The following is a 72,089-nucleotide window of genomic DNA, read 5'->3' on the forward strand; positions in this document are numbered from 1 at the left end:
TGATAAAATGATCAATCACAAGGCAAGTGACATCCCAGAGATGGCTCACTGAGGTACCATTTAAATATATAGACTCAAATAAAGAGCCATAAGTCAACAATTGACAACTGTGATGGACAAAATAGGCAAACAAAAAGGATGGGTTTACGAGAACCCAACAACCCAATGGCAATATGTCTGTTTCTCCCTTTAAAAACCTTTGTACACCCCAAATCTTCGCTTCCTCTATTACCTCACTGCTCTCAAACTGGCCACAACTTCTGCTCTGTAACAAAGTGTATGATTTGGCAGTAACAAAAGCTAGAGCAATCCCCTTTACTCCAAAGGGTAACCGGTGCTGGACTGTAAAATGGAAAACAGTGTGTATAAAGACTTGGATAAAAGATGCCTTTAACCCAAACCTTGCTAAGATAGCAAGTGCACAAGCAGAGGAAGACCGTACATAGACCCACATGTTCATCTTGCTGAAAACAGTAGCTGAATGATCAAAGCTGCAAGGCAGATGTGATTGTATTAGCAGCAAGAGGACTGACATGGTATTTTTGAACTTCAAAAAGTAACTGCAGTACATCCCACAACCAGAAGGTGCAACCAAAGCAAAGATGAGTTCATAAAAAAAAGAAAGAAAAGCATGCCTAAACTTAAATCTCATGCTGAAGAAAGCTAACCTGGAAAAAAACAAAACACTGTTTACACCAGACCATAACAACACCTACTTTACTACTGAGAACTATTAATTGTAAGTTAAAAGTTTGGATAAAGCCAGCTAATGTATTATGGTATTAGTGTCATTGTAACTGAAAGCTGATAACCTTGTGAAGGGTACATTCTAATTTCTTCCTAAAGCCAGTATGGATGAGCAGAGCATCATCTCTCACACATAGGGCCTGCTTGGAGAGCTAGAGAGCTTGGAGCAAATGAACGCCACAGTGCAGGCAACAGAAGCTTAATAACTAGCTAAAGAACGTATCTGTCTTAACAATGTGAATTGAAAGATGAGAATTCATGAGTTATGTTCTTTTTTCTAAAGGACAGAAAAAGATCCATCTAAGCATAGAGACAGAATTCATAAGTTATGTTTCTTTCTCTATACCAGAGAAAATGTTCAACTCAGCTAATGTCATTTTTTGTTTGTTATTGTCTTTGGTCTCTCCCTGTGTTTCTCTCTCTCTCTCTCTCTCTCTCTCTCTCTCTCTCTCTCTCTCTATATATATATATATATATATATATATATGCAGTTGGAGATCCACAAAGGGAGAAAAAACGAATCACGTATCATAAAATAGTTTTATTCCTGAGCTTTCAACCCCTATCAGGGGTCTTCATCAGAGGATAATGCTTAGACTTACAAGAATCAAAGGCAATATATAGCAACACATTCAGGGGGGGGGGGGGGGGTGGAGGTGACTAAGTCCGTATGATCAAAAGGGGGGGGGGGGGTTTATCGTTAAATTAAAGTGCATATGTCCTTCTTAAGTTGGCATATGCTGGGTTTATGTCCAAGTGTCTGTTGATGGCATTTTCATCTGATAACCAAGACTCGGCCAACTCTCTGGCGCTTTTTGTACTGGCCTTAAATTTTACTTTCACGTTGTCCCAGTTGAATGTGTGTCCTGTAGATATATAGATATATATAGATATAGATATAGATATAGATATAGATATAGATATAGATATAGATATAGATATATATTTAAGATTTAAACAAAAACAAATCAGAAAGGTTTGGGGCACTTTCATGATCCCTGTGTTATTCTTCAGACTGGAGTCCAAGAGCAGACTGAGGTGAGTTGGAGTAGTAGGTGTTTTTATGAAATCCAGGTAGGAAGAGGTGGGTCCAGGAGGGCATATGATGCAAGTAACAGGTATCAATCTCCCATCCTGCAGTTAGAAAAGGTTTCTACTATCCTTCTGTTATAATTAAATTGTATTATTTTGTTTATTGTAGCAAGTGCGTCTGGGTTATATGTGAGAATAGTCTATCACCAAGTTGATTAACACAGAGAAAGCGAAGTGTTTAATGTAGACTTTTGCAGATTTAGGAACTTTGTTCATAAATTGAACAAATCTCATCACATTTTTGGTGTCACAGCTGAATAGTGAAACAGAGATTGCCTCCTCGTCCTACAATGGATGGCATTGTTTTGGCACTTCCAAGCATTTAAGTTCCAAGTTAGTTTCGACTTCTTATCTTGGTAGTGTGTTGCAGGGAATGAGACACTGAACCATAAATTCCAAGGTTTCAGGATCAACACGAATTGTGTAACTCAGAGCAGGCTACTTAGCCTGATTGTATAGCAAGTGTAAAAAATATATTAAAATAATCTGTAGCTGATAATGAAACTGATGCTCACGTTAGATAATCAGAAAATAAGAACATATGACAAAAGAAAGAAGCGCATTCAGTCCATCAAGTATATTGTTTAGTTAAGTTGGCTAATATCTCCATGCAAATACTTTTTTAAAGGTTGTCAGGATAACCAGACAAGGTAACTGTGTCCGCCAAGTATAAGTGATAAATTGCTATAGTGTAAGGGTATTCATGTTTAAAGGCATTCTGCCTATTCTGTCTTAGAGCTAAATTCTTCATCTCCCTGTGACCCTCATTGTAAAAAATGAAAGTAAGAATAAGTGACACAAGCAATTACATGCTCTTGATTAACTATCTATGGCATATGGAAGCAACTTTGAATGGATGCAAAATTTTCGTCAGTTTCACGCAAAAAATGTTTGTAGGATTTTATAAGAAAAACAGAACACTATGAAAGTTATTGCACATAGAATGCTTTTTACAATTTCTAATGAAATCACCCTAAAATTAGTAATGTTAAGAGAAAATAAAACAATGTGTCTTTTAAAATATTTTACACTGAAAAAATTCACAGCAGATTATGAATAATGAGTAAACAATATGATGTCAAAAATGATGAAGCAAACTCACAGCTGGGAAGATCAGGCTGAGCTTTCTGCAATAAAACCAGCCAGGATGGGATGTGATGCAACTTTGTCAGTCAGTGGACCAAATCATTTCCTGAGTGTTCTTAGTTGGCTGCCAGATTGTCATAGCGACAGAGCAATTGGCAGTTTTATTACAGAAGATTGTGTTTTTGCTCACTATTAATGTCATTATTATTATCCATTGAGAAACATTGCCTAAAGTAAATGAACAAAAATGGATATTAAATTTGAATTCAGATTCATTCAAATGTAAAATGATGAATAAGCTTGAGTCTATTCTGGTTAGGGCATGGAAATAATCTGTTCAAATTTTAAAGAGAAACAAAGATACTTTAATCATTTTTCTTAACTATGTTGACATTATTCCTATAGTCTGACCTGGTTTAAAATACATAATTAGCCTTTACAAAAATGATGTTTACACAAGTAGGAAACCCCATAAAATCTCATGGAGGTATTTACATTGGATCTTATATTCCTAGTATGCCTGGATTGGTATTAACTTGATGGCACACCACTGAAACATAGAAAACAATAGAAGGTATGGTCAATCAGTCCCTTAATGTGTTTTAAAGGGATCTCCATTTCTTTGTAAGTTTAGCTCAAGTATTCAACATTTTCAATGTAATTCTTTCTGTTTACTTTTATATAGCATTCTTCACTAAGTGTCGCAGGTAGACTCAAATACAAACTATACAAATTACTTATTGCATGATATGTACACACAAAGGCACAGACTTGTTTAAACAGAGAGGAAAACAAGTACTGATTAACACAGATATACTGCAAGCTAAGAATACGTGTTCATTAATAAAATGTTTAACTAAGTGCTATGAACTACCTTATTTTGAACAGTCAAGTTCAGTGAGAACTTGATACCTTAAAAGTATAGGAAGTCAGAGTCAAAATACAAGTAGTAGTGGCAGAAAATGAGATCATAGAATTTTGGTCAAAAGGCTAAGAAGTCCTCAAAATAATTTTCTCTTAAGTTAAAATTTTCTTGCATCCTGTTGCTGAAATCTGACGTGCGTGGACAACGCTCTTTCTTCAGTCAGGGTGTCCAAACTTCCCTCCATTACTATCAGAAATAACTACCGTAAATGCAAAAGGAAACATGTATAGGCTTACTTGGTAAAGGAAGATAATAATAATAATTCTTTACATTTATATAGTGCTTTTCTCACTACTCATTGTGCTTTTCATAGTGAATGGGGAGCCACTTCAACCATCACTAATGTGTAGCATCCACCTGGATGATGCAATGGCAGCCACCCTTTCAACAATACGCTCACCACACATGAGCTGTTAGGTGATAAAGAGGTGAGAATAATATCCCTAATAAGGGACAAAATTATTGGGAGCCAGAAAGAATAGGCAGTAATGGGCAACTGAGCCAGGGTATCAGCGAATGCCCTACTCTTTTTGAAAGATGCCCGGGAATCTTTTATGAGTACAGAGAGTCAGGGCCTTGGTTTTTACATCTCATCTGAAGGATGACACGAATTCATAGTATCCCCATCACAGCACTAGGGTAGTGGTAATCCACACATTGACCACCCACACCTCTTCCAGAAGCAGCTCCAGCTTTTTCCTAGATGATCTCCTATTCAAGTACTGGCCAGGCCCAAACATGCTAAGATTCAGGTGGATTATCTGTTCTGAAGTGCAGGTGATATAGCTGCTGGCACTATTAATTGCACAATCTTAGATAAGTTTAGGTATGTCAGTTTATCTAGCTGCTCTCAACACATCTACTGAGGATTGTTAAATTCAGCAGGTCACAAAATATGTCAGACTGAATAGCCTAGCTGAGGCCACCTCTGATTTATATGCAGTGATAATCCAACAGACTGATCAAAGTTACCATCACACATCAACAACATCCTATCTTAACTCTTTGAGGGCTGTATATTTCTTGCAGGCAACTCAGTTTTCTGAAAAGCACACAAAGCAAATGTTTCACAGGTAAATCAACGTAGTACTTCTGCTGCAGTGACTGCTGTCGACGCCTGTTCAGCGTCTCTGGGGCTGTGTAGGGGCAGCTCGATGACTGGTAGGAATGTGTGGATGGCCGGCTGCCTGGCCTGTCTTTCCGTGTACCTCTTGTCATTGTAAGTGGCGGTCCACCCAGGCAAACGTTGCTGTAGGCGCATCAGCTACATAAGCGTGTTCAGCGCCATTGATCAGCTGAAGCCAATACCTCACTTTCGTTTTCAGATCACTTGCATCAAATATCAGAATCCAACAAGTCAGAGTCCACTTTCAGCAATAACACTCAAAATGTCGTCAATGGAGTATTTTGCTTTGTGCATTTGCTTTGGTCTCTCACCAGATGTTGATGCCATTTTAGAGGTTGCTTGCTCTTCGCTAAGCACGCATGCACAGGTAATCGAGGTGAAATCAATAATGCTAACTTTCCTTCTAGCAATGAGAGTCGAACTAAATCATAATAGCGAGTTTTTTTGCCGTTTACGGCTAATTACCGTCCTCTACCTCTGAATTTCGACAAAACATCCGCCCTAAAAGAGTTAATACGGCATAATAGCTTATCACATTGCATTTACTTTATAGGGTTCAGGAGAAGGAGAGAGAAGAGAAGAGACGAGAGAAGAGAAGGACTACACAAACATCAGATTGTTATCCAAGGAGAAGACATATCTGCTATAAGGGATAAGCTACATTTTTCCTTCTCTCTATGAAATCCTTTATGGAGTACATAAGGCATTGGCAAGGCTGACATTTGTGTGGTGCTTAGCAGTTTATTATTTTGGTTTGTTCTAAGGTTTAATTTTGAGACAAAGGAAAGCAGCATGAATGCTCAACAGCAACAAAATCGATAACAGATGAGCAGCTGCTTCATATTTGCTTACAACTTGAATCAGCACAGACTGAACACACTTATAGTTTCTATTGTTATTTTCCTCTCTTGATTAGTAAAGATTTTTCCATCCCCACCATGCTACCAGATTTGGGTAAACAGATGAATAAACAGGACTGCAGCCTAATGTATAGTATAACTGGAAACAGACACTTGTTCTTATTGCATACATATTGGTTTGTGGTTTATTGCGTGACATTTCCTGAGTGCTGATGGCTGTACCATATAAACAAAGTTTGTAATCTTAATAGGCTGTGAAATGTTTCGTTTATCGACCAGTACTCTAGGTGCCATTCCACTTTATGTGCTTTTTTTTGTTGTGTTGTTTACCCTTTTCTCCCCTAAATTAATGTGACAGGTGAGCATTGTTTCGACCGTGTCCCTCGGGGAATCCTGTGGGGGGGTGCTCCGAGAGTATGGGGTACCAGACCCCCTGATAAGGGCTGTTCGGTCCCTGTACAACCGGTGTCAGAGCTTGGTCAGCATTGCCGGCAGTAAGTCGAACCCATTTCCAGTGAGAGTTGGACTCCGCCAGGGCTGCCCTTTGTCACCGATTCTGTTCATAACTTTTATGGACAGAATTTCTAGGCGCAGCCAGGGCATTGAGGGGGTCCGGTTTGGTGGGCCCAGGATTAGGTCACTGTTTTTTGCAGATGATGTTGTCCTGTTTGCTTCATCAGGCCGTGATCTTCAGCTCTCTCTGGATCGGTTCGCAGCTGAGTGTGAAGCGGCTGGGATGGGAATCAGCACCTCCAAATCCGAGACCATGGTCCTCAGCCGGAAAAGGGTGGAGTGCCCTCTCAGGGTTGGGAGTGAGATCCTGCCCCAAGTGGAGGAGTTCAAGTATCTCAGGGTCTTGTTCATGAGTGAGGGAAGAATGGAGCGTGAGATCGACAGGCGGATTTGTGCAGCGTCCGCAGTGATGAGGGCTCTGCATCGGTCTGTCGTGGTGAAAAAGGAGCTGAGCCGTAAAGCAAAGCTCTCAATTTACCAGTCAATCTATGTTCCTACCCTCACCTATGGTCATGAGTTATGGGTAGTGACCGAAAGAACGAGATCACGAATACAATCGGCTGAAATGAGTTTCCTCCGCAGGGTGTCTGGGCTTTCCCTTAAAGATAGGGTGAGAAGCTCAGTCATCTGGGAGAGGCTCAGAGTAGAGCCGCTGCTCCTCCGCATCGAGAGGAGTCAGATGAGGTGGCTCGGGCATCTGATCAGGATGCCTCCTGGACACCTCCCTGGTGAGGTGTTCCGGGCACGTCAAACCGGGAGGAGGCCCCGGGGAAGACCCAGGACACACTGGAGGGACTGGATTCCCCCGGAAGAGCTAGAAGAAGTGGCCGGGGAGAGGGAAGTCTGGGTATCTCTGCTCAAGCTGCTGCCCCCGCGACCCGATCTCAAATAAGTGGAAGAGGATGGTTGGATGGAGGTGAGCATTGTTACCCACTTCATGGCAGAGATGGCAGTATGTGCCACCCTTACAGCAGGTACACAATGTGGTAGAAAAATTGTCATCCCATGTCCTGACTGGCAGCACTGAATGGCTTTGAAAAGCTTAAGCAATGTTCCTTGTAAAATGCAATGAGCTTACATTCTCTTTCTTTCACTAGATTTGCTCCACTCCATAACATTTCAATACAATATCCATCAGTAATGTTTTAGTACAGCTTATGAGAAGAAATCATTTATCTGATAAGACAACATCAGAAAAGGATCTGTTCTTTGAATTACACCTCAAAAGCCATTCTGTAGGTGGCTACTGCCTTAGTATGAGAAGTGAGAATGAAAGATAGCACATAGCATCCAAACATCATATTCCCAACCTACTTATTCAATGCAAGCTTGAAGATTGGATGAGCACTGAAAAGTATTATATCACTAATGGTCACTACATAGTATGCATTCAGAAAATAAGTGGTAAAGCAACATTTTGTCCTGAACCGAAGCTTCAAGTCCAGACTGAAGTGTTCTCTATATTATCTCTGCACAACTTCTGCTTATTTACACAGGACTAAAAGCATAGTCTTTATTCAGTTGGTAGCATTAAATTGCTCATGCTAGAAATTCTGGGTATAGCTTGGACCCACTGCTTGGAAAACAGATTTTTAAAATCAAGTGAGGTTAAATAGATAAGTTGTATAGTATTCTTTTATATTTAAATATGCTTATATATCATCACGGGGGCACCTTTAAGTGACACACTAAGCTGGAAAAGATTTCAGCAAAATGTAGCCATATAAAAATGGTGATATGTCCACTGTCAGGAACCATCTTTTAAACCCTTAAGCTACTTCAAGATGAATCCCTGAAATAACTTCTGAGGTCAGAAATGCTCTCTGAAAGTCTTGAGACTGTCTCACCACAACTCCTTCTGGAACCCCAGACACTCGTGCACACTTGTGTTTCCAATTCATTGGAAGATATAGAATTTTTTTTTTCCATTTGAAGATACCCATGCTGCCTGCTCACCATTATATCGCACAATGATCCACCTGTTTCAAATAGCCTCCACCCCCACCTCCCCTGTTAAGCAATTACTGCCTGGACATGCTTTACATATACATAGCACACTAGACCCTGGTGAGTGTTTACCTACAATGGCACTTTAACTGTCTTTGAAGATGGCAGTGTGCTCCTCTTGTTTCATGCCCTAGGAACATTCTGCATGTGGCAACTTCTATCTAACTCACCTGCTACAATAGGCTCTATATGCTGTACGTCCTAGTGTCATATACTGTATAGTATAACAACAGATGTATTTTTTCTGTAAATATGTATTGAATTGTGAGAAATGAGAAAACCACTTTGGTGTTAAAACAAAAACAACAGATGTTCAATACAGTTTTAGCAAAGATGTCAAAAGATGAAAATAAGAAAAGATTTAGGGCCCCATTAGCTTGGTGTAGGAAATTCTGAACCAAAGAAGACATACCTACAGAACTCTTTTTCCATTTCTTATAGACAACAATTAGTATATCGCTGTGATTTATTATTTAATTTGCTTTGCATGCATCTGTGACTTTTGATATTTTACAGTATATATTTACACATAGACATACCTTGCATTCACACAGACACATAACAGTATCTTGGCATTAACTACACTGTATCAACAAGAGACAAGACAGAAAAAACATACAGTTGAAAGTCAGGCACAAAAACTCTCATAGTAGTGATACTTGCTGGGGTTTTCTGGTTACACAAAGGGAGACAGGAAAGAAAAAGTTTATATCGCATCTTTTTTAGACTCATTTTGTGGAAATAACATTTGAATAAGATAGTACCAGTCATGTGAAAAAAGTAAGTACACTTCATGAAATATTTTTTTCTTTACTAACATATGTGGACATAAAAATATTTGATCTTCATTTAATCTGAATCTGTAGACAAAGCTGATATAATTGAAAAAACAATAAAAATTTTAATTTACAATAATTTATTAAATGAAAAATAAACAGGTATGCCATTTCTGTCTGTGAAAAAAAATAAGTCCACCTTTGGATCTGATGGCTTATATTGCACCCTCATACAAGCATTTTCTAAAACTGTCTACTGTTATCTGACATTGACTGAGAGAAAAGGCCTTCCCACTCCTCCATGCAGAATTATTTCACTGTGCAATGCCTGAGGGGTGTCTTATGCGCACAGCCTGCTTCAAATCTCCCCACAGCATTCAGATCTGGGCTTTGACTTAGCCATTCCAGAACCTACCATTTCTTTCTTGGTGGATTTAGTGGTATGTTTAGAGTCATTATCATGTTGCAATGTCCAGTTTGGTTGAGCATTAAATTTCTAAAAGATGGTCTGACATTATTTTCAAGCACACTTTGGAAAATGAAGAATTTTAGTATATGAGCTGCCTCGGCTCTGATGCAGCAAAGCAGCCCCAAGTTGTAACATTTCTACCACTGTGCTTTATAGCTGGTATCTTTTGGTCAAATGCTGTATTCGTTTTTTTTTTGCCAAATATGCCTGTTGGAGGGGTGGCACGGTGGTGCAGAGGTAGCGCTGCTGCCTCGCAGTTAGGAGACCTGGGTTCGCTTCCCGGGTCCACCCTTTTTGGAGTTTGCATGTTCTCCCCGTGTCTGCATGGGTTTTCTCCAGGCGCTCCGGTTTCCTCCCGCAGTCCAAAGACATGCAGGTTAGGTGGATTGGCGATTCTAAATTGGCCCTAGTGTGTGCTTGGTGTGTGGGTGTGTTTGTGTGTGTCCTGCGGTGGGTTGGCACCCTGCCCGGGATTGGTTCCTGCCTTGTGCCCTGTGTTGGCTGGGATTGGCTCCAGCAGACCCCCGTGACACTGTGTTCGGATTCAGCGGGTTGGAAAATGGATGGATGGATATGCCTGTTGGTAATGTGGCCAAATAACTATCTTTACCTTGTTTGTCCAGAACCCATTGCTCCAGAAGTCCAGGTCTTTACCTAGGTGTTCATGGAAACACAGCAGTCTTGGCCTGATGTTCTTTCTGGTCAGTATAGGTTTCCAACATGGCACACATTCCACGTAGATCTAATTTGTGCAGCCCCTTTCAAATAGTAGACTTGTGCACTTTGATTTTAAGAATGGCAAGAGCCACTGGGGTTCTCAGAGACTTCTTTCAGCCTCCTGCATTTTGCTCTTGGGCTGTACTTGTGGGGATGGCCTGTCTTTGACCAGCTGGATGGTGTTTAATATCTTCTCCTTGTACATGATCTTACAGATGGTTTGGAGATCTTTTAAAATCTCGTACTTGAACCTTCTTTTTGATGGCCTCACATAGCTATTTCATTCTAAGCATGGTGATAATAAACACTTCAAGAGTAAAAAACTAAACCAGGTTTAAATAAGACAGGTACCAGTAATAATATTCTAATCATCTGTACCTGATCTGGTGCACCTGATTCTAATTTAGGTATCTGCTATAGTGATACATTTATGCATTGTGTTTATTTAAATTATACAATGGACTGAAAAATGTCAAAGCAGCATGATGTTTATTATATTACTGTATATAACTTTTATCTATGCATTCTTTTAAAATGAAAAAATAAATCTTAATATGTCCACAAATGTTAGAAAATTTAATGGAGTGTACTTACTTTTAGAGATGACTAATAAGAACACTTGCTGATTAACAGAGCTCAGAATAAGATCAGTGTCCCTATATAGTGCTATAAAAAGAAACCAAAAGAGTTTGGGGTCAGAGGGGCATCTCTCAATAAGGATTTATTCCTCCACAATATGTAGGGTGAACTCAGATAAAATATGCCAAACCAGAAAAAAGAGGGAAGAAGAGAGAGGTATTAGTAAGCTTGTTGCTGCTCATTCGGTTTCTTGAGACATGTCTCTCACTCTCACTCGATGGAATTCATTAAACCTTCCTGCCATTCAACTTTTTCTCCAAACCAAGATCCGTGGACACAACTAAAAGCCAAGACCTGAGCCTCATACAATACACTTGCCCACTTTCCTTTTGTACCAGACAGTCGTTTTGATGATTTGCTGCCTTCCTGTGCTTTAATAGCACAGTATTATTTTGTGCTAAATGTTTGTTTTTATTGCAGTGCTGTCTGTTCTTAAAGTTTTTTCACATGTTTAAGAGTTTTCATTAGATTACAAGATAAAATAAGATATTTTTTTCAAGGAGTGAATGCTCCTCCAATATAGTAAGGGTGCTGTGGTTGAGAAGCTATAAAGGTTATGCCCGCTTAAAGTGTACCAATCAATGCTTAAAAATGCTAATGTATGGCAGAATGTAAAAGATAAAGATGTGTAATGCTTCATCTTCCTCTCTAATCTTTTAATCTATTAAGTTCACATGGCTTTCAATCTGAAAGTGTAGGAAGTAACTGGAGCTTAGTATCGACACAAGTATAAACATACATTATCTGCATCATAACAGCATATATGAAGAATACATGGAGACTAAGAAAAAGGTCTGTGGTGTGCAGGGTTTTAAGCTCCATCAGTAAAGTGATCCATATTTAACCATCCTGGAATAGGCGTAGGTGTTTCCAATTTTACACAAATTGTTGTTAAGAAGAGAAGTTTAATAATAACTTAAAACACACTAAAATTATATGATCATTCTATTTCCTTATATAGTCATTAGAGGAACACAGCAGCGTTGCTTCTGCTGCCTTAATGTTGTCATCATTGTGACAGCTATTGCATTAATTGTTTTGCTGTGTTTCCTGTCAGCCGTGTGAAAGGGATAACATGATCAAATGAAGCAACATAAAGAGATTCAAGGGTCTTTCTGAGTAAACAAACCACACAAACGTTTACACTTACATTTTACATTTTTTTGCTGTTTTGAAAAAGTTATAAAAGTTGATTGTTACAAGTGAAGAGCTATAAAGCTAGTGTAACAAAAAAAGATCAATTAACAATTAACAGATATGTACAGACGACAAAACCATTCGTTAACAACTGACAGATATTCACAGAACAGATGGGTTTCCAATTGTTTCTTAAACACATTGAGGGAATCAACTGTTTGGATGGAGGTGGGCAGCTCGTTCCACTAACTAGAATCTACATATGAAAAGAGTCTGGATTGAGATTTGATACCATGCAGAGGTGGCATCACTAGTTGCTGTTCACTGTTTGCAAAAAGGAATACAGCACCTCACCAGTGTCTCTGTATACACAGGTGCTGACCCATTGACTACTCTGTAGACAAGCATCAAAGATTTGAGCTAATTGTGTGCTGCTACAGGAAGCAAATGTAGTAATCTGAAGAGAGGACTGACATATGTTTATCTTAGCTGGTTGAATATAAAATTGGCAGCTGCATTTTGGACCGTATGTTGGAGCCTGATGGCACATGTGGGCCCTCCTGCCAGTAGTGAGTTGCAAAGTTCCAGCCTCTAAAGTGTTCTCTCAGCAATATCCTAAGCAGCATATCTGTTTTAAGACCCTAACCCATCTTCAGCTCTCTTTTCTGTAAGAGTTGTAAGCTCCCAAATGGCCACAGGGTCCCAAGTGGTTACTTAGCTCACCTATGCCAGGAAACAGCCTTGCCACACTAACATGCTGCAATACAAACTCAAAAACCTATTTAACCTGCCTTTTAAATATTACAAAATTTAAAAGACCAGAATCTTCCCACAGGAAACTATTACGTCAACACCAAATCAGGATTTCATGTAATGATTCCAGATGTGTTCAGCAATAAACACATCCACCTGCAGGCTCCTGATGAAACACACATGGAGTTTCAAAATTGACCACTGCTGCTTCAGAGATGGAGGCCTAGGTTAGGAAAATGAAATAAATCCCTTAATGCATTAGATAATTTGTTTGTTTTCATAACTACTTTTTATAATGAGTAAGAATATGCTTGGGTGGCTCAATGGGCTTAGTTGCAGCTATCAGAAGTTGATGACCCAGTGGGTCATTCAGGTGGATTCTTAACATTTTTCTTGTGTTTTGGCCTTTAAGTTATTCTACATCATTTTTAAAAGAAATCCTGTCCACACCCACACCGTTTTTTAAAAAATCTCCATCCACATGAAAATACAAAAATCTGCTGTCAAAAGCATGAACCAAACATAGATAACAAAGGGAATGTCATTCAGATTATGTCCATCACCCACTTTTTTTCAAATGTGTGTTCAGAATGGAATTTGCGAAAGTATGGGTGTCATGAACACTACCTGGACATTTCACTACAATGTCAATAAATGAATAGGTGTCTTGTATGTGAAAAGAAAACCTCCCCTTTCTGTTCAAATAATCCATGGAATTTGTGGATGGCTGCTTTATTTCTACACAAGTCCCGGTGAAACCCTGCTACTTTGGACTCAGTAACAGGTAATTGAATATACACAGGGCCTAATTGGACTGTAGTTGCTCCACACACTCGCCTTAATATTTTAGAAACCTTGTCTTGTCAACCCAAAGGCATTTGCCATCTTGCGTAATCTCCCATCATTTGCTAAATAGTTGAGTGTGCAGGCAACATTTTTAACTTCACTAACAGATGATCTCATTAGAGTTGTCTTTCCTTTGGTGTGCAGGTGAAGCAGCTCACCCAAAGACTACAGTGATGTCCTTGACAACATGAAAATTCTCGCCAGTAACAACCACTTAATTCTCAAAGTTGCCCCACAAACCAGAGGTCTGTGTTGGCAGAGTGTTTGATGTAGCAGTGACCTCCATAGCACATTCTGACATCTCTGTTGCTCAATATAAATGTACATTTAAATATAAACATGTAAAAGGTCCCGTTAACACCAGCACTACTTTAGCTATGACTGCAATTGCACGAAATTGCCTCACAAAAACAAAACAGATAATGGCGCACACACTGATGTTATAAGCCAAAATCTCAGCTTTCCCTGTTCTAAACATAAACAGGAAAGATGAAGTTTATAAACACCTTCACCCTGGAAGAAGTTATTCAAAAGCTCCATTTTCAGGGACCTAAAACACAGTTTGCATGTGGACAAAAGGCCAAAACGCATACAAAAATCTATGTTTTAAAAAATACCCGGGAATGTGTGGACAGGGTCTTAGCCAATAGTGCAAAGGCAGCTGTAAGTTTTGATAGGCCATGCTATCTCTACATAAGTGAATGAGGACATGTGTGAGTATGTCATATGATGGACAGTGTTGCTACCTTTCTTCCACCAGAAGTTTAATAAGTTATACCTCACTGAAATACTGTAATAAAACAAGCAGGCTGAAAATGTGGATGGACTGATGGAAGACGGATAAACATTTCAGTCTTTATTCTGGAGTTTTTACCTATGAAGAATTCTAGAATGTAGATAAATACTGGGAACAATAAAGAACAAGCTAAATGATTTATTGATTACAGAAAATACTTTGAGGGCTCCAAAAAAGGTGGACTGGAAATCTAAGGGAGCAAGAGCTGTGGTTTAGGATAAATGAGGAAGAACAGTCTACCCTGGGTTTCATGAAGGCTTCCCCTGTTTAAAATGATATTAAGGCACAATCTTAATACATTGCCTACAGTGCAAACTGAGTATGCAGAAACAGATTGTTCCATAGATCAGTGCTCCGCAACCTTTTCTCACCTACGACACACCAAAGTTCTTCCTAGAATTCCGCGGCACGTCAAAAGCTAAAATATATAGCTGTGGCGTCGCTATAGCTGGGGGGGGGGGGGGGGGTCCGCTCCGAGCGTCAGCTATTTAGGGGCGTCCAAACTACGGTACTTTCTTTTTTTTTTTGTTCCTTGAGGAGGCGCAAAAAAAAAAAATTTCTTTCAGCTTTGGGGCGTCAAATTTTTCACCGCCCCGGGCAACATGATCTCCAGCTACGCCACTGATATATAGATATGAATTTAATACACAAATTTTACAATAAATTTTCATTTTTTATTATAAGTATACATTTATTATAAGTATACATACATAAAAACTATACTATATTAACTTTTATGCAATCTTAATAATTATTATAACATAATGACTGATTAATGTGATACCTGCGCTTGTTTCAATGAACACAAAAGTTTTATATTCCGCTCAATATTTGACAGCGCAACCCGAAGTTCTTGGTCAAGATCTTTTAAGCATGACCGCTTATCATTTTTAATTAACACAAGAGTTGTTTGTCTTTTTTGGCGTAACTGGGATGGTTTGAATTTAGATGGCGATTTAGTTTACTCTGCGGTGGGTTGGCACCCTGCCCAGGATTGGTTCCCTGCCTTGTGCCCTGTGTTGGCTGGGATTGGCTCCAGCAGACCCCCGTGACCCTGTGTTCGGATTCAGCGGGTTGGAAAATGGATGGATGGATGGATGGATTTAGTTTACTGGGTGCCATTGCCTCGTTTGATAGCTGATCGCCGCAAATGATGCATTGTGGCTTTGGAGCCGTTTCGTCACCACACCACGAGAATCCATATCGAATGTAGTCTTCGTTGTACTTCCTTTTTACAATCTTCTTTGTTTTTTTTTTTTGCAACACTTGTGCTGGGTTCTTCATCATCTGTACGTGAAGACGAATCTTTTCCACTTAAAAATTTATCCATATTTAAAGGGGTATAAAACTAAATATGAATCACACGAAGAACGTTAACCATACACAATTCAGCAACACAACTAATAGTAATGAATGATAACTACTGTCGCAAGACGAGTGAATGCGACGTAGCACGACTAATACGTCGGCTTGAATTGAATCTAGGTGAGGACACAGAGCGATCTGCCTATCAAAGCATACTACGGAGTTGTATGTTGTAGGCGCCAGGCGATGGGATTTATTATTTCAGAGAAATGACACATAAAATTATGAAACCTTTAAAAGGCTATTTACGCGAATATTTCATTGCACGTATTCTCGTTATTGTGTTTCTAAGGAGGACCGTTGAAATATTATTTAGTTAGAAAATTGTCTTATTTGACCGCGTCAGACCTGTATCGGCTCAAGGCACACCAGTGTGCCGCGGCACACCGGTTGCGGAGCACTGCCATAGAGTTGCAAGTGCACACAGGACATTTCATATTAACCACAGAACAATCATTCATTCAACCATCCAGCCATCCATCCATTCAACCCTCCATCTTCCAAGACCACTTCATTCTAAGCAGAGACATGAGGAAGCTTGCAGGGTACCACAGAACATGGTCCTGTTAATTTTGACTTAATCAGAGAAATTATATACAATTAAAATCAAATCAATTAAATCAACATGTTTTGACTGACTTAGACCCTGTTGTTACAGAGTTTGTACACCCTTTTTATGTGTGGGTTTTTCTTTGGTTCAACGGTTTTCTTTCCACATCCCAAAAGTGTACAGGTAAGCTAATTGGCAGTGTAAATAAACATGAAGTTCCTGTCAGAACAATTGGTTACTGCTTTCAAAGAGATTCTCCTATAAAAGGCTCCAGAACCCATAGGACTAAACAAAACTCTTGGGGTTTCAAAAATGATGGAAAAATGGTATATACAGTGCCCCTAAAATGTATTCATTATCATAGACGTTTTCACTTTTATTGTTATACACGTTCAGCCACTGTGGACTTAATTTGACTTTCTTGGCACTAATCATCCCAAAATTATTATTTAATGCCAAAGAGAAAACAGATCTCTGCAAAGTGGTCTATATTAATTACAAATATAAAGCATAGAATAACTGATCACATAAGAATTCACCCTTATATGAAACAGCAAAATCAGCAGTGATGCAGAAATTGGTTTTAGAAGTCAAAGATTTCATTCAGTAGAGAGATCCTGTCTAGTTAGAGGGTTTAAATTGATTGTAGTTTAAATACACCTTATTTGGAAGGTCTTCCACAAAGGAGACAAAAGAAAACTCCAAATAATTAGTGAAAACGTGATTGAAAAGCACCAGTGAGTGAATGCAGACAAGAAAATATCCAAGTCACTGAATATACTGTGAAGTCCAGTTAAATCAATCTTTAAGAAATGGAAAGAGTATGACACTGCTGTAAGTCTGCCTAGAGCAGGCTGTCTACAAAAACTGAGTGAACATGCAAGAAGATGACTAGTGAGGGAGGCCACCAAGAGACCTATGCAAACTCTGAAGGAGTCAAATAATACAGTGGGCTAAGAGTGGAGAGACAACAACATACAACAACTGTTGCCTGGGTGCTTCACCAGTGGCAGCTTTTTTGGAGAGGGGCAAAGAGAACAATACATGTGACATCTCTTCTATAGTTTGCTAGGAGGCACATGAAAGATTTTGAAGTTCTCTGAAAGAAGGTCCTATGGTCCGACAAGATCAAAATTAAACTTTTTGGCCATCAGAGTAAACACAATGTTTGGCATAAACCAAACACTGTATGTTACCAATAACTCACCATTGCCATTGTGAAGCATGGTGGTGGCAGCATCTGGCTATGGGACTGCTTCTCTGCAGCAGGCACTACAAGGTTTTGGAAGGCAGATAGTAAAATAAATGCAGTGAAATTCTAGAGGAAACCTGAGGTAGTCTGCAGGAAACTATCGCCTTGGGAAAAAAATTGTTTTCCAGAAAGACTGTGACCCCAAGCATGACAACAAAGCTACACATAAATTACTTAAAAATAACAATGTTAATGTACTGGAGTGGCCAAGTCAGAGTCTACCTCTAAATCCAATTGAAAATTTGCAGTAAAATGTGAAAAAGGCAGTTCCCTCATGATTCCCAACCTGACGAAACTTGAGTAGTTTTCCAAAAAAGAATACAGGAAAATTACAATGTCCAGATGTGCTAACATGATAGAGACCTGTGAACACAGAATCAAGGCTGTCATGGTGGACAAAGGTACATCTACTAAATACTGACTTGAAGGGGATGAATACTTACACAATCAATTATTTTGTGTTTTATATTTGTAATAAATTTAGACTACTTTGCAAAGATCTGTTTTCACTTTGACAATAAAGTGTGCTTTATTGCTCATCAGTGTCAATAAAGACAAATTAAATCCACTATGATTCAATGTTCTATAACTATAAAATATGAAAAGTCCTAGGGCATGAATACTTTTTATAGGCACTGTATTGATACATAGCTTAACATATCTATTTTTTTTCAGAAATCCCTACAAACTACAAAATTTATTAAGAACTAGATGACAACAAAGAGTGCACCACTATAAAAAGCACATGATTTAGTCTACTCTCATGGAAGTCATCTTAGTAAACAAGTTAAAAAGCAGCTTTCTAGTATATACTAATACTTTGACAGAATATGCTCAGGTTTGATGGATCTGCTTCATACTAAGCCTAAAACATACTTTCTATGGTCTCCTCACAGTAATGATAAGCAGTTTTGGTAAGTTAACTTGAGTAAAAAAAATGTTAAAGAATAGAGCTTTGTGTATTAGTGTAGTTTTATGAGAAAAGGAAAAAAACTGATAATAACTGAATAAGTGTTATATGAGTTCATCATTTTCAGCCAAGGAGCAGAGGCTAACAGAAGACATAAAATAACATTCTCAAATATGCTTAATTCATTTCATTGTCATAAGAGTCACAAGCCTGGTAGCACTGGACAAAACGAAGGAACCAAACCATGGACTAGACACCTGTCCATCACAAGACACACTCACTCACCTTGGGGCCATTATAAAATCACCAATTAACCTAACAGAGATGTTTTATGGATATAGGAGGAAAGCCAGTGTACTTGGGGAAACACCCATGCAAGCCCAGGTAAAACATAAGAGAGCAAATGGCATTCCATCCAAGGTTACTGAATCTATGAAGCAGCAATGATAACCATTGAAAAATGGTAAAATTAAAAAAAAACTTTGATGTAAGTTGTTATTTTAAAACGCACTCTTCATTACAAATGTGGTAACATAGATGGAAGCGAAAGAAAGAAAGAAAGAAAGAAAGAAAGAAAGAAAGAAAGAAAGAAAGAAAGAAAGAAAGAAAGAAAATTATTGATTACTGCTTCACAATGAATGAAGGGCCTTGTCATTAAACATGTAGCCAAGAAAATCAGCTATGAGGAAATGCAAACCACAAACAGCAAGCAGTGATGACACATTTCCTTAGAGGCAGTACAAAGCCATTACTGCTTGTAGCTGTGACTTACAGTAGCCTAATGTTTCCATTGTCTCAAGATTGCCAGCTTTGATCCAAATATTAGATATTGAGGATGATTTTGACTTTTCAGTTTGTTTATAATAAGATAAATTGAATGGCTTGATTTACAGTAACCTCAGCAGGTATGGCAGGAGTAAAATAGGTTTACAGTTCTCATTTGAGTTTTAGCCAAGGAGGAATATGGAATGCAAAGTGGGGTTACTGATACTTGAAACACAAAGGATCGTTAAAAAAACAATGATGCCTAAACAGCAATGCTCAATTAATATGAGAGCTAAAATTTGGGACTTGGGTCAGATTCATATGGTGTCTAATACATTATTTTTACAATAATTTGGTCACCTCATGATAATAATAAGTGATTCTATTATTTTAAGTCAGACAACACAAAATAGCTTTGTGATTTAAATGTGGCAATGAAAAACTGAAATGTACAGTTAAACACATAGTAAATATGGTTACAAAGTTAAAAAAATATATGCTCATGTTTCAGCAGTCCTCAATAAGAATGTGATTGCACCATATAATCAAAACAGCATCATCTTAATTTCCTAACTTTAAGAACATGATATATCATTCTAATTCAAGTTAGTTTTTATGAAAAATTTAGTATCATTTAATGTGAGCATGATAACCCTAATTTGCTAACAGCACCACCAAAACATAAAAATAATAATAATACTAATAATAATAATAATAATACTGAGCTGCATCTGCTGTTACCAAGACTAAAAAACTCTTGCCTATCAGTCAGATAGGACTTAACCCAATGAAGGATAACGGCAGAGATACCCAGCATGTTCTCCATTCTGGACAGTAGAATGTTATGTCTAATGGTGTCAAATGCTATATTAAGATCTAACAAAATCAATATGTTGGTTTGTCCAGAGAATGCTGCCATAAGAAAATCATTAGTTACCCGAAGCAGAGTAGTTTCACAGCTGTGCAGTGGTCTGAAACCAGATTGAAAGGGTTCCATCAAAGTATTAAAAGTTAAGTAACTGGTGAGTTGAGAGGCAACAACACACTGAAGAACTTTTGACAGAAAAGGTAAATGAGAAATAGGCGGAAAATTATTAAGATTGTCAGCATAAAGACCATCATTTTTTAACATTGGTGTTACAGAAGTGATTTTAAAAGTGGCTGGCACAAAGCCAGTGTCAAGGGATGAGTTTATTATTGTTGCAACAGTCGGGATTACGGCATGAAGGCAGGATTTAAGAAGTGTGGCGGGGATGGGGTCCAGTACACAAGTAGCCAGCCTCATCTTACAGCAGGCTGTTAACAAATGCAGATGTGACTGGTGAGAATTTAGAAAAGGAGATGGATGGCGTGGGAAGACAAAGAAAGATTTATGTTAGTTGAAGTATTTAGATCTTTAATTTTATTACGGAAATATTTCACAGACTTGAGTAGAGGAGATAATTGGGCCAGATGCAGGTTAAAGTAGTTTATTAGCTACAGAGAACAAAACCCTCAGGTTATCATGGCCACTTTCTATTATTCTGCCATAATGTGTGTTCTTAGCTGCAGTTAGTGCATCCCTGTAAGCCCTTTAGTGGTCAGAGAAAGCCGGGATATGCACAGTGAGCCAGTCTTACATGACATTCTCTCAAGGCATCAGCCAGCTGCTTTCATATACTGCAATTCTGACCATGTACATGAACGCTTTAAAGAAACCTCCTTATTTTCAAAGGAGCTGTTTTATCAAGTGATGAATGAAGGGCTGAGTTATAATAGTCAACGAGACTATCTAGCGTTGATGGAATAGGGTAAGAAGAGGGAGAGGTAATGAGACAGTGAAAGTACCGCTTTATGATCAGAGAGCCCCAAATCACTGCTATAAGTGTTGCCAACACATAAACCAGATGTTCAGATCACGTCCAATATAAGACCACCAGAATGACATGTTGCACCAAATCAAAACAATCCAGTAAGAACAGGAGTTCATTCCTCATTTTACATGTTGGAGTGTCAATATGGAAGCTGAAGTCACCAAGAAGAATGACTCTTTGGGAAAGTGAACTTAAGTGGGTTAAAAGTTCATTCAGATCAGTTAAGAAAGACCCATTGCATTTTGGGGGATGATAGGTAACAATAAGTAAGACAAGACCAGTTTTTGCAGCTAGTTTAAGAGACAGGCACTCGAAAGACAGTGGGCAGTCAATTGGGATTCTTTTGATGTTTAACTCTGATCTAGCAATTACTGTGACTCCTCCTTCTTGTCTTGAGCTACGAGCCTCTGAGAAGTAAACGTACCCGGGTGGTGTTGCTTCTGTGAGAGATGTGAATTAATTTGGTTTTTGCCAGATTTCTGTTAAGCATATTACATCAAGGTTGGAATCTGTATTGAATTCTAATATCACCAATGCTTTACCATTAAGCGATCTTGAGTTAAACTGCGATATTAAATGGGTTCGTTGTACACAGATCCATAGCCAGAGGTTATTTAGCATATTGAGAATTTGGCACACACGCTAATTTCCAAAGCCATGAGTAAGACGGCGTATTCCTGAACAGAGGCTGCCAGTTAACTTTTCATACATAGCTTGATGGTAGTGATGACCAGTCCCGCAATATAAAAATTTTGGGCTGCAAGCCAGGTGGCTGCAAACAACAGATCACTTCTCAGTCATTCCCATTCAAACATGTTGAAATAGACAGAAAATGCTATGGAAAAATACACTAAATATTTGGAATTTTACATCTTTGAGTAAGGCCAGTGTATATAAACACTGCTCAGAAAATGAATCCTGTGGTGTTGCATATTAAGTGTCTGTGGCATTGCATGAATTTTTAACAAAACCAGTGCACTCAGGCTCCATGGGTGTAGATGCGTGCAGCGAGAAATCTCTATGGACTTGGAGATGTTCATGCAGATATTTGGCTAAATCATATTTGCACCTTAAGGCATGATTGGTTGGGTTGATTTTCTCAATGTCTCTCTCTGGGGTGTAAAAGAAAGAAAGAAAGAAAGAAAGAAAGAAAGAAAGAAAGAAAGAAAGAAAGAAAGAAAGAAAGAAAGAAAGAAAGAATTGTGAGTGTGAGGCAGTGCAGTGAAATGGAGGAAGAGCAGTTGGTGGCCCTATGACAAAGGGAGAAGATCAGCGCTCTAGTGGTGGTTCACACATGCTGAGCATTTTGAAGGTGTAGGGAGTGATCAGGTCATCAAGGGATCCTGCTGGATCATAGATGTTGGAAGAACAATGCTGTAAGCACCCCATCAGTGAGAGGCTGAGATGGCTGGGATGACAGGGAACATAGCTGCCACCATCTCAGCACAGCTACAAGACCTGAGAAGGGTGAGCTGGGGAGACAATGGAGAAAGATGTGGTGGGCTGGCAGAAGATTAGAAACCCAATATCTGACTATTTTATACTTGGATTTTAACTTATTTATTGTTAGTTTTTATCATAACAAATGCACTGATTTTATTGGAATATCTTATTATATGGAAGAAGCGCCACACTTTACCTGAGTGTAGGACAGTGCATGAAATAAAAAGCACTTTGCACTGGTTTGCAAATCCTCTTGTTGTTGTGTGTCCTCATTTTCTTTAGTCCATCTCAGTCTATGACTATTGATGTCCCAGGTTCAAGGAGGGGTATGCCAACTGCAGGCAATCTGGGCATCACAATTCCACAGAAGAATAAAAAGGCAGAAACCTAAGAAATAGGACGTGAGAGCTCACTTTAAGCTTGCCAGAATGCACCTGGGTGATATTGGGCAATGAGGTCCCACCAAAGATGCATATTTCAAATAATTGGCCAACGCAGTCTAAGCATGTACAATGAATTCAGCTAAAACATGTAGATCTTGGATGAACAGTAATTATTAAATATTAATTTAATTATTAAATAATTAAATTATTAAAGTAATTATTAACAGCAATTTTATTTCATAGCAAAACATAACAAAAGAAAGGTGACAAGAAATGCACATCAGAAACTAGAAACCCTCCATAAACGTGGAAATTGATTTACAATCTAGATCTAATTGTAATTGAAATATTAAAAATTGAAGAATCTAAATTAGTATCATTATAAGACTAATCAATACTTATAATTACATCCAGTTTAATTAGCACTAAGTAGGAAACTTCTATAAAGAATTTGTCTTTAGTAAACAGCCTAATACTTTAAACATATGAAAACTCCTTAGATTTAAAAATAAGACTGCTGGTATAAACTACTGTATAATCTCATTAAAAAAACAAAGTAACAATCAAGAATTCTAACGACTTATATTTCTCTCAAGCATTGAGAACAAGATTGCATATCCTCTTTCTGACAGAGCTGCATCAAGAGCTTTCAGCCAACAAATTGTTCAGAAGTACAGTATGTCAAGAAGTGTTACTGGGGCCCTTTTATACCAACGAAATATGCCTATATAACACCTCATTGTGACTGGGACTGTGACTGCTCTTTTTATCTTTAGCCGAATCAGAAGTTTTTTTTCATTTTAGTTATTCTAGTATGTATTAGAGGGGGGTTGTTGTTTGTTATAATATTTGTTTTATAAGCTTCTGTAAAAAGCTAAATTCCCACCTTGAGACAAATAAAGTGCTATCTATCTATCTATCTATCTATCTATCTATCTATCTATCTATCTATCTATCTATCTATCTATCTATCTATCTATCTATCTATCTATCTATCTATCTATCTATCTATCTATCTATCTATCTATCTATCTATCTATCTATCTATCTATCTACATAGCCAGAATTCAGTTCAGATTCACCACTGGATTAAATTGTCAGCTTGAATTAATTTCGAACTTTTGAATTCTGAAATAAATTCGGTAGGAAAATGGAAAGAAATCCAACCATTTTATAACCAACTTAATCCCATTTAGGGTCATTGGGGTCAAGAAACAAATTGCATGGATTCCAAATTGCTGCAGGGTCTGCTTACTTAGACAGTTGATATACATTTGCATCGGATCACTTTAGTATTATCAATAAACCTAACATGCACTTCTTTGGGAAGAAAAGAAAACTAACGAGAATGGGCAGTTTCCACACAGGAAGATACCAGTGTGGGATTCAAACCCTGGATTGTGGAGCTTGGAGGCAATCACCACTGAGCATCCCCAGTAGAAATACATAGCAATTATACTTATATGTATGACCAAAATGCAGCTCACATATAGGTCCACAATATGAAACAAAAAAAAATAGTAATTGGTTTATTCTGCACTTTAGCTTTCAATGAATTGTAACTCACAATTAATTAATATTTTATGAAAACAGATTTCCCATATGTAGACAGTTAGCTCTCTATTAAGAAGAATTAAAAAAAAAAAATGAAAACAGCAACAGTAATTTATTGCCAGTTCATTATGTTAATTGAACCAGACACCATAAAGCAGTGCACCCTATGAGGCCCAAGTGTTAAACCAGAACACAAGTTCTTCCTTATGCTGATATTCACCCTCCACTGCTCTAACCAGCCAATAGTTGACAATCAAAAACACTCTGGGTATCATGTTGAAAGGCAATCATATTTCCATAGTAAAGTGAATTGATATTGAGATCATAAAGAAATTATTTTTTGGAACACCATTTTACTTTCAGAGGTACAAAGAGATAGGCAAAGAATTGGCTTAATGTTCAAAGAGATGGAGGTTGAATCCAGGCTCAGTTACTTTCAGTGTGGAATTAGCATCTTCTCTTGTGTCTACTTTGTGATTTCTGATTTTTTCTATATTCCTAAAATTTGTGTTCTTAGGTTAATTAATAACACCAAACAAGCTCACTATTAATGAGTGCTCTTGATTAAACTGGCTACCTATCCAGTTCTGTTCCAGTGCCACGTGACCCTGAATTATATAAAGTAAGTTAGAAAATGTATTCATTAATTATTAATGTACCTGAATATAATCTTTAAGATTTCCAAGGTCATGCAGGTGGTAGAGTTTGGTTTTAAGTTCCATACTTCATTATGTGAGATTTGTATCCTCTCCTGATACAGGCATGAACTTCATTCTGTGATGCTGATTCCCTAGTTTCACAGCCTAAATTGTAGTCATGGATGATTTGGGTCTGTCCATGATGAGTTCCTACTGTTTGTGTCTTAATACTGCACAGGACAGAAAGCAGATGATTGTCATTTACCCTGCAGGTCTTCTGCGGAGTTTCAAATTCAGCTAAAAATGAACAGATGTTGCTTCCCTCTAGTGGTCTTAATGTGCATTTTAGAACTGAAAATAAAAGGAATATTTTTTATGACAAGGAGAGAAAATGTCCCACAAGTGACTTAAACAAGTAAGTGCAAATTTTAGGTTGAGTTTGTAAAGACATTCAGGGGATTTTAATCATTCATTCATACTCAATGAATATTTTTGAATAGTTTCTACTGATCAGTTGCCTCAGATCAAAACATACAGAAAAGTATTCATTTCTCAAAACTGCCCTCTACTGATCAATCTGATTCACACTGGAAATGTGTCATTCTTTTGTTAGACAAAAAGTCCCTGAGTTTCACAATACAGAATTAGGGGAGGAGCTGTGAATTACGCAAACGTTTTCAGCCCATAAAAGCAGAGTCGGCTTCTCTAAGGACAGAAGAACACCTGAATAGACAGAATAGCAGAGAGCGTCAGATAAAGCAGAGATTTGACAACAGAGTGCACATCAGCTCCAGCTCTCAACATGAGAATCTTTGCTCTTGCCCCTTTAATTCTGGGGTTTTACATCTTGGGAGGCTTGTGTGCTCCAATGAAGAAAGTGTTTGTGAACTTCCCTGGGGATGTGCTGAAGAACCTCACCGATGAAGACCTTGTCAATGTGAGTATCCTAAACACTTGAGTCAGGCAGTGTAGAGTTTCTGAACCTAAAATTTTACTGTACTTCTTTAGACAAATGGTAGGTAGAGGTTCAGATTACTAAACATGCTACTGCACAAACAAACTTTATATATATATATAGTGCCTTTAAAAGGGTTTTTAGGGAAATTTCTACCTACGATATTTTTAGAGATGGGGCTCTGGCAGGTTACGAAACAGGTATACACAGCAGTAAATTGAACTGATAACCTAGTGAATTAAGGTTCACAAAACTGTTCTGCATCTCAAGAAGGTATTTTTCTGAGCAGATTGTGAGACAGACTGTGCACTGGAAATCTGCAAGCGTAATTAGAATAACACACTGTAGACTAAAAGCCATAGAAGGGTATTTAATATGTGAAAGGGTTGGTGGGAGGTTCATTAGGAACTTAGAAAATACATGTTACATTATACTTTCAAAAACGCAGTCATTCAAAAGTCCAGCAGTTTGAGATTATAGCTAGTAATGGTAGCCTATGGTGCAAATGTGACAGGAGTTGGAGTAGTTCATGTGAGATCCCCAGATATTAAAGCATGCCGCTGTAGATTAGGAGTCTGAAGACAATAGTGTGACATTTTGTAAATGGAGGGTTGAAGATTTAGAGAATTTAGCATGTGACTGTATTGATTAGGAGTTCAAAAATGTTAATGAGACAGTCTGAAAGAAGGCTTTTATGAGTTAGTCTTTGGCATTGTGCATTAAGTGTTCATTAGAGTGACATTCTGTAAATTTAGGTTCAAAGATGCATAGTGGTAAATATGTGATTCTGTGGATTAGAGTTTTTAAGATATTAATGTGATTCTGTAAAAAAACATGTCAAGGGTGTCAAGAGAAATGGGACCAAAAGACACTAATAATACACTATAAACTATGCATTGAGGGTGGGAGAGCAAATCTAAAGTCTAAAGATGTCGGTGTGACATCCTATAAATTAAAGCCCAAGGACACGGATGATGACTTTGCAGATTAGAGGTCCTAAAACGTTAGTGAGACACTGTAAATGAATCACTGAGGGCAAAGAGTAGTTAATGTGAGACACTACAGGGTGCAATTGCAAACATATTACTGTGACAATCTGTGATTTTGGCATTTAGGGTGCCAAATGTCTAGCAGTGACTCTATAGATTAGGGATGCGTCTATTGAAAATTAGGGGTCCAGAAATACTTTTGATAAGGGGAATCAGTATACATTTTTAAAGCCCCAGAGCTCTAAAATTTCAGTCCACAAGATAGAATTAACATGAGTGAACGATACTAGTGTGACTATAAGAATTTGAAATTTAAAGTTTCTCACTAACCAGAGTGTGATTCAGAAAATTAGGTGTGCAAATTATCCCCATGACTCTGTGTTAGGATATAGCGGGTTAGATAATGGATGGATGGATGGAAATTGGCTTGTTTGACACTTTGTCGGGGAGTGTGATAGATATCTAATGAACCAAACTTTGTAGATTAATGTAATACTGAAAATTAGAGGTCAGCCGTGTGTAAGTCCAAAAAATGAAAATATATACAGACATAAATGTGTCAATCTGTAGTTCAGAAATATTCATCCATGAATGTGATGATTTGTCATTAGATAGCCATCAGCTATCTGAGCAACACTCAGCAGCTATCCACTAAAGTGGTGCATATGGGACTTTGGGAATAATGGGGACTAGAAGACAAGTTAAGGTTTGGAATTTGTTCTTGTCATGAGAGTACATTCTCAAAGAGACCAGCTTGCTAGCTATGTCCCTGTAGTTGCAAAAATCAATGGTTCAGTGCTGAACTGCTAACAGAGATTTTATTTGTGTTAATTTAATTAATGATAAATGGAAGCAACTATAAAGTAGCATTTTATATCTGGTACATATTTTCAGTGATTTTTTAACACTCCTTTAGAGTAATAAGAGAAAACAGTGTGAATCCTGGCAGCATCAGGCACAAAGTAAGAACTAGTTATGAATGGGATTCCAGTTGTTCCTAGGCTATTGCTACCCATACATCAAACAACTCAGACACAATTAGTCAATTGTACAAAATGGAATAGAATACTAGACAGTCAAACCTGGGTAGCTGGAGGTATGGAGAAGAAACAATAACCACTGTGTCACCATGCCTCCTATCTGATACACATATTCAAATAATAACTGAGTTTATTTTGTGTAGCTTGCTTCACCTCAGCTTTTTCCCATTTCACAGGACTACCTGGAGCGTTATGGTTACTTGGATAGTAAAGCACGCAGTACAAAGCAGATGTCTCTATCCAAAGCTTTAACAAAAATGCAGCGGTACCTAGGCCTGGAGGAGACTGGTCAATTGGACGAGAAAACTCTGAAAGTCATGAGAGCGCCACGGTGTGGAGTTCCTGATGTTCGGAACTACCAGACCTTCAGTGGTGACTTGAAGTGGGACCATAATAACGTCACATACAGGTGAGGTAGAGTTCAACAATAATGTTTATGGCCATTAGTGGAGTACAGATTTGGCTTCAAGCTCTGCACACCTTTTGTTTTTAGTACCCAAATGAAATTTATATGGCAAAGTCACAATTGTGTTGTTACTTGTAAAGCGGCATTCCTCATTGTATGCTGTCTGAACGGAGAAACTGCACATCAGCAACACTTCTTACTTATTTAGCCCACAGCTGCTGGATTTTGTCTGGGATTGCAGCAAACAGACATCTTTCTCTTTCTTACTCTTTAACTCACATACTCTGTCAAAATTCTTGTCAAATAAACCAGGTGGTTGTAGGCCTAAGGCTAAGAAAGAAGCTGGAATGTTCACAAGTTCCAAAAAATATGGAATGAGACAGTACATTTAATGTTTTCAAAGCTTTTCAATATAGGTTAATCATTTTTAAAAGTATATCTTTTGAAACCAATGACTCCTGGAGCACTTTCCTTTTGATTTTCTTTTTCTTGTTATGCTGTATGTTCTCCATCATTTCCTGTTATCTAGACATCTTGAGTGCTTTTTCAGATTCTACCTCTCCCTGCTCTTCAAATTTTTTTCTCTCAAACTATTAACTTTACAAATCCCTAAATAAATCCTTATCATGTTCCCCACACAGGATTCTTAATTATTCTCCTGACATGGACTCTTCCATTATTGATGATGCTTTTGCCCGGGCTTTTAAAGTGTGGAGCGATGTCACCCCACTGACCTTTACCCGATTGTATCAGGGTGAGGCAGACATCATGGTATCCTTTGGAAAGAAAGGTGAGTGGCATTTGATTTACACCAGTCAGTCACTCACACTGAGAGGTCCGGGCTAAAGTGGAATTAACAAGAATCATTTAAATAACACAAAAAAATATACAATGCTTATATTGTGACGATGCATTGTTTAAATGAGAAAGGTGTATGTAAACCCAAAAATATTAATCAATAAGTAAAATTAATGAAAGATACAGAAATGACATTTTTAAATTCAGAGGTGCAGGGAGGAAGGAACCTACCTGAGAAGATGCCAGTCCATTGCAGGGCCCAAACATATACATATCCAAGCAGAGCCAATATAAAAAAGAGGCAGTTACCCTAATAAACGTTTGGAATGGGGCAAAAACATGCAGATACGGAGAGAAAATGTGAACTCAACACAGCCAGTCATGGGGATGGAATTCAAATCAAGAATGCTTGATCTAGTGTTAATCACTAAGCCACCACATTGATCATATAGTGGTACATTTAAAAAGTCAGTCATTGACCAACCTGCTTAGTCCTATCACAGCTAGCACAGGGCACAAGGCAGAAAGAAACCCTGCACAGGGCAACCACACACACTGCCAATCCATCTAACCTGCAATGTAATTTTACAGTGGTAGAAAACTGGAGCACCCAAGGAAACCCATGTAGGCACGGGGAGAACAAGCAAACTCCATGCTGGGAGGACCCTGGAACATTGAAAAAGTGCAAAATAAAATTAAAATAGAAACTGATTGAAATATGAGAATTCAAATGCTTTTAATGACTAAAATTATAAGGCTGGAAGTCTATGCCTCAAAATATTTACCTTTATGTGTTTGAAAAAATTAACAATACATTGTATTATAGTTTCTTAGTAATGAACTAGCATTATTAATAATACTGTATCTGTCACTCAACAAAAGCTTATTTTATATATGACTTTTTCAGGAGGTAACATTATTATAGGCATAAAAACTTTACAGAACAAATCAAAATGATATAGATGTTATTAACCATTGATTGATTGACTCCCATGACCCCCGTGACCTTGTGCGGGTTGGAAAATGACTGCCTGACTGGCAAACTTTACAGCAGAAATCAAAATGATGTGGATGTTTTTAACCATTGATTGATTGACTGAGAGCGGCATGGTGGCGCAGTGGGTAGCGCTGCTGCCTCGCAGTTGGGAGACCTGGGGACCCGGGTTCGCTTCCCGGGCCCTCCCTGCGTGGAGTTTGCATGTTCTCCCCGTGTCTGCGTGGGTTTCCTCCGGGCACTCCGGTTTCCTCCCACAGTCCAAAGACATTCTGTTTAGGTGGATTGGCAATTCTAAATTGGCCCTAGTGTGTGTTTGTGTGTGTCCTGCGGTCGGTTGGTACCCTGCCCAGGATTGGTTCCTGCCTTGTGCCCTGTGTTGGCTGACCCCCGTGACCCTGTGTTCGGATTCAGTGGGTTGGAAAATGGATGGATGGATGGATGTCTATGGGTGCTATGGGGTTCAGATTACAAAGATAATTTTGGTATTCAGTGCAAGAAAACCAACTAAATAAGCTTTAGTATGATTGCTCAGATGACCAATCCTTCAGCCTTTTTCTGATATAGCACCATTTATAGTTTAATTTAGAGCATCACAAAGTGCTTTAAGAGGCAAAATTCAATTAAATATAATCATTTATCATATCTCTCACTGTGTACCGGCTGAGAACACTGACACATACTAAAAAACACAATAATATAAAGGTAAATTACTAAGCCATACATGTGACAAATACAAAAGTGGCCATATATCAGAATATATTGTTTGATAATTTGTTTATGGGAGTATTTTAGAGTTAACACTGGCAACAATGAAAAATAAGCTAGTTCTGTGTAAATCTGAGAGGCACAACCTATTAAAGATTTTTAACTCCTTACTGTTTTTAAATTCCAGATCATGGAGATCCTTATCCTTTTGATGGAAAAGATGGACTGCTGGCACATGCTTACCCACCAGGAGAGGGCCTTCAGGGAGACGCTCATTTTGATGATGATGAGTTCTGGACGTTGGGCAAAGGAGCAGGTAAGTGGAAGAATTACAGGCATTAAGTGAATTGAATAGTATACGCTCTAAGGTAGATCTCAATCTATTGGCCTGTTTTATTAATATGCCTTCCCTACTATAACATTGTTGTGAACTGGAGCTTATCTCAGCAATGCCAGGGAACCTGGGTAGGATGTAAACCATTACAGACCAAATGCAGGCCAATACAGAGTCAACCGTTAAACTAATGTATGTGTTTGATATGTCAAAGTATAGCAAAGCACCCTGAGAAAATCCATGCGGTAACATAGAGACCACAGAAAACTCCACAGACAGCATACATACCAAGTTACCACTCACACCAGTATACAAATTCATGACATTTTTATTGACCATCTGTATAATTCGTAACAAAAGCCTTTGGCTTTTAATTAATATGTGCTAAAGATGGCAATTTCAAAACTAGCTCCTTGTAGGGGAAAAAAAGTATAGTTCAAGAAATGGAAAAAGAAGTGGGACTTCCAGAGAGTGTGAATACCTAAGTCAATGTGAATTCTGGTGCCTTTTCTTAATTATTTGTGCATTTTACCACTGAGGCACAGAACTGCATCAGGCAGAAAGTGCATCTCTTTAATAGGACTGATTGTTTCATTAGAAAACCAAAAAGACTACCTTTCTCAGCCTCATCCCTTTTCTGAATATGCATCTTTACAAACTTGTTTGCATTGCAGTTGTGAAGACATATTACGGAAATGCAGAAGGGGCAATGTGCCATTTCCCTTTTACTTTTAATGGCAAGTCTTACTCTACCTGTACCACTGAAGGCCGTGATGACCAACTGCCATGGTGCTCTACTACTGCAGACTTTGACAAAGACAAGAAATATGGCTTTTGTCCTAGCGAGCGTAAGTTTTGCCTTATATCTGTTCTCTTATTTTGGTTAATGTGTACAATAGGTAAAACACCCAAAGATAACCCTTCCCAGAATTCCCAGATAACACTGATATCTTTATAACTCTCAAAGGAGTATTCAAGTGTACAAATCAGTTTCAGGGCTTGAAAATGTTAAACACTTATCATATCACATTAACCATTGCATCTGTATCTGATGTTTTTGTTAATTTAATAATATAATCCTGTTTTTTTCTGGACCAATTTACTGTATGTGAGAAAAGCTTTACATTAGAAACAAGCTTCATGTTCTACTGTCTTTTTGCAGTTCTGTACACCTATGGTGGAAACAGCAATGGAGACAAGTGTGTCTTCCCCTTTGTGTTCCTGGGAGAAACATATGACAAATGCACCACAGAAGGGCGAACAGATGGATATCGCTGGTGTGCAACAACAAGTAATTTTGACAAGGATATGAAGTATGGATTCTGCCCCAATCGAGGTAGGGAACCTAGCAGTACTATGGCAGTCAAATAAATCGGCAAGCATTAATTGAGTCATCCCATATAGTATCATAGTATAGATGGTCTGACTTATAGATGACCCTTCCAAATGTTATAGATGTTGGTTCAATGGACAATCCTTTGGAGCTTTTGAAAATACCTACATGGAGCAACAATCAGAATTTAAAAATTTTGACTAGGTGGGGTGGTAAAGTCTACTCTGGTGTTTGAATTATTTACAAAAAGACACTGACTGACGCATTTAGATGATTTAGGCATTGGGATATGGTGTGTGCACAAGATGGTTAGGGAATATCAGGGAACGGGTCCTAAAACACATCAATAATCTATGACTGAATCACTCTCCATGCCTGTTCTAGAATTTTCCCTTCCATTCAATATTCCATTAGTTATTTAAGGTTACTAGTAGACTTCAGTGGTGGTCAAAGGTTTGATGTGCTAGTTTTATAACATTCTAAGATAAAACAGTGTTTCTCATAACATAGTTCTTTAATTTTGGCAGATAATTTAATAGTAAGCTCTTTATGTTTTGCAGACACAGCTGTGATTGGTGGAAACTCTGAAGGGGAACCATGTGAGTTTCCTTTCACCTTCCTGGGGAAAAAATATTACTCTTGTACCAGTGAAGGTCGTTCAGATCAGAAGCTGTGGTGTGCCACCACCAGTAACTATGACAAGGACCAGAAATGGGGATTCTGTCCAGATCAAGGTTAGTTTTCCTGCAATAAGGCAGATAAATAACATTTTGAAACTGCAGAAAGATAAATGGGTGGGATTTTTAAATGGATTTTAGTTTTCAGTACCAAGCATTTGGATTTCACTTTTTCATTGTCTTTACCCATACAGGATACAGCCTATTCCTGGTTGCAGCCCATGAATTTGGTCATGCTTTAGGTCTAGACCACTCCAACATCCATGATGCCCTTATGTACCCTATGTACGTTTACTTTGAGGACTTTAAACTGGACAAAGATGATATTGATGGGATTCAGTACCTCTACGGTAAGTATGTTTCAAAAAATATGAAAATAATGTCACTTGATAATTAAGAAACAGAATTTTGCTGGCATGGGTTGAATGATCTATGTATTTTATGCTTTAATCAAATTAATCTATTTTGGCTATCTGTATATTTTGTGTAGCCCTATATCTTGAATTATAATTCCAGGTAATCTATTTTACTTCATGCTAAAAATAAGCAATAGATAAAACATAACTTTTGTTTTGTATTTTAGGTCCCAATCCTGGTCCTGGGCCCACACCTCCACAGCCCAGCAAAACTACTTCCAGCCCCAGCACTACAACCACCACTCCTAACCCCAAAACTCCTAAGACACCAGACACTCCAACTGCCTCCCCATCAACACCTGAGACTACCACCCAACCCATTGATCCATCTTTGAATCCCTGTCAGATTCCCATTTTTGACACCATGTCTGAGATCATGGGAGAGCTGCACCTTTTCAAAGACGGGTAAGAAAGGGATGGCATAGTGTAATAGGACAAAAAGATAAATAAACAGAAAGAAAGAAAGAAAGAAAGAAAGAAAGAAAGAAAGAAAGAAAGAAAGAAAGAAAGAAAGAAAGAAAGAAAGAAAGAAAGAAAGAAAGAAAGAAAGAAACTACTAAGGACATATTATATTTCCCTATAAAAAGAAAACAAATTTACCATAAGTCACTAGGCATATCAATTTGGTTATGCATGCAGAGAGAGTGATTAATAAAAATAAAACAGTGATACATATTCAATATTTCTCATTTATAATCAATTTTAGGTTACTCAGAATTCAACTGTTTCTTCTAATTTAGAATGATGTATAATTCCCAGCAAGCCCTAACTGAATAAGTGTGTTAGAAAATGAATGACTGAATGAATGTTGCTTAATTAGTTTTACTTTTTCTTTCTGTCAGTCCATAATATTGCTAGTACCAAAAAGGGAAATAATTTACTTTTCTTAGGACTCTTTTTTTAGCAAATTCATAAGTTTCAAGCTCACTTGCTTTGTAAAATAGCCTCTTGAAATGGGATGTTTTGCTTAATCATTAAACCTTAAATGACAGGATTTTTCATATCTGCCTGTGTCATTATAAATATACTTAAAGAGATATATAATTAATTTTGGACTTGTAAAGATCTTAGAGATGGTCTGTACTATTTAAAGGCACCTTAGAACATTCTATTTGTATAATGTTCTCATTTATGAATGCACAGAGATGCAAATGGCATAGAAGAGTAAGAAAAGAGATGAAATTTCTAATTAAGGATTAGGTTCAATTAATAGCATCGACTGACATATAATAAAGGAATTGATGACAATGAAAACAGACAACAACCGGGAAGTTTCAAGAAACATTTTAAAGAAAAAAGATGTCTCATAGCATGAATATTTGTGAGCTCAGGCTCAGTCTGCTTTTGCCTGAAATATCATGGTGTAAGGAATGTTTACCAGCTACCTTCTTTTTTTTAGACTCTACTGGAAGCTGAAGGCAAAGTCAAACATTAAGGGCCCATATAGGATTCAAGAAACTTGGCCTGCTCTGCCTAATGTGATTGACACTGCATTTGAAGATCTGCTGACCAAAAAAATTTACTTTTTCTCAGGTATGATGCTTTAATAGGTGACCTAGTAATTAGGAGAATGAAGTAAGAAAAGGTTGAAGTGGGGCAAGAACAGGAGTTGACGTACAGTACAAAAGGCACATCTTCAAAGCCTCAAAGTCTTATTAGGCCTCATTGGTTGCCTTTAAGATCATTTCATCTGTGTGCAACCACCTGACCTAAAGGGTCTAGTTAGTGTTGTGACTGCCCTACCCTCAGAAACAGACAATAAAATTGATGGCCCTTTGTTACCCTTGTGCCAGTTCTGTTGTAGGCATCTACCTGTGACCTGGGTAACCCCATATTGGTGCTGTTTATACCTAAGATAGTTATTAACACTCAATAAGCAGAGGTATCCTGCTGTAGATTATTAATTTATTTATTTCAAATTACAGTCATTCAACTATATGAGTGAATTATATCATTGAGGAAAAAACACAAAATTTCTAAATGAAATAAACCAAAAGACATGTACACCATACCTTATACAGACAATAGCTGTTTTTCATTTTTGTATCTTTCATACTCTTGCTACTCTGTAAAATTCTTCAGATTGCTGATTTCATTTGCTTTTTCTTTTTTACAGGTCGGCGTTTCTGGGTTTACCATGGCGATAGAGTTCTAGGACCACGCGGCATTGAAAAATTAGGTCTGGGCAACGATGTGGAAAAGATTGAAGGTGCCATCCAAAGAGGACAAGGCAAAGTTCTGCTTTTCAGTGGTGGAAAGTACTGGAGGTAAGACAGACTGTTCTTATTACCCACAAGCCTGGCTGAGGGTGGAAGGCAAGGCTAGAGACAGTTATTGAACATCATATTTTTTTCCATTGTTTCATCAGGATGGACACAAAAACTCAGCTCACTGATAAAGGTTACCCCCGTGACATTGACGATATGTTTGGTGGAGTGCCACTGGATGCCCATGACGTCTTCCTCTACAAAGGTGAGACATACGTTTCTCTGAAAATATATTGTTAAAGAAAACTATAATCATAGGAGAGGCTCAAGGGTATTTTAAAAGACACAAGGTGGGAGAGTGGCCCTGTTAATTAGTACAAATGTGCTCAAAGGTGTTTTAAGGTGGATCAGTGTTTCAGAGTAGTGAAAAGTACACTCTGTTTTAAATTTTCATGTTATGCTAAAACAAAAAAAATAGATAAAAACATTTAAATCATACAGAATGTAAATAAAATATCCATCCATCCATTATCCAACCCGCTATATCCTAACTACAGGGTCAAGGGGTCTGCTGGAGCCAATCCCAGCCAACACAGGGCGCAAGGCAGGAAACAAACCCTGGGCAGAGCGCCAACCCACCGCAGGTCACACACACACCCACACACCCAGGACACACTAGGGACAATTTAGGATAGCCAGTTCATCTAACCTGCATGTCTTTGGACTGTGAGAGAAAACCGGAGCACCTGGAGGAAACCCACACAGACACGGGGAGAACATGCAAACTCCACGCAGGGAGTTTAAATGATTGTACTCATTGACACCCCAAAAGATCCAACTGAAAATCCTAAATTGGCTCAAACTGAATGGGTGTGGTGTAAATGTAGCATCCTATTGTGGGCTGGTTCCTGCATGCACAAATAGGTACCAGGATAGTTGTCGACTTCCCATGACCATCAAATAGAAAATGTGAGCTGAAAAACAGAAGATTATTATTATTTCTGTTATGTGTCATTTTGGTTTAAAGTCAGAGGTACTGGATTTCAAAGCACATCATCTCAGTTTTCAGTCTTAATGGCAGCTTACTTTGCAGTCCTGAGGACATATGCATTTCTGTACACCAAGCAAATTTATGAGCAGTGGCACAGTGGTTAGGAGTGCAGCCTTAAGGACCTGGGTCTGAATTCTGCCCTATTTTTTCGTATGAACTTTGGATGAAGTCACAGTATGCTTTTCCCTCCAGGTCCCACCATCATCCCTAAAACATTCAGGTTTGGTTAACTGATGACTCAGGGCTGATAACTACCTGCAGCTCCTCTTATGAAAAAAAAAATTGGAAATTAATCAATTAATGTTTTAGTATATATAGTTGGCAGTGGGGAAAAGTGGTAAGAGAAATAGAAAATACATGCAGTGAAATAAATTGAAGAATTAGGAATGACTATAGATCTGATAAAAAAAACAAGCAGAAAAAGAAAATGTGCTCTTTTTAAGACTTCATAATTACACGTCCTGATTTTTCAGTATGTAAATCTTTACATAAGGGTGCTCTCACATTACTAGGCTTTGCTTTCTGCATGCATCCATTGCATGCAAATGTTTCTGTCCTCTCTTTTAGTATACAAGGTGTGTTTTCATGAGTTCAGACATTATTTAAAGTACAAAAATATTTGATATAGCTTTTATAAACAGTCCTTGAATGATATGTCCAACTCATGTTACACCAGTGTATTGAACATATCATAACTGGTCTTGTAAAGTAAATACACTGAGGGATGATTCTGTCAGTCTACTTCTAGAGATAATATCTATTTTTGTAATGCAATTTTCTCTATTGTTTTCAGGAAGCTATTATTTCTGTCAGCAATCTTACTACTGGAGGATGAACACCCGCCTTCAAGTGGACAGAGTTGGATACATCAAGTATGACATCCTCAATTGCCCAGATCCTTCTCGCAAATACTGATTTCTCAACCCTGAAGAACTCTGAAGATGTAAGGATATGGGTGGAGCAGACAGGGGTAGAGAAGAAATTTGCTCTTTTGGGGAAGAAAGATGTTCCTTTGGTGTACTTAATTTAATGTTTTTGCCTTGGTTTGATCCTGGAGGAAGCAGGTGTTCTATGCCTCTCTGGGACAAGGGTGAGACAGTGGTGCATTTGCAATGGAGTGTTTTCACATTTTCCAATTGCAAGTCTGGCAGTATCTTAAAAAACACAGTAGGAACCAGGCTGTCTGCCAAAGGATTTCTCCACACCAGAATAAATTTCCAAATTTTGGACACTGGCCTCGTTTGAATTTTGTCAGTTTGAAGTACAAAAGTAAGAATTAAATTTTAAAACTGACCTTGAAAATATCAATTCCAAACAAGTCTCGAGGGCCCTCCCCTCTGGTCATACTTTCCACTAGTGAGGCCAACACACAGAACCAAATGTTTTTTGAAAAAGACCCTTTGCCAGGTAGCACTGCTCCACCAAATTATAATTTATCTTGCTACAGCACAGTTGACTTTCCAAAACTTTTCTGCACTTTACTAAGTCTCCAACGTTGGAGTCACTTTGTTCTTGCCTAAGTTTCCTGTGCATTGTGACAGAACTGAACTGTCAAACTATCTTGTCAGGCTATAAGCACCCAATCTAAATTGTGTAGCAGTAGTGATGGCTAATCAATTAGGTTCCTCTCTATTTAACCAAGAGCTGTATAACTATGGCTTCTCAAGCGCATGCTTGAGTTAAATACATGGTAATCTTTTCTGGAACTTCTGTGGATGGCCCACATTCTACCACACTCCTTTGATGGATGATTTGTAATCTAACAATAAATTATGTTATTAAGAAATTAATGATTTTTCAGAATGTCTTGCCAAAAACCTGCCATAACATGTTATTTGTCTGACTAAGAATGGAATCATCCACTCTGAAAATGTTCCACTTTAGCTTGTTGAAGAGCTTTCCTATTACCCTTGATCAAAAGGTCTTCATACAGTCTCTTATTAAAGTTACTAGATACACCTGAAATGTTACAGCATTACCTGATGTCAGTGCACCGTACTAGTGTGACCACATTCAACTCTTATCGAGATGATTTGGCACTAGGGGTTTTGTCATTTCCACCTCCAGGAAACTTTGAAGAACAAAACTTGCAATCACCCTCTGCCTGCCTGGAGCAGCCAGGGAAAATGTTTTGCTAAACTTTATTTTTATGTTTCCACTTTGTAATTTTTATAATATTGTTATTACTGTCATATAAAATGATGTAACTGTACATTTTTGATGTGTATTGAAAGAAAGTTTTTTTTTTTATTTAACTGTGCTTCTTAGAAAAGGCAATTGAAATTCAGCCTTATTCTGAGCCTAAATTATTGAAAGGGAAAATGAAATTTATATAAATAAAGTCATTACATTTCAATTACACTGCTTCTGTATGGATTTCCTTTTCCATTTAAATAGAAAAAAATCCCAATCTTTGCACACATAAAAAAGATGTATACAGATTTGTATTGTTATACAAGCTGCCTACAAACACACAGCAGTAAGAAAGTGGATTTGCTAATTGACTCTCACCAGATGGTCTGTGGGGGCACCTGTTACTTCTAAAAATGCTGTTCTTCTTAATATTTTGTTGCATGCACAGTAGGCTGTGTTTCAAACCCGAATGAAATAAAGAGTGGTATACAGTGACCCTGTGCAATATAAGAGGAGGTCAGTTTTACCAAGCATGTAAAATTAAACCACGTGAATATTTTGGAGGGTGACATTGCTGGGAACTACCAATAGAAACATCTTTCATGCATGCATTAGTAGTAGCAGTAATAGTGGTAGTAGTAGTAGTATTGTCACATGTACAGTACAGTGAGATTCTTACTTGCATGTCCAACTAATAGACAACATGTTATCATTCTCACACATTATATAATAAAAACTGGAATGAAATGAAAAGTAATACAATAAATATGAAAATCTGTGAATGGGGGGTATAATCATTAGTTCTGTGCTTTTACAGATATACATTTTAATGCATTAAGTTTTGTTTTTCTTTATTCTGACTAGGTGGTTAACTAATGTTTAAATACTGCACAGACTAGTTACATATCAGATACCTTGTGCCTTCATTCTGACATATTTTTCATTAGCATTAAAGAAAATATTGCTATTTCCTCATCACTGTCCCATTAGGAGCCTTGGCCTGTCCAATGAACGATTCTGTGCTAGTTCAGTCTGTACTTCATACTATTTTGCTACCTTAATCATCATGCATTAATGACAACTAAACCTATTGCAAAATAACACCATATTTTTGTAAAACAATGCAATAGATTTGCAAAATAACCAAATGTTTTTGCAAGTAAATGAAATATTTACCATATAATGTAGTTAGTTCACAATAGAATTCGAGCGTTTATGAAAAAGCTTATGTTGTGGAAAAGTTGTATTGAGGATGGCAAGTATGATTGTTTTGAAACTCTTGAAACTTTTATTATAGAAAACCAAGTGCAGCCAAAGACGAACGTACTGTCTGCAATTTCCACTCATTTATCATTGTTAAAAAATAACTTTGATGCCTATTTCAGGGAAGAGATGAAAAAGCTCGACTCGTTGAATTTGATTTGTAACCCATTTCAAGACCGCCTACCAAGTAGTATGCCAACAAAAGCAAGTGAAGAACTCATTGATTTATCAGAAGATACGTCACTGAAAAATAGTTTCAATCGCAAGCAGTTAACAAAATTCTGGCTCTCAGTTGCTGGGAACTATCCTTGCCTGTTTGATGAAGCTATAAAAGTCCTCCTCCCTTTCAGTACCTCATATCTATGTGGGGCCGGATTTTCGGCTATGATCAGCATTAAAACTAAATACCGAAATAAATTGGACGTATCAAACTCACTGCGATTAAAAGTAACTAAAATTGAAGTTGATGCTAAAGCTGTAATGACAAAAAATAGGAAACAAATACACCCTTCTCATTGAAATAACAGTCCTTGTAGGTATTTAAGTAATAAAAAATTGTAACTTAAAGTTGTTTTTTTTCTTATTTGAAAAGTCCTTCATTCATATTGGTGACGCTTAAATTTCCATAGTGACTGTTTGTGAGCTAAAGTACAATATATGTTGTCTGTGATGATAACAAATTAATGTCAAATGAAAAAAATACTTTAAACAAAATAAACAGCCCGAACAAATAAGACACCATTAAGTAGTTCCGCGACTCGCTACTAGGGAATCTGAGCGTTACCAATATTTTATGCCCCCTTTTTTAGACGGCTAAGAGGTGGGTCCTGAATTTGGCAGTTTTTGTTAGGTGGGTCGGAGCCCAGTCAACTTTGGGAACCACTGTACTAGATAGTGTTCTTGGCTTCTAACATGGCAGGAATTGAAAACAAACATGCTGAACTTAATTGCAGAACAGTCATCTATTAAACCAAGATGGGGTGATTGTGATCGGAACGCAAAAAATAATATCACTCTCACATTTTAGCAAAACAACACGAATGATGGAAAGATGCAAAAAACTAGGTAGGAAAAACTATAAATAACAGAACTAATCAAAGAATTTTGAAGGGAACTATGAATCATGGAGCTAATTTCCTAGAGGGAGACTGCATTAGGAGAATGTAAATGAACAGCAACACAAAACAAAAAGCATTATAATGTGTAATTCTCTCACTCTTTATGTTGCTGTGAGACTTATCGCTGAAATTTTCTAGAATGTGGACCAAACTGTCCTTAAATCTTTCATTAAGCTGTTGTCTTCTGGAAGCACAGAAGGGATAAGGTCTAAAGAAAAAATGACATTTTAGTAGCCCTAAAAATGAAATACCATCATTAAAGATAAATAGGTTCTGATTAAATATTATCTTCTCAAGAATGTATTTTTTTGTTTGTCCTGAGACCAGTGGCATTTCTGCACTAAGGGCCAGTGGAGCAGAGCCCCATTAGATGTTATGCAAAATAAGTAACTTTAGCAGTTTAACTTATTATTAAAATGCATATAACCAACCTTTGCTTTGTTTTCTTAAACATTTTTACAATATTCGGTCATATGCTTAATGTAATTACTTACCTAGAAATGCATTGCTTTCTGTAGTATGCAATACCACCTTTGTGCCAAAGGCTGCAAGCCTGTTTCTAGCTGAGATGTTGAACCAAAAGGCTCTGCAGTGTTACCTAACTCCTGTGTGTGCAGTTGCATGTTCAACCTAAACTCTACAATGTAGCGATGAGGCATTATGGTTATTGCCCATATGAAAACGAGGACCTCCTGTTGTTGTTCTTTTCATTTTAAGTGATATTGTACTTGTGGTGCAAGCTTTTCCCAGTCAACCATTCAAAATTCCCAACCACTTCAAGGCTGTAAGCTTAATTAAAGTAGCAGTTATAAGAAGTGTCAAATAGCGTATCAAGAAGGAAAACAGAATAGATAAAAGGTTGGTAAAGAATGCTAACAATTACTAAAATTTTACGACAGAAGAGTATCAAAACTCTTGGAATATGAACAACCTAATTATCAGCTTTAATAAGGGTATGTGACACTACCTCACATGATTTAAATGCTGAAACTAATGGAATATACATTACGCTAGAAGACAAAGTTTAGGGGCCATGTAACTAAACACCCTTCCTTTAAATTTCATTTGCAATTTTTAGCAGACATGCAATTTGCAATTAAAATGCATACTCTGAAATGTAAACAAAAAGCTAAGATAAGGAAACAATGCCATTCAAAATGTTACATGATAGAATCAGAATTTTGGAAGAAGCACTAAACTAACTTCAAAGACCATATACAGACTTAATAGCAGGAGTTATACATTATGTTTGTACTTCCACTTTTTTCTAAAAACCTTTGAATTACCTGTAGACTTGACAAGAAATTATATGCAGTAGCCAATTTTTATTGAAATAAATAAGTGAACAAACCATTCTGTCTTGCAAAAACCCAAAATACTTCTGGGGTCTTGACAACACAGCAACACATTTATAAAATGAGTGAGAATGGTGGTATTGTGATCCTATAACAAAAAGATCAACTGAAGATTCAGTCTTCAAAAAATATAACTGCTATTACCCCACAGGTCTGTACCAAACATATTAGACCTTACAACCTTAAGGCAGGCTTAAGAGGCAGGCTTACAGTCTGCATAGGCCCAAAAGTGTAGTAAAGGCTTTTAAAGTCACAAATATTAAATAGAAGAGGAAGAAAAATGTAAAACCTTATGGCCAAATGAAAACATAGTTCATTAAATATCTAAAGATTTTCTGAGGGATTCAAATAAATGAGAAAAAAGGTTAAGGTTTTGCCTTAAAGGCAATATCTAAAAGCAATCAAATCCAATATTCAATAAATAATAACAGAACCTTCAAATAAGAGCAGGGGGTCAAAATTGTTATGTTGTGTTTCTTGCTGTATGTATCTGTAGTACTAGGGTGTTGTACCGTGTTAGCCATTATGAATGTAGAGAAAAGCCAAGCAAAATGACACCTTTTATTGGCTAACTAGAAAGATTACAATATGCAAGCTTTCGAGGCAACTCAGGCCCCTTCTTCAGGCAAGATGTATGTATGTTACCTTTTTTTTTTTTAACTGTTGTTTCTATTACTGTGGCAACCCCTAACGGGAGCAGCTGAAAGAAGAAGATGAAGATTACTGTTTCTGTTAATTTTTCAGTATTAGATTTCATGTGCGTTTTTGTAATTATGTCATTTTTGATAATATTGTTTTGTTTAAAAATTATTAAGTATTTATGCATTGTGTATTTATGTTTTTTGCCTAGGTTCTCCCTTTTATATGGGCGGACCATTAGTCACTCCAGAGGGACTGCCTTAATCTTTATATTTTGGGCTGAGGAGTAAGTCCCTCAGAGATCCATTGATTGTTTGTGGATTGCACTTGTTTTGTAAGCAATGTGTTTGTATTCTTATGGTTTACTGCAGCGTTTCTCAACCTTTAAGTATTTGCGACCCGAGTTTTCATAACAGTTTTAGTCGCGCCCCCTAACGTTTTTTTGAAAGGAGCCCACTCATACCAATTTGTTCTTTTTTAATTAATGATATATCATAGATGCATATTTTATTATATCTACTTAACTTTTATTGACATTTACCTAACTCTATATTTATTTTTCTAGTATCAGAATGTAGTTTAAGTTAATTTGTTATGGTTTCAATAGATGTAATTTTTCATTTTTTCGATTCTTGTTTTCTTTTTTTCACATCTTCGCGCCCCCCTTTTTGTTACTTCACTCCCCCTAGGGGCGCCCGCCCCACAGATTGAGAACCACTGGCTTATTGGATTTGTTCTTCTTGTGTTTGGTTACTGTTCACTGGACTGTGGACTCAGACTAGTCAGCCTTAGGCAAACCTGTTCTGTCTATCTTTTTGCCTTTTTAATCATGTTTAGCCATTTTATGCTTGTTTTTCTTTATCAAAGTAAAATCTATATTGATAAAGATTCTTCATTTGCCTTTGTCTTCTGAACCCAAAAGTGTATAGTGATTCTCTGCTTTGAAGAGCATTTTCTGTATTTTAAACTTTCAAAGTGTTTCTGAACTGTTACAGCCTATATCCTATTTTGGGCCTATGCAGGCCCGAAGGCTTGTCTTTTGCATTTGGGGCCAGGCTGCCTGGGACAAGGCCTGTTTCTGAGGAATACACGTGAGGTCTTGGTCTAGCCTTTGTGATATTTTGAGGTAATAACCTCATTTTTTCATTTTGTGTTTCTGTTTCATGACAAAAATCTAGGAAATTCAAAAATCTAGAAGAAGCAATACTCAATCCCAAGGCAGGTAGTTTAACAGTTACTTCTCCTTAAACAGCAGTGGAATAAAATCCCCATCTTCTGTTATAGTTGGCCCTGCCCTCTGGGTACAACATACTGTATAAGATACAAGAAATGAAATTTAAAGGACAAGGCAACTAAAAACCAAACATTCAAAATATAAAAAAGTTCTTAAAAAAATATAACATGAAAGCAAGCAAAATCAATAACATTTACAATAAGGCAACAAAAAGATTAATGAAACACAAAATACATTTGAACCAAAGATTGAACCCCTGATGGACTAAGACCGTTGAGAACAATGGTCAAGCAAACAATGAACAGTTTCTCTGTACAAAAGAAAGAATAGACAAAAAAATGACAAGGCAAAAAGAAGAAGATGTAAGAGTAAGTGTGAATATAACAACATGAGAATAAGCACTTTGTTATGGAACAAAACCTGACATCTGTGAATCAATCCCACTCAAAAATTACATAAGGTAAGAGTCTCCTCTGTTGGCCTTATTTACAAATTGCATTTTGAAAAAGAAATGTACAGTTGAAGTTCAAATTTGTTGTAATCTCTACATAGCAAAGTCCCTACCGTTGAAACAGATCTGGAAAGCATAAGTGAATAGTTAGGGTGAAATGGGAACGTCTGGAGAAAGACCCTGTCCAGAACACTTTCAACTCCCAGCTCAGAGTTTTGTTTTTGTAATAAATTAAGTAACAAAACATTTTGTCATTCCTTCTATTAGGATTTGTTTACTTTTCCACATCAAATACTGAGCACCACTTAACTTTCTTTGATATAACAACAACAACATTTACAGTATATAGCACATTTTCATACAAATAATGTAGCTCAAAGTGCTTTACATGATGAAGAAAAGAAAAATAAAAGACAAGGTAAGAATTAAAATAAGACAACATTGATTAACATAGAGTAAGAGTAAGGTCCGATGGCCAGGGGGGACAGAAAAAACAAAAACTACTCCAGACAGCTGGAGAGAAAAAAATAAAATCTGTAAGGGTTCCAGACCATGAGACCCCCCAGCCCCCTCTGGGCATTCTACCTAATATAAATGAAACAGTCCTCTTTGTATTTAGGGTTCCCACTTGAAGGACTTGATGATGATGGTCATGCAGACTTCTGGCTTTTAATCCATCAATGTAGGAACATCATGATGCTTTGATTAGGTGGTGGTGGTGCAGGTCGCCACCACAAAAAAACGGGAAAAGAAAAAGGAGAGTAGGTGTTAGTACGGATTTTTGAGCCACCATGAATAGTTATTATAATGAATTGAATATACAGAGTATCAGGATTAAATTAAAGTGAAGTTATGAGAAGGCCATGTTAAAGAAATGTGTTTTCAGCAGTTTTTTTAAAGTGCTCCACTGTATTAGCCTGGCGAATTCCTATTGGCAGGCTATTCCAGATTATAGATAGATAGATATAGTGTGGAGATTGGCTCGGACACAGACAGGCAGACACGTTCATGTCACCCAACACACGTTTATTATACATAATATTTACAATTATCTTGCACAATCCAGTGCCAAAGCACCAATCACCCCTTTTAAAGTCCTGGCCACAACACAATGCCTTTCTCTTTCTCTGGTCCACCTCCACTCCTCTCCAATATGCTTCGTCTTCTTCCTCCCGACTCTCGCCCTGACTGGAGGGAGGCGGCCCCTTTTATATGCCCCGGATGGGCTCCAGGTGCATCATTAGGGCCTCCGTGGCCACACCCGTGTGGCGGAAGCTCCCAAGGTGTTTCCGGAAGTCCACCAGGTGCTTTCAGGTTTCTTCCCCCCAGCACTTCCCGGTGTGGCGGAAGTACTGAGGGCCAACACTCCCAAGGCATTGGGGCGCCCCCTGGTGGTGACCACGGGCCCCTACAGGGCTGAGCTTCCAAGCTCCGTACCAATGGTCCCCAAAGCCACCAGGGAGAACGCCCCCTCGTGTCCTGGAGGAGGCACAAGCCCTCCTCCACTCCTCCTAGGCGTCCCGGCCGGGCATGGATGCCCGCCGGGCACCACATTGCCCCATCGCCAGCGAAGACCCGTTGGTCCGAGCGACACACCCCGTTAGGGCGGCTCGACCCCGAAGTGGGTCCTACTCTTCGTCCAGGGTCCAATCCGGCACCCTGGAACTCTTCTTCGGCACCCCCTCCGAGATCTCCTCGCCCCGCTGTTTAGTGCCGCTCGCGCCTTCGCAGCCTCCGCTGGTTGAGAGGCTGCCCCATTGCCAGCGAAATGTCGTCCGGCCAGACGGTCCATCTGATGAGGGTCGGCTTCCCACGAAGCAGGTCCTACTGCTCGTCCCGGGCCCAATCCTGCAACACACAGAAACACAGGGGCAGAGCCGCTGCCTGGACACCCTTCCCTGGCGTCCCTCTGTGCCACGCACTGGCAGCGCTCCCCCCTTTTACAAGGACCCCGGAACTTGCCTGTTCGGAACCTTCTCCGCGGGTTGCGTGTCCCTCTGGCTGACGGGACCGCCTGCTTTTCTCTCCCTTCCACTGGCTCAGGGGAGTGGCCCTTAACTGGACGTGCGCACCCAGCAGCACATCCTTTCCTGTTGGAGGAATCGGCATACAGCCCTCGATCCCTCCTTTCCCTCTTGGACGCCTTGACGGTTTGAGTCTGCGCATGACAAACGTGCAGCCTCGCTCCCGTCTGCGTCCATGCAGAGCGATGGGAGACTGCCGCTGGCTCGGGGCGTCGGGCACTAGGACCCAGGGCACTTGTCAGCCCCTGTCCGCCCTGCTCTCTTGCTGTTACTCCCCTCACCACGCGAGCAGCCTGCACCGCGGCATCCGCTGTCGGAGATCTACTGACATGGTCCTGATCACTGTATTCACAGTCCCCATCAGTAGGATCTCCCTTTCTTTGTACGGGGGCGGTTCCACTTACCGTCTCCGACGCGTCCCTCCGACTGAAGCCTCCAGCGCCGCGCCGATCCGCCCACTGTCGCAGCGTCATCACGGACGCTTTCACCTCCAGCTCCTTCAATCCTCTACGGAGGACGCGCATCACCTGTAAAAGCGACTCTGCGGGCTGAAGGCATTCCTCCAGCTCGCGCAGAGCCACTGGCAAGCACAGAGAGTCAGTCGGCAGTTGCCTTACCTTTCTGTCAGGCATATCCGCCGGCTGCTCTGAGGGGCCTTCCCACCGGCCCCGTCGGGTCCTTCCTCAGCCCGAGATTGACATTCTGTGTGCCCGCCTCCATCCAATCATTGGCGGACACGTCAGACACACCGCCCAATCCCGGACCAGTCTCTGGGAGCGGCTTCCGGTCCGCGGCCATTTTGGCTGTGTTTCCTTGTCTCCTGATGCGGCGACGTGCCTTCCTGGATCCCAGCAGCGGCTGCTGCTGCTTATCGAGCTGCAGCGACTCCTCTCTCGTGGCACTGCTTACTGCCACCTCGGTGCCGTCGACAGCCTGAGGCACGGCTTTACGTTGCCACTGACGCAGTCCCAGGTAGTCCCTGCCTGCAGTACAAAAGGTAAACTTGCCCCCACGGGGCCAATCGCCATTGGGCAGGGTACTCACCTCCTGGGACTCGCCTTCTTGTCTCGCCGTCCTCACCGCGCTGCCGAACCGGCCGTCGTCGGCGACAGTGTGCCTGCTGGAGCCCGCTGCACTCCGGCAACGTCCCTGGATTTCTCCCCGCACCAGGAGAACATGGCCATTTAAAGGACCGGTGGCGGGCCGTGAGGTGAATCGCTCCCGCGGGGTTGTGCATGCGCCGCTCCCACGGCGCGTGTGTGGGCGCACCTGCTGCGCCGAGCCATCCACAAAATATTTATTTTGGGGTCCCCGTCTTGGAACAGACAGAGGGTCCCTGTTCGGGCGCCATTGTGGAGATTGGCTCGGACACAGACAGGCAGACACGTTCATGTCACCCAACACACGTTTATTATACATAATATTTACAATTATCTTGCACAATCCAGTGCCAAAGCACCAATCACCCCTTTTAAAGTCCTGGCCACAACACAATGCCTTTCTCTTTCTCTGGTCCGCCTCCACTCCTCTCCAATATGCTTCGTCTTCTTCCTCCCGACTCTCGCCCTGACTGGAGGGAGGCGGCCCCTTTTATATGCCCCGGATGGGCTCCAGGTGCATCATTAGGGCCTCCGTGGCCACACCCCTGTGTGGCGGAAGCTCCCAAGGTGTTTCCGGAAGTCCACCAGGTGCTTTCAGGTTTCTTCCCCCCAGCACTTCCCGGTGTGGCGGAAGTACTGAGGGTCAACACTCCCAAGGCATTGGGGCGCCCCCTGGCGGTGACCACGGGCCCCTACAGGGCTGAGCTTCCAAGCTCCGTACCCGTGGTCCCCAAAGCCACCAGGGAGGACGCCCCCTCGTGTCCTGGAGGAGGCACAAGCCCTCCTCCACTCCTCCTAGGCGTCCCGGCCGGGCATGGATGCCCGCCGGGCACCACAATAGATAGATAGATAGATAGATAGATAGATAGATAGATAGATAGATAGATAGATAGTGTGGAACGAGCCCCAGACACAGACAGGTAGACATGTTGAAAAGCACTACCACATGTTTATTTACAATTACTATTTACAAGAATAAGTGCACCACAAACCCCCAAGACTCCCCCAAAGTCCAGGCCTCTTTTACTCTGCCTTCTTCAACGCCTCCACTCCTCTCCACCAAGCTCTGTCCTGCTCCTCACCCGACTCCAGTCCCCGAATGGAGTGAGGTGGCCCTTTTTATAACCACCCGGATGTGCTCCAGGTGCCGGCTGCACACCCGGAAGCACTCCGGGTGTCCCTGGTCTTCTTCACCCTAGCACTTCCTGGTGTGGCAGAAGTGCTGAGGGCCAGGGCTCCAAAAGCATCGGGGCGCCCCCTGGCTCCTACAGGGCTGAGCTTCAAAGCTCTGTACCCGTGGTCCCGTATAGATAGATAGATAGATACTTTATTAATCCCAAGGGGAAATTCACATACTCCAGCAGCAGCATACTGATAAAGAACAATATTAAATTAAAGAGTGATAACAATGCCGATAACAATGCAGGTATACAGACAGACAATAACTTTGTATAATTTTAACGTTTACCACCCCCCCGGGTGGAATTGAAGAGTCGCATAGTGTGGGGGAGGAACGATCTCCTCAGTCTGTCAGTGGAGCAGGACAGTGACAGCAGTCTGCCGCTGAAGCTGCTCCTCTGTCTGGAGATGATCCTGTTCAGTGGATGCAGTGGATTCTCCATTATTGACAGGAGCCTGCTCAATGCCCGTCGCTCTGCCACCGATGTCAAACTGTCCAGCTCCGTGCCTACAATAGAGCCTGCCTTCCTCACCAGTTTGTCCAGGCATGAGGCGTCCCTCTTCTTAATGCTGCTTTCCCAGCACACCACTGTGTAGAAGAGGGTGCTCACCACAACCGTCTGATAGAACATCTGCAGCATCTTATTGCAGATGTTGAAGGACGCCAGCCTTCTAATGAAGTATAGTCGGCTCTGTCCTTTCTTACACAGAGCATCAGTATTGGCAGTCCAGTCCAATTTATCATCCAGCTGCACTCCCAGGTATTTATAGGTTTGCACCCTCTGCACACAGTCACCTCTGATGATCACGGGGTCCACCACCACCACCAGCTCCTTGGTTTTGCTGGTGTTCAGTTGTAGGCGGTTTGAGTCGCACCATTTAACAAAGTCCTTGATTAAGTTCCTATACTCCTCTTCCTACCCATTCCTGATGCAGCCCACGATAGCAGTGTCATGAGCAAACTTTTGCATGTGGCAGGACTCCGAGTTGTATTGGATATCCGATGTATATAGGCTGAACAGGACTGGAGAAAGTACAGTCCCCTGCGGCGCTCCTGTGTTGCTGACCACAATGTCAGACCTGCAATTTCCGAGACACACATACTGAGGTCTGTTTGTAAGATAGTCCATGATCCATGCCACCAGGTATGAATCTACTCCCATCTCTGTCAGCTTGTCCCTAAGGAGCAGAGGTTGGATGGTGTTGAAGGCGCTAGAGAAGTCTAGAAACATAAATTCTTACAGCACCACTGCCTCTGTTCAAGTGGGAGAGGAATCGGTGTAGCATGTAGATGATGGCATCCTCCGTTCCCACCTTCTCCTGGTATGCGAACTGCAGAGGGTCGAGGGCATGGCGGACCTGTGGCCTTAGGTGGTGAAGCAGCAGCCGCTTCATGGTCTTCATCACATGTGACGTCAGAGCGACAGGCCAGAAGTCGTTCAGCTCACTAGGACGTGATATCTTTGGGACGGGGGTGATGCAAGATGTTTTCCAAAGCCTCTGGACTCTCCCCTGTTCCAGGCTCAGGTTGAAGATGCGCTGTAGAGGACTCCCCAGCTCCAACGTACAGGCCTTCAGCAGTCGTGGCGATACTCCATCTGGACCTGCTGCTTTGCTGGCACAAAGTCTCCTCAGCTCTCTGCTCACCTGTGCTGCTGTAATTGTGGGTTGGGGGAAACTCTCTCCTATGCTGGTATCAGCAGAAAGAAGGTTGGAGGGTGCAGTACTCCGAGGTGAGAGTGGGTTAGGGTGGTCAAACCTGTTAAAGAAGTTGTTTATTTGGTTTGCTCTCTCCACATCTCTCTTGATGGTGGCACCCCACTTCGAGCTGCAGCCAGTGATGATCTTCATACCATCCCACACTTCCTTCATGCTGTTGTTCTGCAACTTCTGCTCCAGCTTTCTCCTGTACTGCTCCTTCGCTGCCCTGAGCTGGACTCGGAGTTCCTTCTGCATGCGCTTGAGCTCATGCTGATTACCGTCTTTAAAAGCCCTTTTCTTCTGGTTCAAAAGGCCCTTGATGTCACTTGTAATCCATGGCTTGTTGTTAGCATAGCAGCGTACTGTTCTTACTGGAACTACAATCTCCATACAGAAATTGATGTAATCAGTAGTGCAGTCAACAACCTCCTCAATGTTCTCACTATGTGACCCCTGCAGGATATCCCAGTCCGTAGTTCCAAAACATTCTCTCAGAGCCTGCTCTGCCTCAGGTTACCACTTCCTGAATGAGCGTGTGGTTGTAGGTAGCTCTCTCACTCTTGGTTTGTAGTGAGGCTGAAACAAAACCAGGTTATGATCTGCTTTCCCAAGCGCAGACAGCGGGGTGGTGCTGTATGCATCTTTAACATTTGCATACAGTCGGTCAATAGTCCTATTTCCTGGGTGTTACAATCCACATACTGGGAGAAGGCAGGTAATGTTTTGTCCAGTGTCACATGGTTAACGTCTCCAGCAATTAGCACAAGTGCCTCGGGGTGCTGCGTTTGCAGTTTAGCAACAGCTGAGTGGATGATGTTACTCGCTATCTCCACATCCACCCGAGAAGGGATGTAAACAGTAACAACAATGACATTTCCAAACTCTCTGGGCAAGCAATAGGGACACAAACTTATGGCCAACAGTTCGAAGTCCCTGCAGCAAGATGAAATAGGTGCATAACAGCAAAAGGCCACCTCACCACTTCTTTTAAGTTTTGCTCTTGGAATTCTAAGTAAACACTCATTTGAGGATCTAAGGTTACGATTTGGAATATAGGCTGTCACATTTTCTGATATATAAGATGGAGCAAGATTATTTAAGGCTTTATAAACCATAAGCATTATTTTAAAGTCAATTCTGAATGACACAGGTAACTAGTGTAGTGACATCAAAACTGGAGAAATGTGCTTGGATTTTCTTTTCCTAGTTAGGATAAGATAAGTAGTTAAGTATCAAAATATTAATGTAACTTGGAATTCTATTTTTTAACTAATTGTAGGCTTTAGTTGAAGGTCTAACCATGAAAAACATGAAAAAATACAAAAATACAACAAAAAATGTTAAAAAAAAATCTAGTTTGAAAGCACTGAATATACACTATTACACTGCAACAAACTCAGTGTTATTAATCAATGAGCTGAGGACAAAAAAATAATCAAAATTTTTATCAATCCAAATCTTCAATATTTGCTCAAAATATCACACTGGTTTTAAATAATACATTAAACATTTGCAGAATTAAGAAATAATAACAATAATTTATTAGAATTTCTTAAAGAATATAAAAAACTAGCCAACCCGCGGCGTAACATACGCCGCATAATTATGTATTGATGGGTGAACACTTGCTGAGCGACACAGTTGTCCAAATGGGGTGGGTTTGTGGATACCACTGTGAGTGAATGAAAAGATGGACCTCTGGAGAGAGCAACATACAATTGTCCGTGACTGAAAGCGGGATCGTCTGTGACGATGGAGGCCACGCTGGTGAAAGTTACTTCATTGGTAAGGATAAGTTTCAGCACTTGTTCATTAAGGTGTAGCGAGTCTTCGTTGTTGACGCTTAATATAGCTTGCGTACTGAGTTGTTCCGGAGTCACAGTTGAGAAACACTTTTTTAATGTCTTTTAAGCACAGGGAAAAAAATTAACATGAAACATCCATAATGTAATAAGCCACCAAGAAAAGTAACATTGCAACAATGCACGCTACGATCCGATCGCTGTAAACAGAAGTGAAAACAAAATCGAGGCCGGTGCATTCTTTAACTGCCTTGTAGCGCAGTGGTAGTGTTGCTGTTTTGCAGTAAGGAGACTGTGGAAGATTTTGGGTTTGCTTCCTGGTTTCTCCCTGTGTGGATAGTGCTTTGAATACTGAAAACACCGGTATATCAATGTAATGAAGTATTATTATTCTTATGCGTCCAGCGCTCTCTCTCTCGCGCGCGCCTGTATGCGTGTGTGTGTGTGTCGCTTGCTCTCTCTCGCTCGCTGCACGTGTTCCTGCAGGCATACCAGTAAGTGAATGAAAAGATGGAACTCTGGAGAGAGCAACATACAATTGTCCATGACTGAAAACTGGTTTTGGCAGATACATGCACATCTTTTTGAAAGTTTGGCCCGGTGCCTTATCAATTGTCATCGCAAAGGCAAATCTAACAGGAAATTGTCTTCGTGTTAAAGTAAAAGGCAAATTATCCGCGACAAACAAACTGCTTTACACGCTGCATACCAACCCGTATACATAGTATGCGCCGCATAATCACGCTGCTTTTTTAATGTTTTTTAAACAGAGGGAAAAAATGAACATTTGCAAAATCCGTAATGTCGCTTTCAGTAAGTACAATGCACACGCGTTTAATTTGTCAGCCACATTTTGCCAGCTGTCTTTTCTGGTTTGGGCTGCTTTTGCAGTGTTACCGCTTGTGCATAATAAATCTTGAAATTCTTCGAGTAACTAATTAACTAACTAACACCCACCCACCCAGCTTGTGAGAAAAAAATGTGCCCGTTCTTTCATCATTTTGTTGCAGCCTATCAAAGACTTGCTGATCATGTTTTCTAGACTCAATATACAGTGGAACCTCGGTTCACGACCATAATTCGTTCCAAACCTCTGGTAGTAAACCGATTTGGTCATGAACCGAAGCAATTTCCCCCATAGGATTGTATGTAAATACAATTAATCCATTCCAGACCATACGAACTGTATGTAAATATATTTTTTTAAAGATTTTTAAGCACAAATATAGTTAATTATTACACCATAGAATGCACAGTGTAATAGTGATCTCTCTCTCTCAGCAGCACGCGAGCCTCCCCAGCCCCCTCTCTCTCTCTCAGCAGCACGTGAGCCTCCCAGCCCCCCCCTCTCAGCAGCACACGAGCCCACTCCCCCTCTCTCTCTCAGCAGCACTCGAGCCTCCCCAGCCCCCCCACTCTCTCTCTCTCTCTCAGCAGCACGCGAGCTCCCTCCCCCTCTCTCTCTCTCAGCAGCACGTGAGCCTCCCCAGCCCCCCCTTCTCTCTCTCTCTCAGCAGCACGCGAGCCCCCTCCCCCTCTGTCTCTCAGAAGCACGCAAGCCCTCTCTCTCTCTGTAACATTGCAGCAGTTGTATAAACACTTTTTTTTAAAATGAGTTTTAAGCACAGGGGGAAAAAAAGGAACATTTCAACAAATCCGAACTTTACTTAAAAGCCAACCAAGATAGTAACATTGCAGGAGTTCACCATTTTTAATCAGGCGACTGACAGTAGTGGAGTCAGGCACAGAGAAGGTCAGCTGCTGAGAAAGCGTCTCGACTGTTGCAGGGCGGTGAAGCAGGTGAGACATGAAAAAGAGGCACAGGGCTTATTGGTTTTTAAAGACTGCTTCCTTCATTGTGTTTTAACCTCAGTTTTAAAGGATTGCGCGGCTCTCTCTGTCGCGCTGCCTGTGTGTGTCCCTCTGTCTCCCTGTTGCGCTGCCTGTGTGTGCGTGGCTCTCTCTCTCTCAGGCTGCCTGTGTGTGCCTCTGTCTCTCTCTGGTGCTGCCTCTGTGTGAACCAAGGTTCCACTGAGGTTGACTAATGAAAAGTCAACATGGCTCAGAGGTCCATGTGCACTGTTGCACAGATGAACATAAATAACGCCGTTTTTCCTGAGGCGTCGCGTCCGAGGTGGTGGGCGTGGCTCTGCAAGTTGTCGTCGTATCCAATGGTCATAGAGTTGGTGGGCATGGCTCCTTCCTACTTGTCGGCGGCTTAGTGAATCCACGCCCCTTCCTGCGTGCTTTCATGGGTGTCTTGTTTTAGTGTGCGTGCTTTCATGGGTGTCTTGTTTTGGTGTGCGTGCTTTCATGGGTGTCTTCCCCTTCTGGCGTCGACTTTGTGAATTATATATATAGATATTTTTTAGATATTCAGATTCAAAAAGATTTACAAATGTCTTAAGAGTAACCTACTGTTGACTGAAACAACATTAATCCTTATATTTATCCAGTAGGCCTATATCCATATCTCTCTATTATAAAAAAAAAATCTTGGAAGGAGACTAGACATGATTTTCTCAGAGACACACTTTCACGACCACAAGTCTTACGAAGTAGAACGTCATAAAAAATTCAAAAACAGTTGTGCGGTACACATGCAGTAAGCAGGTTAGAGATAATGGAAGTACGAAAATTCGAAAGTCTCAAAAAAAGGATAGTAAAGATTGAATTAGCGTAAACAAACAGAAATTATTACTCGGTGAAATAACAGAACAGCGAAAAGAGATCAAATATATATTGTTTGGATTTAAACTTTAAGTCACAGACTTGTTGATCGTCTAGTTCGTGTTGCCATCAGGGAAAAAGTTGTGTTTCTTCTCAATGAAGAGATGTATCTGCGAGAATTAAAAGATTTGTTGTTTGGTGAAAGTGAAATCCCTTGAGAGAAATTATTTCTCATTTGTGTGAATGCTATTGTCAGACACATTTCTGGTAGAGAGAGAAAGAAACGATATTCACTCACGGGCAGTTATACGTTGCGTTGTCACAATGTAATTCCAAACACGGAATCAAAATTCAATGCGATATTGATGAAAAGGTAAAAGTAAAAAGAGATCCAATATACAGACATACACACTCAGCTTGGCTGACCAGCTCTCCCTTCTCCTAGCAGTTTTCTCCTACCGTGGCGTGGGACAACTTTGATAAAAGTGCTGTTACTGCCCTGATTCGTTGGTCTCATCATTACTTTCATCTTTACTCCTGAAGTAGATCTATATTAATTAAGCTTATTCACCTAGGGCATTTCTTCAACTCTTACCTGCAAAGGACTCCAACCTCAGATTTGGAGGTGCTATTTCTTATCCCAATTGCATCTTCACACTTGCTAGAAATGTTAAGTGCGTGTCCAACATCACATGTATTAGACAATGGCTACATCTAGTGGCAAAGGTGTTACTGCACCCCTGGACCTTCTATTGCTGTGATAACCCAGCAGTTGTACTCTGATCAAATTTGACTATTTGACTATTTACTTTATCATTTATATAATTTCATTCTGACTGCCATAAAATTTAATGATTTTGCTCAGAGTATTTATCTTAACACATGAAGCTGATGATAACCAGTTTAATTGAATTTTAGGTGTTTTTGTACATCTGTAATTTTCCTAGTCAGTGTGGGTGCACCAGATAGATAGATAGATAGATAGATAGATAGATAGATAGATAGATAGATAGATAGATAGATAGATAGATAGATAGATAGATAGATAGATAGATAGATAGATAGATAGATAGATAGATAGGCCTACTTATTAATCCCTAAGGGAAAATTCACATACTCCAGCAGTAGCATACTGATAAAAACAATATTAATTAAAGAGTAATAAAAACACAGTGCAAGTTAAAAAGTGCAAGGTGGAGAGTGCGAGGCAGGTATAACAGTCAATAACTTTGTATAATGTTACCGTTTAACCCCCGGTGGAATTGAAGAGTTGCATAGTGTGAGGGAGGAACGATCTCCTCAGTCTGTCAGTGGAGCAGGACAGTGACAGCAGTCTGTCGCTGAAGCTGCTCCTCTGTCTGGAGATGATACTGTTCAGTGGATGCAGTGGATTCTCCATGATTGAAAGGAGCCTGCTCAATGCCCGTCGCTCCGCCACAGATGTCAGACTGTCCAGCTCCGTGCATAAGCAAAAGGATAGTTTATTTCAGCATTTTTTGCACTCTGCATTTTGTATGCATATATATTTAAATTATTGTTTTTTTATCTCAGGTGTGTAATTAACAGTTGTGTACATGATAATTATGCTAACTTATACTTGGAGAGTCACCAAAGTCAAATTCCTTGTATGCTTGCATACTTGGCAATAAATGTGCTTTTGATTCTGATTCTGACTGATACTGTAGGCCTGTTATCAAAAATCATACTGTTTGACTTCTGTTACCAGTAACCAAACTCCAAGATCATACTCCGATTCACAGCATTGAGTTTATATTAGTAGTAGTACAACATTTTTGAGGTTTTAAGCTTAAAAAACCTTGGTAACCCTAGAGTTAGAGCAATGGTTCTCAGGTCCAGTCCTAATGAACCACTTTAGCTGCTGGCTTTTATTCCAACCACCTTTCTAAACAAATGAGACACGCTTGCATCTCAATGATGTAATTATTTAATCAGCTGGATTTTTTCTTTTATCTTTTGTTCTACTATGATATTTGTATTTAGAAGAAATTCAGATTTTTTTCCTTAGGGAGTTTTCTCCCTAATTGTTCACAAAAGTTGACCATTAGTGACAAGCAATGCAGAAACAGGTGCAGCTGACACTGAATGCTAAAGGGAGGCACTATGCCAATATCATGTTAGTGAGTGTGCAGATTAGTAATGAAAATCTGTTGAATGAAACCTGCAGTCAGAGTGGTACCCCAGGACTAAAATTTGAGAACCCCTGGGTTAGACATTAGGTGAGTGAGGTAGATTGCACACTCTGGTGTTGTGAAGTTGAAAGCATTCTACCTTTTTGTCATAGAAACATTTGTGTTATTGCAGCTTTGAACTATAAATAGGGCTTTCTTGGGTTCTTGCTCACATTTTATCCTGTAGCATCACAAAGAGTAGACAACTTACTATGTACAGCACTCTTCATACCCTATTTCATTATAACACCGATCCAGAAGAAAAAGTAGCAGGACAACTAGAGGGCAACACTGAATATGATCCAAACCATGAATCAATGGAAAAGGAAGAATCACCTGATGAAGATGACAGTACTACTGAGGTGGAAGTTACATTCCAGCCAAAAAATGTTAATTTTTTGTACTGTTCATGTTCAACTAAGAGAAAAGACAGGGTATCAATTAAGAATGCTATCAGGATGACCATGGATTCAACAATGATTGCAGTTCCCTCCGCAGAAGATATAAAGATCATCTTTGATTTGTGTCCGACAAAAGCTATTGAAACTATAGTGTTAGATATGACAAACATGATTATTGTACTTAAAACAAGTATAACTTCAGGTAAATGAGATACCAAAAAAGTGCAGAATTAGGAATTAAATTGGTTACCAGGTGTAGCACACCATTAGGTGACAATATATGTTTTATTTTGATTTGATTTTGGTAAACTTTATTTATAGTTACTTTATTAAAAATTGTAGTAGACCACTGCTCCTTGCCTGTGGAAATCTTTACCTCATTACATAAAGGAGTTGTCTACAATTGAATTGTTCAAAACAAGATTAAAGACTCATTTCTATGCATTTGCTTTCTGTGACCTTCAGTAATACTGATAGTTTCCTCATTGTGATTATGTAATCTTACTTCTATTTATTATTTATTTTATTTATGTTCATTTATTTTATTTCTACTTATGTTATTTATGTTAATTGTATGTTTTTTTATTCTTTTATTGTAAAGCACTTTGGCCATTGCATTCCTATGTTGTTTTAAATGTGTTATATAAATAAATTGACATTGACATTAATTAATTAAGCTAATCACAAACTTCCATAATTAACAGTGTATTTAAGAAATGTAATCAACAGCTGTACTTCAGTCATCTCCTTTTTGGTACTGAGTGACTTGATGCATGTGTGAAATAAAGGTGTTTCTTCCCATCTTCAACTAGATACGTGAATTTGACTTTTGACAATTTTATAGGATGAATTCAATTTTTTACTTGAATGTCATTTCAGTGTATTTATGCTTCCAATTTAGTCTAAACTTTTCAACAATAGGTTTTCCTGTATTGGAAAATTATATACAACCACGCCTGCATACTACATAATGCTACAATAACAAATTGCAGATGCAACAGAGCCAGTAATTGTTCACATTATCTTTCTGGACTTGTTAGTACAATGCAACGTGCTAATCAATTTATGTTAAATTAATTTTATATTACTGTATGCAAGGGATTCAGGAAATAGAAATATGGATACAGGAGAAAGAGGTATATCAGGTAAGCTGATTGTATTGTCTATTAAACAAAATAGAGATTCTATATTGTGACATGTGAGTCCCTGTCTTACACCCCAAAACACAAGGCTGAGTATCAGTACTTAGCAAAACCAACTTTATTCAGCTTGAAGCAGGAACAGCACGGTTATTTATTGTAGTGGGATCTACCACTCTCCTATGCACAGAGACAGCAATCAGGCAGGGTCGTGGCCAGAATGATGGCCAAATAATACTGTTCTCTGCAGTTATAATGTTTCTTGTATCACCCATTGACGGCAGGTGCTCATAGCATGACCGCAGTCTTTTCAGATTTGTAGGAGCCTGCGGTTGCCCTGGCATCTTACAGGCTATCTTCCATAGACGCAGCAATCGCACTTTGGGATGCTCTTCAGCATGTCATCCTGTTGGGGGGAGCCCTAAAAGAGTTCAGAAACCTTACATATACCCCCCCGAGCTTTGTCCACACCTTTGTGGGCAAAGCGACCGTCCAAGCCGGGCTCAGCCAGGCAAGAGAGAATGTCTGCATTGGTGTGTGCAGCCCCTTGACGGTGGCGAACATCAAAAGCAAAAACTAAACTAAACTAATAGACCACCGACTGAGCCGGGCGTTCATATCCTTCTGTTTGTAAAGTCATTGTAGCGGGGCATGGTCAGTCACCAGGGTAAACTGTCATCCCAAGAGATAATAAAGGAGGGCCTCCACCGCCCACTTAATCGCCAAGCGCTCTTTTTCAATAGTGGAATAATTATACTGGGTAGTACTTTTCTGCTGAGAAATGTAATGGGGTGCTCTTCCCCCTCAAAATATTTTGAGAGCACCTCTCCTAAACTGAAAGTGCTAGCATCTGTTTGCAGAATAAATTCCTTTGAAAAGTCAGGATTGCGCAGAACCGGGAATGATGATAAAGCGGACTTTAGGTCCACGAAAGCTCTCTCATAGGCGTCGGTCCATACAACACTACGATTCTTTCTGCCTTTTATCAAGTCCATAAGAGGGGCGACCTGATCCGCAAAATTGGGAATGAACCGCTTGTAATACCTACCTCTGTGTTTCGGAACGGGAATATGCAAGCACCTCCCCCACCTTGTCCATTTGAGGCCTGAGCAAACCCATCATCATGGAATATCCCAGTCAGTGGGTTTCTGACATACCCAGCTTGCATTTCTTAGGGTTGGCCAATCCCGCCAGCCGCAAACTGTCAAGCACCGCCTGAAGGCAGACAAGATGAGATTCCCAGTCATTACTAAAAATGACAACATCGTCAAGATAGGCATCTGTATGTGTGGAATGGGGACGCAGGATCTGGTCCATCATTCGCTGAAAGGTCAGCGGTGTGCCATGGAGACCAAAAGGGAGTGCCGTAAATACAAACAACCTATCTGGAGTGGCGAACGTGGTTTTCTCACAACTAGACTCCTCCAAGGGGACCTCCCAATAACCCTTTGTGAGATCAAGAGTGGAGATATATGAAGCCTGCCCAAGCTTTTCTAACAGCTCATCCACATGTGACATCGGGAATGCATCAAACTTGGAAATCTTATTCAAATGCCTAAAATCAATACAGAACCAAACTGAACCATCGGACTTTGAGACGAGTACAACTGGACTTCGCCATTTGCTATTGCTTGGCCAAATAACGCCTAATTGGAGCATCTGTTGGACTTCCTTGTGTATCACTTTCCTTGTTGCCTCTGGTAGGCAATACGGGGGCACTTGTATAGAAACAACAGGTCTGAGTTCCCTTTGATCAGAGACAGCAATTCTGCCTTCTGGGTGTCAGTCAAATCATCCCCAATGGCGACCTCAGTCAGGGGGACTGTTACGGCCGTGACCAGGACTTTGTGATGATCGTGGCATTCCTGTAAAAGATTAATATGCAAAATCTGTACAGGTTTCCACCACCTGGGAATTCCGACTGTATAATTCAGTGGGGACATACGCTTTTCTATCACTGCCAGCCCTTGCTATTCGGCCTGAAATTTATGTGGATCGTATGGGATCAATACCAGCATGCAATCCCCTTTCTTAAATTCACTGAGTTTACTCATTTTGTCATAATTACATTTTTGCGCATCCTGCTCGCGCTGCTGATGTTCCACCCCAATAGAGGACAATCTGGCAATCTGCTCTTACAGCGACAAAACTGCCCCCAACACCCTGCGTGGTCGCCGTCCAAATAATAGTTTGAAAGGACTCATGCCAATGGAAGCTTGCGGGACCTTCCAGACAGCAAACAGGAGGAAAGGTACTACAGTGTCCCAGGAAGTTGGATCGTCATGGGCTGCCCACCGAATCATCTGTTTTATGGTTTTATTAAATCGTTCAGTCAGGCGGTTCATCTGCGGATGATAAACCATGGAGTGTAACTGTTTAATATTTTGTGGCATAATCGATTAACACAAGCATATACTGAAAGCCACTTTTACTTTTGGTAAGCGGGCCAACAATATCTAATCCCACCCTCTCAAAGGGGATATCTAAAATAGGCATCGGCACCAGGGGCGCCCAGGCGGGTCTGTGAGCGGAAACTATTTGACAGTCGGAACAAGCCTTACAAAATCCTTCCACATCCCGGCCCATATTCACCTAATAAAAGAGTTTTGATATGCGCTCCCTCATACTTCTCTGCGCCAAGGTGACCCCCCAAAACTTGGCTGTGAGCAAACCTTTTAAAACCTTCTCTCTATGCTCACTTGGTACTACCAACTGCTTGACCCATGCGATCAGAAATCACCCAATATAGAAAGCCATCCTTAAGTAAAAAATGTGGTGTTTTAAAATTCGGGTCCTCTTTTTCCAGATAGTAAGAGTCATTTATGACATGAGCTTTTCTAAATGCAAAATCCAAGTTGTTATTGGCTTGTTGTTGGTGAGCAAACTCTGTCTGGATGCCAGTCTTTGCTTCATTCATGTTTGAGGATCAGTCGCTCTTGCCTCCCACTGCTATTTTGTTTTCGTCCGGGTCCGTATTGAATCTCGCGGAAAAGTTTGCGAGCCGTCCCGGGACTTCACTTGAGGATTCATCCCCCAGCTCAATGGACAACTCCGGTTCAATTTCAAATCTGTTTCCTTGACTGGCATTATCTGAGGTGAGCCCCTCTCTATCTACTACGGGTTGGGGGGGGTGTTCTGCAGGTGGCCAAGACCCGTGGAAAGAGGGCATTCCTTTTTCCTATTAAGAATGGCTAGGGTGAGGTGTCTGATATGGCAGTCCAAACCTTAAAGTTCTTCCCTTTAAATTTCAGGGGGAGTAATATAGTCTCATATATTTTAATGTCCCCATGGACGCAACGGATGTTCACTTTGTCTGTGGTCTTATAAGGGATCTGCTGGAGCAAGTCAGGGTGGACTATGCAGAGGTCGCTGTCAGAGTCCAATAGCACCGAGAATTCTCATCCGGCCAACGTAATAGAGACCTTAAAATTGTCCTCCTTTAACATCCTGGGGGAATCATGCGAGCTGCATACCTATGGTGACACTCCCGAGCCAGATGTCCCAGTGGATCACAGTGAAAGACGCTGTGCTTAGTCTGCACTATGGTATTCACCCTTTGGCGTCTTCTATTTGTGGTACTGGCGACCCTGAAGGTCTATGCTGGCTGGACTGACATCAGGGTCAAGCCTGGGTAGCCCCGTTATTTCCAGGTGGCTTGTGCACCCTTGAGTCTGCAGGTCAGTTCCATCAGCGAGTGGAAGTCTTTCTGCAACATTTCATCACAAAGGCTCTCATTTATCTCCGACAGAACTGCATCAATAGCGAGCTTCTCCACAATGCACTTGAAAAGGTCTCCGCGGATCCAGCTTTGATTCAGGTCCACTAAGTCCTGGATCTGTCCTCATACAGGGCAATCTGGATCAATATGCCACAGTCAAAACTGCCACCCCTTGACTCACAGCCGTGCGGAAGAGGATCTGTTGCTTTGGGTAGTCATAATCAATGAGCCTTTCGGGAGGGAGATTCTGTATGGCTTGGAGGGCTTCTCAGGTTAAAAACGGGGCTAGAATAGCTGTCCAGGCTCCCCTTTCCCATCACATCAATGTTGTCATATGTTCAAAGCAGAATAGAAAACACTCAGGGTCATCTGAGGGTGCCATCTTCAGCAGCGATTCTTGTGGCCGTGCCAAGGCAGATGAAGCCGAAGCCCCATCTTGCTCTGAGTTTTGTTATATTTCTTGGGGTCCATCAGTGCAAGGACCCCAAAACACGAGGCTGAATCTCAGTACTTTAGCAAATCCAACTTTATTCAATTATGAAACAGGAACAGCATGGTTATTTATGGTAGCAGGATCTACCGCTCTTCTATAAGTAATACTGTTACCTGCAATTATAATGTTCCTTGCAGCACCTATCGACGGCAGGTGCTCATAGTGTGACCACCATCTTTTCAGATTTGTTTCCGCAGCGAGCTGCCACAGCGGTGGGAGCCCGCAGTTGCCCTGGCAACTGACAGGCTATCTTCCATAGATGCGGCGATCGCACTTTGGCATGTTGTCCCATTGGGGGGAGCCCCAAAAGAGTTTATCCATCCATCCATCCATTTTCCAACCTGCCAAATCCGAACACAGGGTCACGGGGGTCTGCTGGAGCCAATCCCAGCTAACACAGGGCACACAAGGCAGGAAACAATCCTGGGCAGGGTGCCAACCCACCGCAGGACACACACAAACACACCCACACACCAAGCACACACTAGGGCCAATTTAGAATCGCCAATCCACCTAACCTGCATGTCTTTGGAATGTGGGAGGAAACCGGAGCGCCCGGAGGAAACCCACGCAGACACGGGGAGAACATGCAAACTCCACGCAGGGAGGACCCGGGAATCGAACCCAGGTCCCCAAATCTCCCAGCTGTGAGGCAGCAGCACTACCCACTGCGCCACCGTGCCGCCAAAAGAGTTTAGTAAGCTTAAAATATTTTAATACAATTTGTGATCTGTGGAATTGGAAGGTTGCTGGTTTGAATCCTATAAACGCCAGAAGTGACTCTACTCCAATGGGCCCTTGAGCAAGACCCTTAACCTGCAATTGCTTCATCCTGGGCATGAAGTTAATCTACCACCAGCCCTGCAAGCAGGTCTTCCAATTTACAAGAAAAACCTGGGGGTTGGTTGCAGGATTAGCATTCCAGCCACCGACAAAAACCTCGCACTCTTCTATTGTGGAGCTGAGGTGTCAACACCTGCACTCTGGACCCAATCCAGATGGTTCATCATGTGGTGGTTGCAACAACACGCTATCAGCTCCCAACCTTAATTGTATGGTGCTGGAGAGTGGCAATGTGTTGGTTCCACATGTAAGTAAAAATTTAACTGTGCCCTATATACTTGACAGCACTACATTAGATAGATAGATAGATAGATAGATAGATAGATAGATAGATAGATAGATAGATAGATAGATAGATAGATAGATAGATAGATAGATAGATAGATAGATAGATAGATAGATAGATAGATAGATAGATAGATAGATATTTTATTAATCCCAAGGGGAAATTCACAATTACTACTATTATTTAAATCTTGAAAACATTTACTTGATGAATTTTAATGGTGGGTTCAAATTAAAAACTGGTCATCAGTAGAATATATTGAGTTCTGACTCTAAAGTACATTTTTAGACCTGCTTAATCTAATTCAGAGTTGAAAGAGACCAGAGGCTATTCTGCCAGCACTGGTCACAAGGTAAGAAATAACCCTGAACAGGGCAACAATCCATCACAGATCCCACTCACAAACACACAGAATCACCAAATAGCCTGAAACTCTGGTTTCATCTGTTATGGGAGATGGACGTCCGAGACTGAACTCCATTAGCAGTGGTGTTGTTTTTCCTTTTTTTATCATCCAGTGGTATCATGTATTTACTCAACCTGAGGGGCTTCAATTACAGTATATGCAAGTGTGAGGGGCGTTTAAATATAAACATGAATTTATGAGCTATGCTTTATTTATTGAATACAATGAAACGACTTACACACTATTTTCCTATATAGTCTCCTGCCACTGCAATACACTTGTTCCAGGGCTCAGGAAGCTTCTTAATCCCCAAAGAGTAGAAGTCTTTTGACTGCATGTTGACCCATTCTTGCACAGCGTCAATAACCTCCTCATTTGGCTTGAATTTCTTCACTCCTAAAAATTCCATAAGTGGACCGAAGAGATGATATTCACTCTCTGAATGACATGCACCAATCATACACTCTAGACTGAGAGAGAGAGACACTCATCCCCAAACTGCTTTTTTTAAGTCTCTAGTAAATATGAGATGGAATGACTCCTTCATTAGTCAAAAATTGAATAATAATGCGCTGCGCAACACTACAGTGTACCTCCTGCTCCAACATGTTGATTACAACTGACAGGAAGGAGGGAAAGAGCAGCTAGCACTACTAATGACAAGGTCATATATGCATGTGTTTGTCCAATGAGTCAGGTCTACCTTGCACTATTTATAAGAAGAGAGTATGAAAATTCCTGTTTATAACTGAACACCCCTCGTATATACAGTATAAGTATTAGTGGCAGAAAAAATGCTCAGAAAGAAATGGAAAAGAGAGCTAAAGCTTCATCCAAGCCTAAACAGGCCTCAAGTTCAAGTTCAAGATATGTTAGAGACTGTCCTGGAACAGATAGGTGAAAGCACAGATCTCCCAGGACCTGACACTGCAGCATTGCCTCTAACCAATACCAAAAGTGGAGCAAAAATGCAAGGGTGTCAGGCCAGGAGAACTCATTGATTCCAGAAGATTAATTGAACCTGGAAATGGCCTTACTTTCCATGCTGTCAACTACCCACCACGAGTCAGCTGCACGGACAACAACTGGGCTTGCTACTCCATCCGTGTAGCACGGAGAAGACGGAAACAAACAGTCCAAGCTGAAGGTAACGATCACCACAACGACAACTGCAATAACTACCGTACTCGGGGTGGACATAAATGAGATAAAGAGTCATATAAAGAAGATTACAAAGGATATATGGAAAGATATAAGGGACATAAACATGACAAATGTGAATTTACTTGAGGATATTAAAGACTTGGAGAAATGTTTAGGTAATTGCATTGAGGCAAACTTTAAAGGTATTCTAGAAAAAATTGAGGAAAAAATAAAGGAAAATGTGAGTAAGTCTGAAAATAAATTTAGAGCATTTGGTGCTAAGCTTAAAGATGTTAAGCAAATGTTTACGACTCATATTGAAATAGTTGAACAATTGGCTTCCACCTCTGACATAAAAGAAAAGGCTACAAAATCGCTGGGAGATGGATATAGAAGAAAGGTGGTGTCTTAAGCAAACTGATTCTTTTTTAGAGACAAAGGCATCCTCAAGATACTCTGGGAAACTCTGAAGGCATTTTTAGGAGGACAGATTATCTCATACTGTATCTCTCCGAAAAAAAATATAAATCGGAAAACAAGAAGGCCTCAGAATTAATCAATAAAATTACTGTTCACTTTAGAAATACATCAGAGGTAAAGGGAATTTTCAGAGACGGACTTGAACAGAAAGTATTGCTATATACAGATGATATGGTACTGTATATATCAGACCCACAAAATTCTGTGCCTGCAGCCCTAGCTGCACTAGCAGAATTTCAAAAGATATCTGGACTCAAAATTAATTTGAACAAAGTGTGCTTTTTCCAGTGAATTCTCTAGCAAACAACATTAGTTTGGACACCTTCCCTTTAATAATTGAAGATCACTTTAAATACCTAGGGGTAAACATCAGAAGTAAATACAAAGCTCTTTTTCAACAGAATTTTGCTGTCTGCTTGGAAAAAATTAAACAGACTGTGATAAGAAATGCACTCCAGACATCATAAAGGTTTGGGGCAGCCACCCATATAATATATCCAGGCTGCAAAAAGGTTAAATAATTGAACAGGAGGTGTTCACAAGACAGTCCAAAAAAGAACTGACTGACTGGAAGCAAGATGGCGGCTTTAAAGGCCCATACAGGAAGTGATGCCATAGTGGCAGGCATTGGAAGTGACATCATCGAGGCCAGAAATGTTGATGTCTACGGTCCCTGGACTGGAAGGGATGTCATCAAAGGCGCCGGAAAAAACAATAGTGATGTCATCAAAGGCACCGGAACCTGGTGGGATTTCCCGAGAATGGTCTGCAAGGAACTGAGAAAGACAGTCAGTCCACCCTGCCGCCCCCTGGTCTGATGTGGTATTACAATTACTCAAGCCCTTTAGCTGCCTCCTACTCGCATGTGTGTGTGACAAGATGTGTATAGATGGTCTAACCTCCATCTTACTTTAGCAAGGAGAATTAACACTATCAAGATGAATATCCTCCCTAAGCTTCTGGTTTTAATTCAAAACATCCCTATATACATTAACAAATATTTTTTTAAGAAATTAGATTCAATCATAACTTAATTTATTTGAAATTCGAAATATTGATGCATCCAAAGGGCAACCCTACAACGACCTAAATCAGAAACTGGCACGGCTCTACTTAATTTTCAGTTTTATTACTGGGTTGCAAGTATATAAGCAATAAAAACCTGGACATTGACACAAATAGATGAACACACACTAGCTTGGTCTGCAATAGAAATTAAATCCTGCAGTACTTCTTTATATCCCTTGCTTTGTATGCCAGTAAAGTTCTTGTCAATATACTAACAACCCAAATAGGAAGCACTTGAAGTTAGAGAATATTTCATCTGCGGCACCTCTATATGATAACCACCTTTTTCCACCCTCTCAAACCTACACAGTTTTTAATGTTTGGTAAACGTATGGGATTAAATTATTTAGAGATTTGTATATATATATATATATATATATATATATATATATATAAAATGTCTTTGCATCCTACATACAATTACATTCCAAATTTAGCTTCCCATCAACGAAAAATTTCCACTATCCATATTACTAACCGAGAATGCTAAACCGGATGGACGCAGGGACATCCGGCCATGGGCCGTAGCCGCAAAAAGACGTACTGCGCAGGCGCACCAAGAAATGAGGCGGCGCGAGAGGCGGACAAGACCACAGAAAAAAGGAGTGAGCACGCACCAAGAAATGAGGCGCCGCGACAGGCGGACAAGACCACAGAAAAAAGGAGTCAAACGCAGGCGACGCACACAGCGCTGCACGAGCAAACACCCCCCCCCCCCCCCACACACACACACACACACAAGCAACGGACGGGACACACACAAAGAGGACGATTCAACAAGCCCCTGGCACACAAAAAAAAAGAGCCCGCAAACCCCCAACCCCCACCCCCCCACACACACACACAAGCAACGGACGGGACACACACAAAGAGGAGGATTTAATCCCATTGCACACGAAACGGGACGCACACAAAGAGGAGGATTCAACAAGCCACAAGCACACAAAAAAAAAGAAGCCGCGAGCACCACACAAAGCCCATTGGACACGAAACGGGACAGACTACGGACATAGCAAACGAGACGTACACAAAAACGACGATTCAGACCCACGACCACAGTAACATAAATAACAAATGACACACAAAGCCCCATTTCTAAATGAACCGTCCGTATTAAACATACGTCATCTCAACACGTTCACAATATGCAGCATAGGTAGATCTCATTACAATGAGGCACTATTAACCGTTCAACCGCAGAAAAAGCTCCATATTAACAGTGTGTGCGATCCTCCTTATTACTTATCCATATTTCTCACGCTCAAGAACAAACAAGTCATGAATTCACGATCACAGGTACAAAACGATACCGCTCGGATAACGGGACCAAACACAATTCACACTATGCAGCTTAGGTGGATCTCATTAAAATAAGGCACTATTAACCGTTCAACCGCAGAAAAGGCTCCATATTAACAGTGAGTGCAATACTCCTTATTACTTATCCATAATTCTAGAAGAAAAAATGTCTCGGCTCCAAAAACGCAAAGCTCAAATAAAGCTTCTAACTAACGATGTACCTAAAAGTAAAAACTTTATGAACTGCATTAGATCCTACAATAGTTCATTTGCTTTTGCATCTACCGGAGTAAATATCAGGCCAACAAAAGGCAATGGCCCATACTGCTTTCGCATATGTGCACAAATACTGCATCGCATTGGAACAGTGCACCCTGAAACAAATCAACAACGCAAATATGCACAAATCTACATCCTTGATCCACATGACGCAATCTATCAATCAAAGTGCTGCATTGCAACAGGCACGGATTCAAAACGAAACACCTCCCGTCTCAGACATACGTTAACGGCAAGAAAGGCTACAACGGGCTTCTCACACAGCACAGGCAAATCGAATAGAGCTCCAAAACAACACGTCCCAAATACTACACATGTAACGACATAGCAAACGAAACGTACACAAAAACGACGATTCAGACCCACAACCACAGTAACATAAATAACAAATGACACACAAAGCTCCATTTCTAAATGAACCGTCCGTATTAAACATACGTCATCTCAACACGTTCACAATATGCAGCATAGGTAGATCTCATTACAATGAGGCACTATTAACCGTTCAACCGCAGAAAAAGATCCATATTAACAGTGAGTGCGATCCTCCTTATTACTTATCCATATTTCTCACGGTCAAGAACAAACAAGTCATGAATTCACGATCACAGGTACAAAACGATACCGCTCGGATAACGGGACCAAACACAATTCACACTATGCAGCATAGGTGGATCTCATTACAATAAGGCACTATTAACCGTTCAACCGCAGAAAAGGCTCCATATTAACAGTGAGTGCGATAATCCTTATTACTTATCCATAATTCTAGAAGAAAAAATGTCTCGGCTCCAAAAACGCAAAGCTCAACTAAAGCTTCTAACTAACGATGTACCTAAAAGTAAAAACTTTATGAACTGCATTAGATCCTACAATAGTTCATTTGCTTTTGCATCTACCGGAGTAAATATCAGGCCACCAAAAGGCAATGGCCCATACTGCTTTCGCATATGTGCACAAATACTGCATCGCATTGGAACAGTGCACCCTGAAACAAATCAACAACGCAAATATGCACTAATCTACATCCTAGATCCACATGACTCAATCTATCAATCAAAGTGCTGCATCGCAACAGGCACGGATTCAAAACGAAACACCTCCCATCTCAGACATACGTTAACGGCAAGGAAGGCTACAACGGGCTTCTCACACAGCACAGGCAAATCGAATACAGCTCCAAAACAACACGTCCCAAATACTACACATGCAACAACGCGCCTCTCAAACGGCACAAGCAAAACATACACCAGGAAAATTCATTCGGATTAATGAATGTCATTTGCAATCATTGTCATTCAGTTCACTTCCCTGAAGAAACAACTGGCAATACAAGTAATACATTTACACGTTGTTGTCAAAAGGGTCAAATTAGACTGCCTCCTTTACATTCATATCCTGAATATCTACAGAAGCTTCTAACTAACGATGTACCTGAAAGTGAAATCTTTATCAACTGCATTAGATCCTACAAATCGGTATCCACTATGAACATTAACGGTGGCACTGCACGTGACATCCGTCTTGCAAAAATGTTAATTATTGATGAATGTACAATGGCATCCAGTCACTTACTCAACACCATTCATAAACTTCTACAAACGTTTATGAATAATAATATTCACTTTGGAGGAAAGGTACTTTTATTAGGAGGAGATTTTAGACAGTGCTTAGCTATTCTTCCACATGCCATGCGCTCAGCTATTGTTCAGTGCACCTTAAAATACGCAGACAATTGGCATTGCTTTCAAAAGATACAGTTAGTAAAAAAGATACGATGTCCAGAACCAGATCATAACAATTGCTTATTACAACTGGGAGATGGTACACTCACCAATACAGATGGACTTCACCCACATATTATTACAATTCCTCAAGCCTTTATCTGCGACGACTTAGTTACAGACAGATTTGGAACAGCAATCTCATTAGACCAAATGCCCCTTTTATCAAAACGCACTATATTATATCCAAAAAATATTAATGTGGAAAACATAAATACCCAAGTCATTCCATTACTTCCTGGAGAGACACAACTCTTTCTAAGCTCTGACAAACTTCACTCTGATCACAACAATAACCATCTTCATTGACATTACAAGTTCTGACCTGGAATTACCTTTTACACTTAAACGGCGTGTACAAAGAAATTTTCAGATAAACTTTTACACTGTGCCACACACTTTATTGTTTGCTTTCTATTTGCATCATCTACACCTTCACACTGTTCTATATCTCATTCATACATCACGCTCTTTGTCATTCCCAACACCAGGGGTTGGCGAGCGAAGCGAGCAGGGGGCAGAGCCCCCTAGTCTCACAATTAGAAACTTTGCTAAAGAAATCTGCCCAGTTTTTCTCTCCTCTCACATATTTCTATTCCAGGAGAAAAATTGTTCAGTCTTGAAGACTCAGGCAGCATTTCTATAATATATAAAACCACTTTAAAGTCCCATCCTTTTAAAGATCCCAGAGCAGAGTGGGAAAAGGATCTCTTACTCAACAGTTCAGAAAAGGAGAGGAAGGCAGCCATGCACAGAATTCACTCTACCTCCAAATGTGCAAA

General features: G+C 40.1%; 1 protein-coding gene across 1 annotated transcript; it reads left to right on the forward strand.

Moving 5' to 3' along the window:
• Nucleotides 1-25,947: 25,947 nt before the first annotated feature.
• On the forward strand, nt 25,948-39,469 carry mmp9 (matrix metallopeptidase 9). The gene is made up of 13 exons (XM_028811865.2): nt 25,948-26,139; nt 28,363-28,595; nt 29,234-29,382; nt 31,280-31,408; nt 32,101-32,274; nt 32,589-32,762; nt 33,320-33,493; nt 33,631-33,786; nt 34,020-34,257; nt 35,252-35,385; nt 35,969-36,119; nt 36,221-36,324; nt 37,904-39,469. Exons 1-13 carry the CDS (start codon nt 26,005-26,007, stop codon nt 38,023-38,025), a joined length of 2,073 nt encoding a protein of 690 aa, XP_028667698.2. The 5' UTR covers nt 25,948-26,004; the 3' UTR covers nt 38,026-39,469.
• Nucleotides 39,470-72,089: the final 32,620 nt, after the last annotated feature.

Source organism: Erpetoichthys calabaricus, chromosome 10 (genome assembly GCF_900747795.2).
Source record: "Erpetoichthys calabaricus chromosome 10, fErpCal1.3, whole genome shotgun sequence".
NCBI classification, from domain to species: Eukaryota; Metazoa; Chordata; class Cladistia; order Polypteriformes; family Polypteridae; genus Erpetoichthys; species Erpetoichthys calabaricus.

What these genes read in the sequence shown, in the direction of transcription:
- mmp9 (XM_028811865.2), top strand. Translation starts at nt 26,005, where the DNA reads ATGAGAATCTTTGCTCTTGCCCCTTTAATTCTGGGGTTTTACATCTTG. An exon ending in GGGATTCTGTCCAGATCAAG is followed by an intron (nt 33,494 to 33,630) that starts GTTAGTTTTCCT and finishes TTACCCATACAG; the next exon opens with GATACAGCCTATTCCTGGTT. An exon ending in CTGCACCTTTTCAAAGACGG is followed by an intron (nt 34,258 to 35,251) that starts GTAAGAAAGGGA and finishes TCTTTTTTTTAG; the next exon opens with ACTCTACTGGAAGCTGAAGG.